The sequence below is a fragment of the Cryptomeria japonica genome, chromosome 11 (genome assembly GCF_030272615.1).
Source record: "Cryptomeria japonica chromosome 11, Sugi_1.0, whole genome shotgun sequence".
NCBI classification, from domain to species: Eukaryota; Viridiplantae; Streptophyta; class Pinopsida; order Cupressales; family Cupressaceae; genus Cryptomeria; species Cryptomeria japonica.
Window position 1 is genome coordinate 494,117,212 of NC_081415.1, and position 60,948 is coordinate 494,178,159.

At 35.2% G+C, this 60,948-nt stretch overlaps 1 long non-coding RNA gene across 1 annotated transcript; it reads right to left on the reverse strand.

Annotated features, from left to right (window-relative positions):
• Nucleotides 1-19,583: 19,583 nt before the first annotated feature.
• On the reverse strand, nt 19,584-39,834 carry LOC131068249 (uncharacterized). The gene is made up of 3 exons (XR_009111960.1): nt 39,761-39,834; nt 39,589-39,653; nt 19,584-19,785 (listed from the first exon to the last, which is right to left on the reverse strand). It is a non-coding gene; the product is annotated as an uncharacterized LOC131068249 (long non-coding RNA).
• Nucleotides 39,835-60,948: the final 21,114 nt, after the last annotated feature.

A 60,948-nucleotide genomic window follows, 5' to 3' on the forward strand; every position in this document is an offset into this window, starting at 1 on the left:
TTAGAGCTACATTTAGCTATTTCTGATAGCTTACCCTGTTAGGAGTATCAAGATCAGTTAGATCTACCTTACTAAAGGATTTTTACAACACTATATAAGTGTAGCACCTGGTTAAAGGATTTACAATTTATAGACTTGGTTAGAGTCTTTTACCCTGTTAAAGGTTTCTCTTACAACTTCAAAATATTACAATAAAATCATTACAAATATCTGCAACTTTACATCTGAAATGCTAAAGCAGATTCTATGTGCTCTGAATAAGATTACCTAGCTTGTAGCATATCTTGGTAACCCATAATGAAACTGGGTAAACCCTTCTGTTTACTCTGTTCTTCGACTGTTCACTAATAACCTTCTCGGTGACCTCTCTGTGTCTCTGTAACAGTCTTCCTTCATGCATACACTCTGTTATCTCTTATTGCATCTCATATATCTAACCCTAGAATCATGCTGTATAAATAGATCTCTTACAACGGTGATCTGATTCATTGCTTCGATCTTACAAAAGATTCTTCGAATGAATAACTAAACAAAATATCTCATTGGTTAGATTGACCTTGTAATCATACTCATTCCCAATGCAAAAATGGTTAGATGTGCCTCAATGTTGTAACATGTTTTCGTGTGCATGTCTAGATTCAATGTATCTGGTAAAATGTTTCACTCGGTGAATATCAACTCAGTGGGTTAACTTTACCACTGGGTAGCCATGAAACTTTACTCGGTAAACAGCTCGGTGAATACTGCGTTCTGTGACTGCTTTCTTCTGTAACCGACTAGACTATTCATACCGACTTCTCTGAGTGTACTGACTGCATGATTCGGTAATACTATCTGACTAGAATATATAGTATGACTTTGGATATGAAACTAATGGCAATTTGATAAGTAGTAACAATCTCCCCTTTTGACATTAGTTGAGATGTTTGACAAAAACTACTTACAAAGTCATAACTCAAAAACTATATACTTGTCAAAATGACTATACTTGACAATATGTACAATAGTCAATAAAATAATATATGTAGATATACTCCCCTTATCATTATCCTGTACATAACTCTGAATTTTGCATGTTCGGTTTTGTTCTGTACTTATGTGCTCTGAGTGCTCTGTATATTCTGCTCGGTATACTCCCCTTGTATACAATACTCAAAATTGTGTTATCAAAACTGTACTACTCTCCAAGTGTAGAATTACTCCCCCTTTGCTGGGCTTTCCTCTTTGTAGTATCATAATATTACTCCCCCTTTTTGACAAACATTAAAAACTTAATTTCCATCCAGAGGCAGTAATTGATCAAAAATAGTCTTATACTTGGTCCAGGCATCGGTGAGGGCAACTGAGAGTGAGGCCTTGAGACTTTCCATAAGGGAGTTTTGTGCTTGAATATCAGATAAGAGTGATATCAAGCCATCAAGAGTGCTTCCCTCCTATGTAGTTGATAAGCTTGTAGCTCGGTTGAGCTTCTCCTGTACTGATGATAGATGAGGAAGGAATAATGTTTGAAGGGTCATTATATCCATCCTAATTTTATGCTCTTCATTCCTTAGTTCTAACTGTTGAGCCATGAGCTGTTGTAGCTTTTTGTAAAAATTCTGAACTGAATTAGGCTCAGTGGTCAACTTGGATGAGAGATCGGTGATCTCTTTCTCAATTGCATCAATTTTATTTTTGATATCTTTAATAAATAAAGAAAATGTACATAATTTCTGGAATAAATAAAAAATGTGCTTGAGTTGAGGGGACAACTCAGCAATGAATTTGACAAGTTTTACCTTGCCAACAACAATTGATTTTTGTACTTCCTCTATCATTTTTGCTGTAAGCTCTTTATCCTTGAGCTTGCTTAAGTACTCGGATGCATCAACTCCAGATGTTTCAATCTGATTAAGGAGTTTATCCAACTAAATATGGATGGCTGCATCGGTTGACACTGTTGCTGATGGTAGCATTTCTGTGAGTAGTGTCCTAACCTTCTGAAGTACTTTGTTCTTTTTCTGTATGGCCAATTGCTTCTCCTGTTCAGCCTTTGCTTTGCATAGTTCACCGAATTCAGTGAGTGCTTGCCCTTTCAATTTGGAAATGTCTACATTGGGCAACACGATTGGTTTAAATAAGTCAAATTTAAAACCATGCTTTCTCACCTTCTTCTCTTTTCCTTTGGTCTGTGGCACTAAGACAAGTGCTTGTGAGGCTTGCTGACCCTCAGTAGGTTGCATAGTAGATGCAACACTTTGGTCTGTACCTGTAGCAATTGCAGTGTCTTTGGGTGGTTCGGTGCTAGGGGTCTCAGCTGTAATATTTGCAGTGCTTGTCTGTGCTTGAGACGTTTGATCTTGGGTTGTGTCACATGCAACTTCAGATTTTTTGCCTTCGGTAGCTTGCTCGGTGTCCTTGGGAGCTTTGGTTGAGACCAGTGGCTTCATCGACGGATAAGGCTGAACTTGTTCTAAGATAGATTCACTAGAGACAAGTTTTGCATAAGTGGTGCCTTCAATCATTTCCTGCTCCGGTGCTGCTTCATCCATTACATCTTCATCAATTTGTATAGTGTCAACTGGGTCTGGACCTTGCTTGGTGACATCTGGATCTTGCTCGGTGACATCAACAATTTCAATTTGAGATTGTTCACCGACATCCTTTCGTTTGAAGATCTCCTGCCACTTGGCTTTAGTCTCATTTTCCACATCAATAAATAGCCCATTCATCAATTTTAAGGCTCTCTGTTTCACAAGAAATTTTGAATTGTATGTGGACAAATGCTCCTTGATTTCAGCTATGGACATGTCAGGAAATAGATGGACTAGACTTCTTTCTCTTATTTGTCTCTCCAAATACATTGCATATTTCCATCTGTTGTCAATATGTGAGTAGAGTTCACTCGGAAGTGACTTTGCTAGTTCTAATGGTGCTAACCGAAACTTCAGAAGTGTACATATGACAGCTTCTTCAATCTGTCGTTTCTCATCATTATTCCTAGACTCATACTTAACATATTTGAATCCTACAAATCCACCGTATTCTTTGAGATTGGTACAAAAGTTTTCAACACTGTGAATGTTTACCTTTTTGCTTTTCACAACCTGGAATTTGTTTGCATCATTAGACTCTATATCACTCGACTCTTTTGCCAAAATGAGTCTCCGAGTAGATTTCTTGTAAGTCTTAGTTACCTTAGGAACAACGACAGTCTTTTGTTTCTTGCTCGGTGATGTAGCTGATGCTCTGGTGTTGGGTCTCTTTGTTGGTGGAGTCGGTAGGACCTTTGTGATGTCCTGTTTCTTTCTTTTTAGAACTTTTCCCTTTGGCAACTCTGTGTTCAATGTTATTGTAGCCTCCTGTGCTTCTGATTCTTCCTCAGTAATGGCAAGATTGCCTTTGACAGGTGTAGAGGAGGATTCTTCTCTGAATTTCTCAAATAAAGCCTTTATCATCTTTGTAACTTTTCTTGTAGCCTTAGGAACTACAATGCTCATTTTTACTTTCTCCTTCACCTCTTCATAGGTTCCATACCTTAGTTCAGTTGCATGCCTTGGAAATGATAGATAGGCATCAATTTGTTGCTGTGTGATATCATAATCAATTTCATAACCCATAGGTTGCAATGATTGAATCCTCGGTTCAACAACATTTACATAGCAATAATCAGTGTCGACTTCAAAACATATATTGTCCTTTTATTTTTCGACCAGATGTGGTGGGATCCTGTACCTGTTGTGCATTTTCTCTTGGAATTTGCTAAAGTAATCATCCATGATATCATTAAAGTTATCTCCTAACTTCTTGATGTAGTCATTGATCTGATGGGTGATAGGTCGGTGTAGCTCCCATACTACTTTACCGACTGAGGGAAAGATCTTCTCAAAATAGAAAAACATACATACAAGTAGTGAACCGAACTTTAGTGTGTTTGCCGAGTTGTTCTTCTTCGGCTTCCTTATTGTGTTCAGGTTCTCAAATAAGTTCTTTAGTAGCACTTCACATAAGTCTACTTTCATTCCCTTCTTTACTATTTTGTAGGCTAGGTCCACTACAGCACATGGTACACCGTTTTCCCTTGTAGATTGGAAGAAACAGTAACCAATAACTCTGATTGCAAATTTTAGTTCAACATCAGTGACATTATTCAATTTTAGTCCTTGGTAATCGGATTCTACTCCGGTTAGACTGATTAGCTCCTTTTGTGATATCATTTTCTGTGCACGAGCATGATCGTAGATGGGATATCTGGTGATTAGGTGAATGAATTCCTTCGTGATCTTGAACGGTTACTCTTATAGACACATGAAATCATCATGTACTCTACTCAATACAAACTTAACCCATTGGGGTTTGAACACACGGGGATAGACTAGGGCTTCAGTTAATCCCTTGATTCTGATATGCTCGAATTTGCTATCTAGTTTACCATCAGTGCACAGTTCATCATATGTGTCACTAATCTCTACATGACCGAGTTCCTCAACATGACATTTGGTAAAGAATCTGACATCTTCTACCAACAAGACTCGATCCAGGATGAGTGAAAATGCAGTTTTATCATCCGGTTCTGAGGCAACTTTAGGAGTTAGGGAATATTTCAGCGAGGGCTTCTCCACATTTTGGACAACTACAGGGTCTTGGATCTTAGGCGCCATGGTAGATTTTGGGTAAGATTCGACAAGTTATCCTTTAGGGTTTACAAGTGATTGACTCTTCACACTCGGTAGACAATAGCAATTTGACTAGATCGGAAACCAGCTAAATAGTGATTGATGTAAATACCTTGAAATTCGCTCTGAATGAAGTTTGATCTCTTTGATTCGCTCTACTCTGCTTCTCGAAAACTTGGGTGAATGAAAATGACCGCAAAAACATTTTTAAGTACTCAAAAATACCTTATTGGGCTCCGTGCAAGTTAGGTCAAGATATTAAATGCACTCGGTTCACCTTTTACCAATTTACTCCATTTTCTGTTTTCACCGAGTACCCAACTTAGCTTCATTAACTGACTTGACAAGTTTCCTGTATACACCGACTTGACAGGTTTCCTTTTCTTGACTAATTTGAAATAGGTGCACCTAACTCGGTAGATAAGGTGCTTTCTTCATCAGACATAATTTCTTTCTTTTTCCAAATCATCTTGAATTTTTCTTTTATCTCTTCAGTGTCTCTTCTCGGTTGATCTCTGCAATCTCCAGCTAAATGTCCAGCTTTGTGACAATGGAAACATGCCATACGGGGATTTCTCCATGATCTCCGATTGTTCATTCCAAATCTTATAAAATAGTTGGCACTTATATGTCCATATCTTCCACAGCATTCGCACCATATCCTTGTATTGTAATCCCATGGTACTGTTGTATATTGTCGGTAAGGATCTGTGTGAGTTCGGTAATCTCCAGTGTTTGCTCGGTGTGGATACTTCATGTAGTTCTTTTGCTTAAACCAACACTTCTCGGTACTATGTCCATATCTATTGCAGTTTTTACAGAACCCTTTGAATTTTGCCTTTTGATAGTTGTTAATAGACTTTGTCCTACATTGATTAGGTGTGTGACCATATTTATTGCAATTATAAAAATATCCATTGGACTTAGAGATATTCGGTTGCTTACCTTTTCTGATCTGGCATATGTTGGTAGTATGACCTTGATTTCCACAGTAGTAGCTAATAGGCTTCTTCCTTTTGATGTTATTCCTTTTTCCAACTTGTTTTGATGATTCTCCTCTCTCGATAGTATGAATTCCTTTCTCAGTAGAGTCTTTTCCTTTGTAACTGAGTCCTCCATCTTTGTAGAGTCTTCTTGTATTTAGTTGCTCATCCAACATCTTTGATGCTTCATAACTTTTCTTCAATGATTCTTTGGATTTCTTTTTTGTTTCAAGTTCACCAGTCAACCTTGATACTTCAAGTTTCAATGATTGATTTTCATCATTCTTCAGAATTACTTCATGATATGCATAACCTAGTTGATCTGCCATATTTTGTTGAATACCAGTTAACCTTATGATTTCATCATCCTTTTCAGATACTAGAGCTTCAAGTTGTTGTTTCTCTCTTTGTAGATTTATTGCTTTATCCTCAGCTATCCTTAAAGCATCTAGATTTTCAGTCATTTGTGTACTGAAATGTTCATGTTCTCTTCTCATTGCTTTTAGTTGATCAGCCAATGCTTTGTCCTTTTCTTTCAACATTCCAATCATTTCTTCAGTCTCTTCAGATATATTGTTCTCAGATGATGTCTCGATTTGTTCTATTAGCTCTTGAGAATCCTGCAAGTCATCAGATAATCTTCTCCTTACTTTTAGAGATTTTTGCATTTGCCTCTGCATGTCTGCAATCACTTGATTTGCATTATCCAGCTCTTCTTGAAGATGCACAATCCTCTGAGATTGTTTGTAGCCTTCCATTGCTAAGATCTTTCTCTTTAGGTAGTTAAACCCTTTTCCAAGATTCAAGCTCTGATACCAATTGTTAGGCCCAATATAGAAAGCTAATGTACTGAGAGGGGAGGGGTGAATCAGTACTCCAAAACTTTTCTCTGATAATAGCCTTACTGTTATGCATAGACAGAATAGTGCAGTAACATAAAATAAAACTATAATCAACAGATAACAATCATACATGATTCACTCCATAACACATATATTTTGGTCACGCAGAAACTCTTGGTTAGAGAGAAAAACTGCGGTGGGGATGGCACCCACAACTTCACTACTGCAATAATAAAGAATGCTTGGTTAGAGCTACATTTAGCTATTTCTAATAACTTACTCTGTTAGGAGTATCAAGATCAGTTAGATCTACCTTACTAAAGGATTTTTACAACACTATATAAGTGTAGCACCTGGTTAAAGGATTTACAATTTATAGACTTGGTTAGAGTCTTTTACCATGTTAAAGGTTTCTCTTACAACTTCAAAATATTACAATAAAATCATTACAAATATCTACAACTTTACATCTGAAATGCTAAAGCAGATTCTATGTGCTCTGAATAAGATTACCTAGCTTGTAGCATACCTCGATAACCCATAATGAAACTCGGTAAACCCTTCTGTTTACTCTGTTCTTCGACTGTTCACTAATAACCTTCTCGATGACCTCTCTGTGTCTCTGTAATAGTCTTCCTTCATGCATACACTCTGTTATCTCTTATTGCATCTCATATATCTAACCCTAGAATCATGTTGTATAAATAGATCTCTTACAGTGGTGATCTGATTCATTGCTTCGATCTTACAAAAGATTCTTTGAATGAATAACTAAACAAAATATCTCATTGGTTAGATTGACCTTGTAATCATACTCATTCCCAATGCAAAAACGGTTAGATGTGCCTTGATGTTGTAACATGTTTTCATGTGCATGTCCAGATTCAATGTATCTGCTAAAACATTTTACTCGGTGAATTAACTTTACCACTCAGTGAGTTAACTTTACCACTCGGTAGCCATGAAACTTTACTCGGTAAACAGCTCGGTGAATACTGCGTTCTGTGACTGCTTTCTTTTGTAATCGACTAGACTATTTATACTGACTTCTCTGAGTGTACCAACTACATGATTCGGTAATACTAATTGACTAGAATATATAGCATGACTTTGGATATGAAACTAATGGCAATTTGATAAGTAGTAACACTTTATAGATCCATTCTGCTAAGTCCTCATCACTGGTTTCTTCTTCTTGACTCTTTCCAAGGATGAAAGGCGTCAAAGTACATGTTGGCTTGGTCAGTGGTTGTTGAAGTAATTGTTGAGGTTTACCATGTGTCCTAGGAGAAGTAGGCATTTGTCCCACACAAAGGAGTTGGCTCAAATTGTATTCCCCAGGACCTTCCTCTGCTATTTTCATCTTAAGCTTTTCTTGCTTGGGTATAGTGGTGTTTGAACTGGAAAGAGAGGTTGGACTTACGTATGATGTGGAGGAGATGACTTCTCTATTTTTAGGAACGGTAATCTCTGGTTGATGAATTATATTATGACAATATGCAAAGGGGTTTACATCGCCCAAGATTGTGATTTCTACACCATTATGCGGGAACTTGATACACTGATGGTAGGTGGATGGAATGGCTTGCATGGCGTGTATCCAAGGTCTTCCTAACAATAAATTGTATGGCAGAGGAAGGTCCAGAACTTGACAGATGATGTGTTTCACCACAGGGCCCACTCGGATTGGTAGCACCACAGCTCCTTTGGATGAACTCTCGACATCATCATAGGCTTTGATTGTGATCTTCTTGCGGGGATCAACCGATTCAATTGCATATCCCAAAGCTATGACTAATTGTAGAGTACAGATATTCAGGCCTGCTCCATTGTCAATCAATACTCGCTTGATCCTATGCTGGTTGATAAACCCTTCAATATGGAGTGAGGCGTTATGAGGTTGCTGGAAGGAGTTGTCACTTTCCAAAAAAGTGAGACAAGGTGATGATCTTAGATTTCTGACCATGGCTTGGAACTGATCTGTATTTAGGTTTGCAGGGACTGACGCCTCTTGGAGAGCTTGATCCAATATTGTTTTATGGGATGGAGATAGGCGCAATAGCTCTAAGATAGATATCAGTGCGGGCATTTTGTCTAACTGTTCTACAAGGTTATACTGCTTTGGGATAGGTGGGGTACCTTGTGGAGCTGCTTTTATGGTAATCTTGCTGCGACGTGTAACAACATTGCAAGTGGAGTTAGGACTTTTGATGGTTATAGTTGCAATCTGTTCACTGGCATCGTATAGGTGATTCACAATATAATTATACACGGCTTGCGTATAATTGGTGGTATCTATGTTTCTCCGTGAAGTGGAAGGACCCCTTTGATCATGTGATGGAAGTGGATTTTTAAATATGAGATGATCATTGTTTGTTGTCTTAGGGTCATGTCCTTCGATTTTGATTTCACCTCGGTCAATAAGATCCTGAATAAGATCTTTCAATTTGTGACAATTGCTTGTCTTATGTCCTTTCCCTTGATGGAAATCGCAATGCTCAGTATCCCTCCACCATGAAGGTTTGACTTGAGGTTCATGATTTGATGTTTTGGGTAAGGTTACCAGATTTTGAGAAACCAGTTGACGTACTACTGTTTCGATGGGTTCCCCTAAGGGAGTGTATGTTCGCTTTGGTTTTTGTTGATGCGGTCTGGGTTCATCTTGAGATGTGATGCGGCCTTGATTTAGAGGAGCAACTGTGTTAGTCTGAGGTGGGGGATTCTGTCCTGTAAATCAAACTACAGGTTGTGCACTTTTGATAGTTCTTGCATCCACAACCCCATCATTGACGACATTTTTGTTTTTGTTCTAGAAGCTTGGTTTGTCACTATTGAAGCATGGGCGAGGGTCGTCCTTTGGCTCATTATAGATCTTGATAAGCCCTTTTTTAATGAGAGCCCGCTCACATTTTAAGCCTTTGGTGATCATGTCATTGAAAGAGTCTGTGTCTTTTATGTCGAGGTGAAATTCCATTTCGTCATTTAAGTTGGAAATAAATATTTCCACTAGTTCTTGTTCAGGTAACTAAAGAGAACATCTGCTAGACATTTGATGTCATCGTTGTAGAAAGACTGAAAATAGCTCACTCGGTTTTTGTTTAGTGTTATATAGATCAGCCGTGGTGATATCACGTTAAATATTGTGTGAGTAATGTGCCAAGAATTTCTGGACTAACTCTTCAAATGTCCTAATGTAACCTGGTAATCAGTAAAACCATGATGTGGTTGTTCCTGCCAAGCTTTAGGGAAAAAGTCACATTAGGTATGTATCCTCGTATGCCACTTTGAGGCAACTGAATGGAATTCTCTAACATGATCACGAGGATCTCCTTTTCCTCTATACTTTTCGAACTTGGGTGTTTCGAACCCTCGTGGAAAAGGTGGCATATGAAGATTCCTATCAAAGGGATAGGGACAAATGTCATTGAGTGAAAATTGATATGTTTTTACACCACCATGAAGTTGTTGGGCGAGATTTTTGACTTGTTGCCGCAACATGTCTATTTCACTTGGAGAAGGAGGAGGAGGATTACCTTGATGAAAGTTGTATCTAATGTGCTCTCGACCTCTTTCATCCTCATTATGACCTTGACATTCTAATTCTTGTCTTAGTTGTGCAAGATCAAAGTCAGAGGGGGGTTTGGCTCCTTCTTGAGCAAGTTTTAAAAAGTAAGCATCAACATTACTCTTGAGTATCTTATCAAAAAACCTATTGAAGAGAGGGTTGTGTTGGGCCCTTTCTATTGCCACAGGAGTAGGAGTGCCTAGATTTTTATCATTTACATTTCCTCCAAGGGCTTCTTGGAACTCATTGATATTTTCTTCCTCTTCTTCTTCAATTTCTTGTTGTCTAGATCGTGATCTGGTATGAGCCATTTTGTTTATAATTTTTTGTTGAAATTGGGTGAAAATGATGATGAGTTGTTGATGGAATGAGAGATTTATGGTTGGTGTGGTGTGTTGCATATGGATCTCTAGCACTTTAGGGGTAGATGTGACCGAAGTTTTCTTCTTGAATTGCTTGTTTGTTTTTTATAAGGTTTGATGTGATAAGGTTTAGAGGAATCTGAGATGTGTTACAGACTCAACTACCTAGTAATGAGAGGATTCACTCATAAACTAGTTTTAACCTGCATAGAAATGTCTCTTAGGACAAGTTTATCCTAGATGTAGAGACACTCTAAAAGGTGATGTTTTGCATTTGATTCAAGCAATATTAGAATAGAACTTAGGACAAAAACGTTTGGGTATGTTGAGAGTTGGAATGTAGTTGATGAGATATGGATATGATAATGGATGAAATGTTTAACTTCAATAAAAGCTTTGTGTCACATATGGGACAAATTCTTCCTCTTCTCTTTCAGGAGTTGGTGGTTCTTCCCGAGCTACGTTATATGTGATCCAAATGTTTGGAAAGAAGTCAGGATTGATCTTGCCTCCTTTGTTTTTGTGATAACTCAAAGCTTGATATTGTGTGAAAGCTCTACGGTTTAATGACTCTTGATCAAATTCATTTGATTTTCCTTGAAGATAAAGACGCATGTGACGTAAGAAGGCTATATGAGAGACAAAGATTTGTCTATTAAGATAGAAGAATTTTGTCTTTTTGATAAGAGTCTTTGAGCTCAATGGTCTTTTCTTCAAGTTGATGTGTTGATGAAGATTCTTCTTTCTCAAGATGTGAAGAATGGTCATATAGTTTGATACTCTTGCTCTTTGTGTTTGATTTTTTGTTGGTGTTTGGAAATGTTTATGTTGGATGAATACTTGTTCTTGGAATTTTTATTTTTTATTTTTCTTTGACAAGAAAACAAAGCAAGCACACAAACACAAAAATGTTGCCTCAAAAGGCACAAATAAGTATGGGTCTAGATCAACCCAATCCTTGGACTTTTTATTACCCTTTTCCTTTAAGTTTATTTTTAGGTGTTTTCCAAAGCCTGAAGTCGGCTCAATTTGCACTGGTCTTGACTCAAAAATGAAAACACTTCAAACACTCTTTATCCCTAAGGTCAAATGGCCAGTTGCAATAAATTCAGCCCACATCTTGATATTTCTTCGACTTTGGTACTACATACCTTATGAATCCCGCCGTGGCAGGTAAGGATGTGATATACTAAGTTTTGCACAAGCATAACAAATAGATGATCCCTATGATGGGGGAATCATCACTTTCATCAAGCCACAAGTGACTTTTCAAAAAGCTATGTTTCTACTCAAGGAAACATGTATGGTGAGTATCTTGGGAGCAAAACCATCTATGCTCTTGCACTGAATTGTATCACAAATATCCTCAATCAATAGAACGGGTGGGCTACTACTTAAAGGTTCTTAGTAATGTTCGATGTTTTTGGACATAAGTTCATTCTGCAGTGACTCATTTAAGAGCCTTGTAACTTGTGGTGGGGCCCATTTGTCTTTTCGACAAGTTACATTGTAGGAACAACTATACCCATTTGTCCTCTCCTCTCCAAGCTCCAAACTAGTGTAGCTCTCAATAGCTTTTTGCACTCTGGATGCTTTTGGAGGTTCGAGATTGAAATGTTTATTCTAAAATGCTATGCAAATGTGAATAAAAGCTAATATTAGATGCTATGATGGTAAAATGATTTATTTTAGGCCAAAATAACAAGATATTAGTGATTTATGCTAGATGCTCTCTAAAATTCTCTATGACTTAGATGCATACAAGTTTTCAGGATTATGACTATGAATGCTAAATGCTTGAGGATTTGAAAATGAGGAATGTGAGCTCTATTTATAGGTAAAATGGAGCAATGGATGGTTGAGATTGAGTAATCTCAACAAGGGTCAGGATTAGATGATATTCAATCCATGTGAGGGCTTTCAACCCAATCCCAGGATGACAAGTGTCAACATGAAAGGGGTTGAGAGGAGAGGGAAGAAGCATTAAATGCTTGACATGACCTGAGGGTTAACTTGGGAGTTAAGGTCAATGGTTGGGTTGAGTGAATAAATTTATTATCCAAAGGATAATGCTTTTATCCAATGGATAAATTTTTGTGCAAAGGCAAAAGGGATAACCATGGTCAAAGCAATAAATGCTTGAGGAGACACATGAGTGCAAGTTGAAAATAACCATAAATGGTTATGTAAGAGCCATTAATGGTCATGTAAGAGCCATTAGTGGTTTTGGAAGACTTTTAGAGGTTAGATTGTTGAACACACAAAGCATTAAATGATTTTCAAAGACTTTGAAGTCTTTGAGAAGTGACTCCAAGTTGCTTAGGAATGTGACAATAATTAGGGGCTGGATTAGGTTAATTAGGAAGGGGTTAGAAGAATCTAGAAGGGGTTTTAGGAATGCAAGTGGATTTGGTGGGTGAGGGAAAATATGATTTTAATTAAAATAAAATTAATTTATTTCAATAAATGTGTGCAAGTTGCATTTGTAGGAAAATGCAAGTGGGGGGATAAATGATTTAAATAAATGTTTTATTTAATTTATTTAAAAGAGGAAAAGAGGATTAAATGAAATAAATATGATTTATTCATTTAATTGATTGTGAATTTGGTTTAATAAATAAATTAAAATAAATTGAATAATTTATTTAATTAATAGGAGAATGTTTGAAGATGAATTAATTAAATATTAATTTAATTAACTGATGGCTAGTGGATTTTTAATCAAATAAATACGAAATATTCATTTAATTAAAATGGACAGATTTATGTGACTACACATACCAACACATCAAAATTGATCTTGTTACAGTTTGTTCATTATATGCAATAGGCAAACCACTAAAAGCCTTGTCACTAGTTTTGATTTTATGTAATGCCTCTCCCTCAATTAGACTTTGCCTAACTTAGATTGACTCGGGTTGATTTCTTCGGTGGTTTATGTGAGTAGATGATACGCTCTTATGTGATGGCTTTTAATATGTTGGATATGCATTTTATCTTGATGGATGGTTATATATTAGATTATATGTGTATATACTGACTTTGGACATACTTATTTTCTTTATGTATGAGAGATTTCTTGTATTCATCTACTTGTATGGGTATGAGTCTGTATGGGGTGTGAGGGGATGATCTTCCGTCATCCACTTCGGTAGGATACGAACTGTCATGACTCTCCTCCACCGGTGTGCTTGTATATGTTAGATGTAAGTATGTATGTTTTCTCGGTGATGTAGGACTGGAGGTACTGAGCATCGACTCCACCCGAATCTTCAGGTATGAGCGTTCTCTTTGACCCAATGGTAACGTGGAAATTGGAGTTATCAGTCAGACCCTGTGGTATAACCGTTCTTATGGAACAGTCCCTAGTCAGGTATCCCTGCATCATGTTTGTCTGATCTTGTTAATCGTTAGCCTTGTTGGTCCTATTGGTATTTCGAGTGGTTTAGTCTCAGTACCTTACCCTTGTGTTAGTATGATATTTTATTAGCAAAAATATTAATATTAATAGTTTAAAGGAAATTAAATGTTAATGGTTAATTAATTGAGATAGTTGATATTGCACGTTATTTTATTTAGTTAATTATGTTAGTAAATGATTTAATCTAATCTATAGTTTAGAAAATAATTTATTAAAAGAAAAAAATTAAATAAAAATTATGGTTTTTATGGTGTTAATGGGAATTTATTTTAAAAGGAGTTTATATTGGGGTGTATTTTATCATTTTCATGAGTTAAACCATTAAATATTATAATTATCATTTTATTTGTTTTTTTTAGAATAATTATTTGCATGTACATGATGGGAGTTACAAAGAAATTAATGAATTTAATTATTGGGGTACTCTCGCATGCATTTGGGAGTTAGATTTGGGGGAAATTGATATGTCTCTTTTTGGGGGAAATAGGGGTCTCTTCCCGTGAAGTTTTTATGTGGATAGGAAATTTTCTTCTCGTTATGGGAGTTTTTGTAGAGGAATTTGGGGAAAGTTGGGTTTTGAAAATGAATTGGAGAAATTGATAAGAGGATTCAGAGAAAGGGATCTGGTAGTTTTTGTTTGAAGTTTTTGGTTGGAGCATTCTGGATTGGTGCCTTGCGATTATTATTTTCTACCTCTGTGTTGCTTTCTAGAATTCGTAAAGAGGTAGGTTTTTGGTTCTTTGCTTTTAAGCATGTTAAATTCTCTTCTTAATTTAAATAAAAATCAGCTTGTTTGATTTGCCGTATCGAGAAAATTTGTAAGGAATTTCCTGTCAATGGGATGGATGGGGTTTTTTTTTTAGAATTTCTTATTTAATTCTGGGTCAAAATTGTTATCGGGAAAAGAATTCATGCTAAAGCTTTGATAGTAAAATTTAAATGGGTTTTAAATTGAGGAAAAATTAGGGGTTGCATCGAACTTAATGGGTTATCTATAAAAGATTTTTTCAGAAAAAAATTGGGGTTTGAATATTTTCCCGTTCTGGCAAAATTATAATACTTATTACTATTATTCTTTTTGCTTTTCGAATATTGTTTTCAACATATTTATTTATTTTGTTTTGTGCAGTTTTTATGGGTATCATGGGCACCCATGGTGGGGAGAGCCCCACCCACCGTGGGCTAACCCACAACAGTGGGGAGTCTTTTTTCCCACCTTTCGGTGATAATGCTCAGTCTGCGAAAATAGAATTTGCTATTAATTTTAAGTTTGGCAATATTATTATTTTGAGTTATATATATATATATATATATATATATATATATATATATATATATATATTGTTGGCATATGTGTAGAGTTTGATGACATGATGATATTGTATGTTGTCATTGATGTCAATATGCTGAAGTATGAACCGGTATGATGGTATGAACCGGTATGTTGAAGTGTGAACCAATATATGAAAAGTTTGTATCAGGGTTTCATTTAATATGACTATCGGTTGGTAGTCTCAACTTCAGGGTTTTCGGTTGATGCATTCCAAGTCTATGTGATTCGACCGACAACATCCTGTGATGAGTTAGCATTGAAATGAAGATTAGACTGTGTTGCCACGTCAGCCTTGTGCACGTGAAGAATCTCCTTAAGGATCTTGCATGAAGAAGATTGATTCTATCTACCTCGGGAATGTGGAAAATCTTAGTAAACGGTGGAGAGCGTGTGATGGGTTATCAGCTTCCAGAAGTGGTGAAGAATGAACGATGGAGAACATCTTGAGATTTGTTCAAGATTGTTTTACCCTATGTAATGTGTTTAAACGGTCAAGATTGGACCGATTGTATTGTTAACCTAGATGCTTGGGGTTTTAGGTTTTTGCCACTAACCTAATTGTTGTCTATAAGGTCAATGATGATTTTCATTTGAAGTTGTTGGCAAATGAATGTAGGTGAAGTGATTCTTGCCAGACTGGAGGAGTGAGTAGAGATCTGTAGAGTGTGATTGCAGATGTAAAGGAACTGAAGTGGATCTGCCTTGGCATTGAGTGTTGTTATTAGATCAATGTATTACCTGTTGACTTCTAACCATTTCAGTAGTTGGAAAATCCCTTTACCAGGTAGCTTTAACAAGATTTTTGTAAATCATTGAGTTCTTCAAATCCTCTGACAAGGTAACCTTTAACAAGGTTTTAACCTCTAACCGAGTATTTAGCCATCCCTTAACTGGGTGATCCCTAGTAGAACCTGTTGTAAAGTCCTTAACTGGACTAGGCTCCTAACAGAGCGGACTTCAGGAGAGTTCAAGAACAACTTGTGGGTATTCATCCCCACCGTGGTTTTTCTCAGTTGGGTTTCCACGTGAAAAAATCAATGTGTTATGTGTGATGCTTTTTCATGTGATGTTTTAGTGTTTTCTGTTAAGCGATAAAAGCATGCTGATCCAATGGTCATTATATTTCTGATGTATTACCTGCTTAAGCATATGGGTGAAGTTGAGATGAGATATTAGGTTTTGAGAAGATCTAGATGTTACCGGTTTATGTCTTTCATAGTCATACTGTGTTTTACCGATAGTGCCTTGATTTACATCAGTGATATTGTTTACCAGTTAGTGCAGTCTTTGCAATTTAAGTTGTTGAAGAATTTTTTGTGTGTACTGACTCACCCCCCCCCCTCTCAGTACCTATTGGGTATTTACCGTTCATCATTATTCATCAATTTCAGAACTATTCATTATTTTGTAAATGTTAATATTTTTGTATTGGTAAATTTGCCAAATGATTTGATAAATATTTTAATATGCTTATATTTTGGGAAAAAGTAGTGTATTTTGGCTCAATAGTTATATTTTGGGATAAATAAGGTTAGGTTTTGATAAAGAAAGTGAAATGGGTTAAACAGTTATATTTTGGATAAATACAACAAGTCATTGAAAAAAGATAGAATAAAAGATTGATTAAATACTTTTGGATTAACAAATTTGAGAATAGAGTATAGTTTTGAAATGTATCTATATGTGCATGTATTTTTTTTAGATATAGACTTATTAGGAAAACTAGACATATCCTTGAGAAAGTAAATGTACTTAGGTTTATTCATATGTTATTTCTTATTATTTATTAATTATGTGGCTAAGTTCTACTTAGAAATTATATATATGTCTTCTTATGAACTTGGTTAATCTTCATTTAATATGTAGTTGATTAATTTAATGAAGACAAATTTTTTGGAATAAATTGCAACATTTATGAATTAATAAGAAGTCAATAAATTGAGGCAGTGGATTATTAAAATCAATGTTGATTTGGAACCTTTTGTTGTACATGTGTTAATATGGTCTCTTTGGTGGATTTGAATGAACTTGTTTGTATTTGTCATAATGAGACCTTGCTTTTGTTTGTAGTTCTTGTCTTGCATTATGGGGATACTCAGATGTGTGGTTATAAGTGTTAGCTTTCCAGAGGCTTAGTAAGGGAGTTTATGGAATTCATTATTTGATTAAGTCATGCTTCTCTTCTTGATGAAATTTGTTCAAGTCATGTATGTTTTGGAAGCTAGATGGTGTTTCCTAGCCTACCTTGGATTCTCCCTGTATGTTATCTTATTCTAGAAAGAGGGTCAAGCCTTGCTATGGTATTTTGTTGAGTCACCATCCAGAGATTTCCAGTTGATCTGTGGTGTTTCTTGGATTCCTAGGTGCAATCTTGGGGAGTGGCTTTCATTGGCGGCCAAAACCCAAAGTGGTTGCCAGGGTAACTCAATGAGATTTTTGTAATCAAGTGATAATATTAATTAATGAATTTGGGTGGGTAGTTAGTTCACATTAATAAAGATAATTCTTTGTTGTCTCTTTTGTCCTCAAACACTCATATAGCTTTGGGGTTAGTAAAGAAGGGTCTGGGATGACTTACACCAATCTTGTCTGCATGAAAGGTTGGTGTGGTCTACTAGTGTTTGTATGGGGGTCAAAGGTCGGGAGAGGTCACCAGGGTTGTGACCTACTGAAGACCTACCAGGGTAACTCATGACAACCTAGTGATGACACTCTTCCTTATTGCTGCCTAGCAGTAACTTATGTTTTCTCCTATGGATTGTTTTGACCCTTTGGAAGTAAGTGGTTTAACATTTGTGACCCCTCTGATGTTACTATTGTGAGTCTCATGTGTATTATGTCTTGTTGATTATTTTGTAAGCTTCATGTGTTTTCTGTATTGTGGATTCTATTGCGAACCTCTTGTGAGTATAGTTTTGTTTTTTTATTTTGCAAGTCATGATGGTACCCTTGTATGTTTTCTTCCTCTTTGTGGGTTTGGCTACTACCTCCTAGCATAGGGGGTGGACCTTATGGTACCACATGGTTGGGTGGAGCGTTATTCGCACCCATTGGGTTTGGCTCTTTCCGCAGCATGTTCGAGGAGGCTCATGAAAAGATTGAAGATTGTTATTATTGTACCAAATTCATGTATTCATCCCATCATGGGACTCTTGGAGATTTGTATCTTGAGGATCTATTGTAATGTATTTGATGATTCATTGTAATGTATTTGATGATCATATGTATATTCTTAAAAAATGTGATATGTATCTTGTACCTATGTAATGATCAATGTTGTTATTTGTATAACAGTTCTTTGTTGGGTCTATGGATGATGTTCAACCTTGTGTTGCATCATTATGGGGCCTTGAGGATGGTTGCTAGTTGTTATATGTGTACCATTATTCATCTTGTTATATGAATCACTATGCATGTGTAATGTAATCTATATAAAAAAAATTATTCACTTTTTCATTGTCTATTTTGTTTTAGTCCTCTGGGCCTCATAGTGGGGCATGACATATTAGGACCTATTCATACGTAAGTGCATTTACAATCCTATTTTATCACTTCACTTAAGATATTTCTTCTCCCAACAAATGACTTTGACTTACAGTCTTGTTTAAGACGATGTATACTTCAATAAAAAGACTAATAGAGGGTTGAACTTGAGATCTATATAAACCTAGCTCCCTCACGTACTTTGATTACCAACTCAGCTTCTAATTGTAATTATTCTTAACTTTTTTTGTCTAAATAATACATATTTACCATTTAAATTAAATAAAAAATATACATTAGACCTTTTTTAATTCCCTTTTTGTATACTCCTTGTGAAACCCATTGTAATGTAAATATTACAAGATTGAAATAAACTAGATATAAATTGCGTCTCAAGAAATAAAACTTTTAACTTTACTAATATTCAAATATGGGCTCCATATCCATTATTTTTAATACCTTTGTTGGATTTAGATTCCTTCATTAAGAAAGAGTTGTAGCATCTACTTCAATTCACATGACAACACTTTCCAAAAATAATGTAAAGATTTTGTTTATTTTTCAACAAAATTTAGAGAAAGTGCTTTCTCACAACTCTTTTCAATATAACCCCTTTCAAATGTCCCATTTAATACTACTTATGCCCACCCACACATTTGTATTTTTTGACACTATTAAATGTAAAAGTTCAATGCTTAATGTTAATTTGTAATTTAAAATGCCTTTCTAATATGTTATAAACAATCATTGCAAAGTCTGTATTATCCTTTTATCAACAAATAATTTACATTTAAATTATGAAATCAACACCACATTATCAATACTTTCAATATGTGTTGTTTAGTAGATTTGTAATAAATTCAATTTACTTTTAGCTCCCAAAAATAATAGTCCAACATTTTGGTCAATGCAAAGGAGAATAGCCTTTAAATAAATATATGTCACAATTCATGCCAAAATTAATAAATGGCAATATCTTCAATGGATTAAAAATAGATTTCAACATTCAAAAAATAAATAACAACCAACAATCTTCCATACAATTTATGTAAGCTAAGTGAAAAAATGATACATTTCTCTTCCTTTAAAATGCTACTAATCCCCACATTACTTCCATCCAATATATTTGCCACCATGGACTCTAATAGCAAGATTAGCAAGATGAAAAGTATAGAAACCCACATTACAAAATAATATCAATGAACACTCAAAATTATGTTATGTGGAATATTTTGTAAACATTGCATAAAATTACTTATTCTCAACTACATGAATTAAATTTTATGAAATATTAACTTACAACATGACAATACCCTAATTTTATTTATTTATTTTTTGAAAGAATGCAAATTACATGTTAAAAACTTGCAAAGAGAGATCATTATATAAAATCTAGCCAAGATTACAGCTGAAAACTTAAAAAAATATTTAATAGTGAAACAAATGAACCTAAACAACATTATACAAAACAACAGATAGAATTCTTGACAAGGAACTTACAACTAGACGTTGAAATCACAAGCATTATCATATATTTTCTTTCCAACATTAATTTTGCAAAAGTTAAGAATGGACATCTATTTTTTATTTGTATATTAGTTTTTAGCTGCAAAACTTTTTTTTAAATAACAAAAAAACTTGAAAATCATCAAGTCACCAAACATTAGCAAAGTTGTCTACTTTTTTATTGCCCGAGTTACCAATGCAAGAAAATAGCTAAAATGAGGTACTAACAAATAATATTTTATTGAGCATATGTTAATGGGGCACTTCCATACTGAACATGAAGGATGCAAATTGTTTGTCGAAAAGTAAAATGATCGGTTGCACAAGTCCATCGAATAGACTCATAAATTTCTACATTATTTGCTTCCATGTAGCATTGACTATAAGAGCTTAAATAAAAATAATTGGTATTTTAATGGCCAACAAAAATACAAATGGTAATAACTGTTACTTTCTATCTAAATTTTAGAGTACAAAATTTGAAGGTAACTCCATTTCAATTTGTTTAAATGGACGACTTAAAAGAAGTCTTTTTAAATGTAAATCTTTAAAATGATGGTCGACTGAACGTCTTATCTAACTTCTCATATTGCTACTTGTGATTGTATAATGAGCATCAAATTTATCATATAGTACTAGTTGATGACAACTAAACAAACATCAAATTTAGACCCAATTAATTCTTTTCATGATAGGTTAATTCATGTCAAATTTAACCTTCAAATGTGTACGCTAACAGTCAAACATACGTCAAATTTAACTTCTAATGTTTGTGTGACTGTCAAAAGAACATCAAATTTAATTAATTGATTTGTACTTGACATGCTAAATGCTAGTCAAGTTTAATTCACTGAAGTTAGAAATGACGTTCGAACACATGTCAAATTCAAACTCTTTTTTGAGGTGACAATCAAATGGGCATCAAATTTAAATAAATAGATTTATGGTGATGATTGTCATATGGATGTCAAATTGAAGAATTAAATTATTTAATGATAGTCAAACTAATGTCAATTTTTACCAACAAATGTACTGATGACAATTAATAAAACTACAATTCCAATATATGACCAATCAAAGTCAACGGTGGGAGCAGCAGGGAGGGCGACAACCATCGCACGCCCTAAGCGCGAGGTGATGAGGCCAACAGGGGCGACGACGACAGTTGCAGGGTGGGTGGCAGAAGTCAATGACGAGAGCTGTAGGTTGGGCGGTAGCAGGAGCTGCAACCATCGTATACCCTGCAAACATCGCATGCCTTGCAACCAACGCATGTAACCATTGCATGCAACCATTGTAGGCTCTAGGCGAGATTTCCCTGCAAACATCGCATGCCCTAAGCGAGACCAGCAGGGTCGAATTGTTTTGTATGCAACCCTAGTCATGAGGTAACAAGCCAAACAGTGGCCAAACGGTGGGTGGGCGGCAGCAACTATTTACATCTAGACGGATTGAGTAACCCTGAGTGATATGACGAGCCATGCAACCAGGGTTGCTAGGGCTTGGAACTGTGGGAGTTAGGCAGGTTTCGTGGCAGTTACACGACATTATATCAGAGGATAGGTGTTCTTTTGGTGGAGGCCAATTGTTTATAGGCAGGTTGCAGGGTAAGGGGAGAGAAAGAATATTTCTGCGACATCATTTTGATCGCCGACTAGATCAAATACCACAGGCCCCTTTTGACATTTGTGAGGGGACATCACCACAGTCACTCTGTTCTCTATCCAAGTCGTAGGCTAGTCCTGGTAATCTTCTAGCATATGTGACATGGCCAAACAATATCTAGTTGATAAACCCCAAATTTTTTTCAACCCCAAACAATCTTCCAATAAACAACCTGCGCCAAGGAGCGCCCTTCAAACCAAAAGAGGTTACACAAAATTGGAGAAAGAAAACCCCTTGCACATCTCTTCCTGATTCACTAGCACAAAATTCGGATGTAGTAGGTAGTGGGCAACTCTCAAATGATTTAGCTAAAGATGGTAGTCGTGCTCCAGTCTCGCCAAAGGTCAAGAATGTTGCTAATACTGGAGAATCAGGCAAATCAGAGGGTGTGTATAAGATCATTTTGCCAGACCATCTCATTCAGCCTCAAATAGATCTGTTACATGCCACAACCCTCATTGGTAAACTACATTCTACTATTTCCTTTATGCAACTTTCATTTTGGGCTAAACAGAATTGGCTGGGCTTGAAGGATATTTTTTTGATGGATAAGCAATCTCTCTTTTTTATTGCCATTTTTTATTCCAAAGAACATAGAAATTGTGTGCATAGATATAAGGGGTGGTTTTGTAAGGGGGTTGGTATTATCACTTTGGTGTGGGTTCCAAATTTTAGTCTGGATTCAGTTCCCCCCTTTTCATGCCTTTTTGGATTTCTCTCCCAGGGCTCCCACTTGAGTATCGAGATCCAGATATTGTGGAAATTTTGGCTAATCAAATGGGTATTTTTATCAAGCATGACCTTATCCCATATGAACTTGCCCATTTAACCGTCAGTGTATGCCTATTGCTAAACCTCACAAAGCCACTTCCCAAGTCTATTTTAATGACTTCCTCCATAGGGAAATGGAATCAAGTCATTTGCATATAGGGTGCCAGAGATTTTAATTCACAGTGTCAAGGATCGGGTATTGATGCAGTCAGGGTTTGCAAGGATTTTGTGATTGATTTTCATAAATGCTCATTTTATCAGTCTATTGCATCTCCTTCTTCTACACCAAGTGGGACAGAAAATGTAGCTGACTTATCAGAGAGTCCCGTACCTCTGAAGAATGTTGATAATATTGCAAGATCTTTCCAGGGTGTTCAGTTACAGGCAAATCCTCCTCTTTCTATGATTCCTTCTCAATTCTTTTTGGGTTGTATGACATACATTTTACTTCCAAAATAAAAAATAACAAGGCCCTCCAATTAGAAGAATTCTCCTCAATACCAAGTTCTTATCTCTGGTTCATATTCTTTGCAAAAAATTGTGGGTAGATACAAGAAACTATCTTTTAAGATCCACTGCTCTCCAATCCTGATCGATTGGTTGTACAAGAACATATTTGCTTCCTCTCTCTTTAGGCAAGTCACTTCTTCTTTTCTGAGTTTAACTTCTGTGGGACCCACAAATTCTCAAGACCAGAAAATCTCTATTTCACAGAATGCAAAGGATAATTTGATTCATAGCTTGATGTTTAATTGCCAACCTTTTCATGTGCGCAATCTTCCCACTGTTGGACCCTTACTGAATGCTCCAAATATCGAATTAATGGCACATGATATCCTTATCTCTATTGCATCAAACTTGATTGATGAAATTGCTCTCGAGGAATTCCCAAAAATTCAGGATGTCCCTTATGTTGATGCTATGCCTCTTGCTCTTAATACTTCACCACCCATTTTGGAGTTTAGTCATGCTGATCACCTTGTGGCTGAATATAATTCATATCAGCCTTTTCAACCTCCCACACAGATTGACTTTGATTTTTCTCAACATCTTTCTCTTGCTCAATCAGTCTCTTCATCTCCTTTGTTAAGTAAAACACCTAAAAAAAGAGGTCAGAAGCCCAAGATTGTTAAAATCCAAGAAGAGATCGCAGCTGGTATCCAGTCTACAATTGTAGACAAGTTTTCACCCCAACCATATATTGGAATGTCAAAGGTTTAAATGCCTCTGACAAGAGGGGACAGATCAAGCAGCAGCTGGATTCCTCCCAAGAAGACATCATTTTATTGCAAGAAACAATAAAATGATGTCATACATGTTCCTGCAGTAGGGGCTTCTAGTGGTATTCTGACATTGTGGAATCCCAGGACAATCAAAGCAAAAACCTTAAACCAAGGGACAAATTGGCATCTTATTCTTATTAAAATTTTTGATTTATCCTTTCTTCTCTTTAATATGTATGGTCCAACAGCTCCCCATGAGAAACATGCTCTTTGGAATACCTTATCTTATCAAATCCATTAGCAGGGAGCTCAAAAAATCATCTTAGGAGGTGATTTTAATACCATTTTGTCTCAGGATGAGAAACAGGGAGGCAACCCTACTGCTTCTAAGGTGATTGATGACTTTAGATCTTTTGTGTCTGATAACGCCCTTTTTGACATTTCACCTTCTAGTGGTCAATTTACATGGACAAACCAGATAACTTCCCTTCAAATAGAAAGCAGATTGGACATGTTTTCACTTCATATGAATGGATCCTTCAGAATATACTTTCAGCTCTAATATTCTATCGTTCTCTGGATCTGACCATTTCCCTATTTCATTATGCTTGGATAAACATGAAGCTTTTCATCATAGACCTTCTTTTAAATTTGAAAGAATGTGGTTTTGGCACCCACCCTTTCATGCTCTGCTTTGTCAATGGTGGGTAAGTGCCCCCTTCTATAGGGGGAACAAAATATTTTAACTTTATATGAAAATGTAGTTTGTAAAAGTAAATATCAAAGTCTGGAATAGGGAAGTATTCAAAAACATCTTTGCGGAGAAATCAAATGTAGAGAAGGAATTAAAGGACATCAATGAACTTATCTTTTCTAATGGGATTAACCCTGAAACCTTCTCAAGGTAGAAGCATTTACAAAGATACTAGGAATAATTGTGCTCTAGAGAGGAGGAGTATTGGAGACAAAAATCAAGGGAGCTATGGCTAAAAGATGGAGATAAAAATACTAAGTTCTTTTAGGCATCTGCAAAGATTAAGCAAGCTACATCTACTATCTTTTCTATAAATGCCTCTTCTTCGGGGATAAAATTAAGTAATGAACAAGAAATTAGGGAAGAGGGTGAACTCTTCTTTAAAAATCTTCTTGCTCTTTATCCTCCTTTTGTTCGTGAGGAGTCTAGTGTCAAGGTATTGCTAGATTCCATCCCTTGTTTGATTTCACAGCGCGATAATGATTATTTGATGCAACCTTTCTCTGTTGTTGAACTTCAAGAGGTGGTAGTTTCGATGGCTCCTGACAAGTCTCCAGGTCCTGACGGTTTCACCATGCTATTCTTTCAAAAGTGTTGGGACGTTTTAAGTTTTGATCTTTTAATGGCTTTGGAGGAGTCAAGACAAAAAGATTTTATACTCAAGAACTTCAATTTAGCCCATCTTGCTCTTATTCCCAAATCCAACAACCCTCAATCTTTTGCAGACTTTAGGCCTATCTCCTTGTGTAATACAGTTTACAAGATCTTCACAAAAGCTATTTATCTCTGGTTAAAATCCTTGATACCTAAAGTAATATCTCCTCAACAAGGAGGTTTTGTTCCTGGTAGGGAAACATCAAAAGGTGCGTTTGTGGCCCATGAAGCTTTGCACTCAATTAACTCTTCACAGTCCCCTGCTTTCATAGCTAAATTAGACATCTTGAAAGCATATGATAAAGTATGTTGCTCTTTTCTTTTGAGAGTACATAAAAAGTTTGTTTTTCGGATAAGTGGTGCAAATGGATCAAAAATTGTCTCTTTGGTGCACGTTTCTCAGTTATTATTAATGGTAATCCTTCTGGTTTCTTTTTAGCCACTCAAGGAGTTAGACAAGGTGACCCACTATCACCTTTTCTCTTCATTATCATGACAGAAGATTTTAGCAGATTGGTCAATAAACAACTGACTCTGGGTCTTTGGAAGGGGGTATGCATCCCTAATACTTCAATTTCCACCACCCACACTTTATTTGCAGATGATACACTTCTATTTGGTTGTTCCAACATTCAAGAAACAAGGCATATTAAGAAAATGTTGGACATATATACTTTCAGATCTAGGCAAAAAATCAGTGCTCAAAATCTAAACTATTCATATTTAATAATTCTGAAAAGGTGTCTAACAACATTATCCAGACATTGGGATTTCCAGTGGATTCTCTTCCATCTTTGTACTTGGGCATCCCTTTCTTTATGGGAGTAGGGAAACCCTCTTTTTGGAATTCTGTGATTGACAAATTAAAAAGAAGAATTTCTGCGTGGAAAGCTAGACTGTTATCTCTGTCAGGCAGAATCCTACTTATCAAAACAGTTTTGGCTACAATCCCAAACTACTACATTTCAGTCCTTCAAGCCCTGAAATCTATTGTTTCCCATATCGAGAAAAATATTCGAAATTTCATTTGGAAAGGTAATCTTTCAGAAGATAAAAAGATCCCGCTTGTATCTCTCAACAAAATGACTACAAGTAAATCTACAAGCGGGGTTGGTCTACACGATATTACAAAAAGGAACAAGGCCTTTGGGGGAAAGTTGGTTTGGAATATTTATGTAAAACCACATACTTTGTGGTGTCAAATTATGCAAGCAAAGTATTTAGATACTCCTACCCCATCACATATTTTTACTATCCTTGATCCTCCATCAGGCTTTGCAGTTTGGAACTTCATGATGGCTTCTAGGCATGTGATTACTAGATATTTATCTTGGCAAGTACATAATGGCAAAGATGTCAACTTCTGGAATGATTCATGGAGTGGTCTCCCCCCCTTAATCTTGAGGAATCTCTAGTAAATGCAATCCCCATATTTATTACTCAATGGGGATCTTACCTTTATGATTACATAGATGATCTTGAGAAGCCTTCAAATCGTGTCATTTGGAAGAATCCAGCTTCACTCCCAATCTCCTCAGCTCAAAAGGTAAAATTTTCTTTGATTCTCAAGAACCGCATCATTTTTATCTCTAATGGTTCAGACAAATTGATATGGTGCCCTACGAAGAACGGAAAGTACTCTATCAAGGAAGGGTATAAGGCAATTCATCAGATGTCGGTTCAATCCTATTCACAAAGAGCTTATAACTTCTGTTGGAACAACAATATTCTTCCCAAGGCAGGGATGTTTGCTTGGCTTGCTCTACACAAGAATACTTACCAGTGAGAGACTTGATAAATTGAACATTGCACCTCCATTTGCCTGTGTACTTTGTGGTAAGCATAATGAAACGTTAGATCATCTCCTCCAATGTGATTTTGCTCATAATTGTTGGATGTTTGTGCTTGCTAAACTTTCCTTTAGCATCCCTCTTCCAAATAATGTATGGGATTTGTTCTAGTCCTGGCCAGTCTTATACTCATCCTCTCTTTTTGCATGCATTTGGAAAGTGATCCCATCCACAGTAGTATGGTCAATCTAGTGGGAAAGAAATAAGCGTATTTTTAGAAAACATACATCTCCTCTTTCTAATGTTTTCAATTACATTGAAAAATCAGTATCAAAACTGGTTAATGCTCATGTTTCAAATCAGTTCAATCCAAGTATTGAATTTACTTCTTGGGATGGTCAAGTTATTAATTGCTGGAAGGGTATCACCTTGCTTTCCGAGAGTGAGGATTAGTAAAATTGCCAAAAATAAAGTGAAACGATGTCCTCAAAATTCAACACATTTTAAATTGAATTTTGATGGCTCCTCCAAAGGGAACCTGGGTGATGTAGGAGTAGGAGTATGCATTAGGGACCATACATGGTGTGTTTTTGCTTTGAAATCTGTTTCCATTCCACTGGGTACTAACAACTACGCAGAGGCATATGCTTTTCTTGAAGGCATTCTACCTATTAAAAAATTGAACATCTCTTCTATTCACATCGAAGGTGACTTAGCTATTATTATCAATGCTTACATAAAGAGAAATATTGACAATTGGCAGATAAGATATTTGCTTTAACAAGCATGGGCACTCATTGATACATTTGTAAATTTTACTATTTCACATGTGCATAGAGAAGGAAATCGGGTTGCAGATCATTTGGCAAATATGGGAAGTTCCAAGGTAGAACTTAATATGATGGGTCTGAATTGTGATCTCGATTCTTTTCCAATCTTTAGAAAAATAATTTTGGAGGACATGGGTACAGGATAATATTGTACATGGTTATGCAGATGTTTTCATAATGATAAAAAGTTGGTATGTGAGGTATTATAATTGCAGGGTTCCGTGGTTGTGCAGTATCTGAATGATGTGAATGGATGTTGATTTGGGCATCTATGAAGTGAGGCAGACTATGGACTGCTATGTAAATGTGTACAACTTTCATGATGTTTTGGTTCGGACTTCATCTTGGTCAACATACTTCAAGAAGCATTCGATACTTGGAGATGACTTGCGACATTTGGTATTCTAGACATTACGAGATATATTGTACTTTTGTGGCATATTAGGGATTTAAGTTTCACAACCTTTCTATGTAATATTGAAAATATCAGACCTACAGGCGAATCATTAAAAATATCAGATTTTTTTATCTCTTCTCTCTAGATAAAATTGTCTCATTGAAATAAACATTCTTCTAAAGCCCCTTCCTACACAACTTCCTTGTCCTCTATGGCTTTGAAGAAAACATACCATTGTAAATTAACTCAGTATTTTATTTATTTCAAATAAAAATATTCGCTAAATTGACATGAAGATTTATACATTCAATACTTTGCTATTTAACTCAAGATTCAAAAAGGAATACCGAGTATTTTTTTTCAATGTTATCAAGATAATATAAAATAAAATATTGTAGAATGTCCTTTTATAGCTTTGGTCATAATATATAGATCCGAAGACTAAGATGATTTGACTTATTAGTTGTACAAAAATTGTTTGCTTGCATAAGAATCCCTTTATCAAAATCCTAAGTTCATGTTTGATGAAATGATTTTGACAATACAAACAAAAAATGTTGTTTATCATTAAATGCAACCCAATTCATGCACAATTTGATTCACATGTTGAGTTGGTCCTAATTGGCCTCTTCCATCACCATGTTTAGCACATAACTTCTTTATATACATAAGCTTGTCTTCCATTACCATGTTTAACCTTTTTTTCTTCTACCATTTATTTCCACGCTTTTTTGTTTCTATGAAAACTCCTCTACGAGCACTTCTCCCATTGTATAGAATGTGGTATATTTTATTTTGAATGAATAGAAAATAAATATTGATATACTTAGAGACTTCCTTTGATTTTAGAATTTCTTAAATAATATAGTGTGTATTTCTATGGTATGGATTTGTTTTAGTTGATTGATCATGTGGTCTAAATTCGTAATATTTCTCTTATCTATTGTATTGCGTTCATTTTGCACAAAGTCCAACCGCAATGTGGTATGTCTTAACCTTGTGCTCATCTATATGATTCTTTGGGGGTCTTAGATTGACTCAAATTAAAAGCACATGATCTAATTTATTAGCTCTTTTGAATTCAAGATCCCTAAATAAGTTGGGAGATGCAAGTTCTAACATGGCTCTTACAAACATATCCTCCATGGAGACTTCCTCCTCAAAGTTGAGTTCCACTAGTCCAACTATAGTAGCGTCTACTTCTTGCCCTTAATAATATCTTTCAACACAATCACTATTTTTATCCAAATAATCTACAACTAAGCTTTATCTAAAAGGTGTTGAACATGTGAGTCATAATCTCCCACCTACACTATTATCCACTTCTCTTCTTTCTTTGTGAGTCATAGCTCTATTAGTTTGCTTCAAATATGACTTCATACAACTTTAATTCATAGGACTTGGCTATTGATTTGAAAGTAATTGACACAAACTATGTAAGTGGGTCAAATGAACATTTGACTAAAATTTAAGAAGATAAATGAAGAATTAGGAGAGCATGCTCAATGTATTGTGTTGAAGAAATAAACATTTTATGGGACACTCAAAGATGAACGACATCCAACCAAATTTTACTACTTGACATAATTGAGTATAATCATCCTACTTAGAGAGTCACAAGGTATAATCTATCACTTCTAGAACTACTTTATTTACACTCTTGTCTTCAACTTTTATTGTATGTATGCTTCATCTTTTCTTCAACCATTACAAATAGTTGTGAGTTACACAGTTTTTCTAATGATGTGTATATAGATAATGGAAGAGTTTAACTTCCCCACAACTTGAAAGAAGTGTGATGTAATAGTCAATCCATGGGAGAGTTAAAAGTTATCTTTCATACCACCTATCTATCATTAAATCTTCAAGAAACCTAATGCTTAAATTATTCCTTAGCTTTTGTTGAATTCCATGATAACACTATTTAAAAAGTTTGTAGAGCCAAATATATCTAATGAGAATGAGTTGAAATTTTCTATTTATTAGCCAAAGAATGTCTCCTTCACAATCTAATATCCAAGTTTCTACTAGATCCAAAAGCCTACTTTAGATTGTGTACCTATATGAGTCTACTTTACCAAGTTCACTAAAAAAAAGCCCTTAAGTGCATCCCAACTAGAAAGAGAAATCTCAGTTCAACAAATATACTAAACCAAGGGTCCCATCATCTTCATAGTTCATTTTTTTCTATGATGAAATATCACTAGAAATGAATGAAATAGTGACATGTCATAGTGAGGCCATTATTACACATGTACACATAGTGATTAACTCACACATAGTGCTCAGTTGTCCATAGGAGGTGGATGCAACCTTATTGCATGATTCGTCTAGTGGATGCAACCTTATTGCATGATTCGTCTAGTGGATGCAACCTTATTGCATGATTCGTCTCATTACTTGGTTCACTAGTACTTACCCTTCAAACACATCCCAACTAGAAATACGAATGTCAATACATCCCACATTACATAGTAGGTTTCATACTTCTAGATTCGTTGTTAGCTATGTTGATATTACAAACATCACATACTAGTTGTCATAACAAAGGTAGCCTTTCAAAATACAACATATTTCCACAATTTAATTTAATGGATCCTAACTTCCAACACCTCCTTACAACTAGCAAAAATTGGTCTAAACTAGAACAAGGTAGCTCATACACACATCATTGGTACACATAGCGGTTAACTCATGCATACATCCCATGTTCACATAGTAATATGCCACAAAAGCCAAAACACTATGCTAAAATGTCATAACAAAAAAAAACCAAGTGTCCCATCATCTTCATAGTTCATTTTTTTTCTATGATGACATATCACTAGAAATGAATTAAATAGTGACATGTCATAGTGAGACCATTATTACACATGTACACATAGTGCTTAACTCACACATAGTGCTCAATTACCAATAGGAAGTGGATGCAACCTTATTGCATGCATCGTCTCATTACTTGGTTCACTAATACATCCCAACTAGAAATATGAATGTCAATACATCCCACACTACATAGTAGGTTTCATCCTTCTAGATTCATTGTTAGCTATGTTGACAAGACAAACATAACATACTAGTTGTCATAACAAAGGCAGCCTTTCAAAATACAACATATTTCCACAATTTAATTTAGTGGATCCTAACTTCCAACACCTCCTTACAACTAGCAAAAATTGGTCTAAACTAGAACAAGGTAGCTTATACACACATCATTGGTACACAGTGGTTAACTCATGCATACATCCCATGTTCACATAGTAATATGTCACAAAAGCCAAAACAATATGCTAAAATGTCATAACAAAAAAAATCATGTTTTATATCACTGTATATTCTTTTTAGTGTTTGAGATAAGGTTCTTACACTACTAATGATAAAGGAAAGTATTCCCGCAACCTAACCCAACCCTAATCCGTCTTACATATTGCCAAGTTGGGGTCAGGAAGGAGCTTAGGCAAATGAAGGGGGTTTAGGCAAAGGAAGGAACGAGCTTAGGAAAAGGATGTGGGATAAAGGGGGCTTCGGTTTTTTATTTTTCTCTAAAGGTATTCCTGCAACCTAACCCAGCTTCAATCTGCCTTACCTTGGTCTTACTTATTGCCAAGTTGGGGTCGAGAAGAAGCTTAGGCAAAGGAAGGGGTCTTAGGCAAAGGAAGGTAAGAGCTTAGGAAAAGGATGTGGGCTAAAGGGGGTTTAGTTTTTTTTGTTTTCCTCTAAAGGTATCCCCGTAACCTAACCCAGCCCCAATCTACCTTACCTTGGTCTTACTTATTGCCAAGTTGGGGTCAAGAAGGAGCTTAGGCAAAAAAAAGAAGGGGGCATAGGCAAAAGAAGCAAAAAAAAAACCAAATAAGAAAGCAAGGTATGATAAAGGAGATCTCAAAAACATCCAATCAAAAGAGGAAGGGCTTCTTGGAGGAACCAATTTAGCAAGACTCAACATCCTTACAAATTACCCTACAAGGAGCATCTAATAGCCACATTTTATAATAAATTATATTTAAATATATTGATGTATCGATTTATTCAAATTAAAAATAGATATAAAACTTTAAAGGTATTCCTGCAACCTGACCCAACCCCAATCCGCCTTACCTTGGTCTTACATATTGCCAAGTTGGGGTCAGGAAGGAGCTTAGGCATAAGAAGGGGGCTTAAGAAAATAAAAGAAGGAGCCAAAAGATGTGAGCTAAATGGGGCTTAGGTTTTTTGTTTTCTTCTAGAGATATTCTCACAACCTAACCCAACCCCAATCCGCCTTACCTTGGTCTTACTTATTGCCAAGTTGGGGTCAGGAAGGAGCTTAGGCAAAGGAAGGAGCTTAGGCAAAGGAAGGAAGGAGCTTAGGCAAAAGATGTGACCTAAAGGTGGCTTAGTTTTTTTGTTTTATTCTAGAAGTATTCCCGCAACCTAACTCCGCCCCAATCCGCCTTACCTTGGTCTTACTTATTCCACAGGAAAGAGGATTAGGCAAAGGAAGGAAGGAGCTTAGAAAATGGATGTGAGCTAAAGGGGGCTTAGTTTTTTTTTTTTTCCTCTATAAGTATTCCCACAACCTATCCCAACCCCAATCTGCCTTACCTTGGTCTTACTTATTGCCAAGTTGGGGTCAAGAAGGAGCAAGCAAAGGAAGGAAGGGGACTTCGGCAAATGAAAAAACAAAACAAAAATCAAATAAGAAAGCAAGGTACAATAAAGGAGATCTCAAAAACATCTAATCTAAAGAGAAAGGTACAATAAACAAATGAAGCTTCTTAGAGGAACCAATTTAGTAAAGACTCAACATCCTTACAAATAACCCAACAAGGAGCATCTAAGATCCACATTTTACAGTAAATTGTATTTAAATATATTGATGTATCGATTTATTCAAATTAAAAATAGATATGAATCTTTAAAATAATCAATCAATATATAAAGATATTTCAGAGCCTATCATTATCTATTTATTTTCCTTAATTATATTACATATATATTACTTATATGTATTAATAAACAATAGATAAACAATTTATAATTAACAATAAATCAAATCAGAATTATTACTAATAATGAAAACTACTAATTGTAATAAATAATAAATACTAACTAAAATAATTAATGAATCGCTGGTTGAGGCACAAACTTTGGGAAGAGAATCCACCATAGGCAAGGGATGTGTCTTTTAAGACAACCATTGGGCTCTACTTAAGGGAAAAAACAATGACAAAAGAAAAGGCATCAAAGGCTTAAAAAAACACGTTGGTCAAATTAAGACTGGAAAGGTAGTCACTGATTCTCATTAGTAAAGATTGACCACCATCGATTAGATAAATTCAGAACTTTATTAACTGTCTGCCACTGCAACCACAATTATAATAAAAACTAATGATTTTAGGCAACAGTGGTAATTTATATAGTAGGTAATTACCAAGTATATATATAGTAGCTTTTATGGTTTTATGAAAATGATGTTAGCAAGATTTATATGTACTTTATATGTATACATATAAAGTATATATGTATATATGTATATCTACACACACACACACACACACACACACACACACACACACACACACACACACACATATATACATATCTATATATATGTATATATAGATATATATATATATACATATCTATATATGTATATATATGTTGTATGTATACATATACACATATGTATATATGTATATATATGTTGTATGTATACATATACACATATGTATATATGTATACATATATCTATATATGTGTGGGTGGGTGGGTGTGTGTGTGTGTGTCTTATTTTGTAATCAATCAAAGGAATGAATGGAGGAAGTACGTTAAGGAATTGCAGTTTACCGGTTCTCCCAAGCTAAGTAGGCCACCCCAAGGAATGGAATTGTCATAGTGGGACGCTCCTACCTCTTGTGGGCCAAGAGGTGAATTGTCATAGTGGGATGTTGCGTGCTCTTGGCTTAGTTGGGTTGAATAGTTTACAGGCGCCCTCGCAAGGATTTCCTACCAAACTAAAGTATGATTGAATATGAATAGAAAGACATGTTTATCATTCTATGTAATATATTTACTATTAATCCATGCATTTATTTGTCTATTCCTAATTTTATTGAATGACTAGATGAAGTTACTCTTATATATTAAAAAAATGATAAACTATATTGTGTTATTACTAATTTAGGGAAAAAAATTAGGTAATCACAAGTTGGGGACATTACACTAGGAGTTGGGATGATGTCTTAATAATAACAAAATTGATGAATGAGAGGGGATTGAATAAAGAATTGCAATGCAATGTGATTGAGTTAAAGAGCAGAGGTTAAAATAGAGGGTTATAGTTCCAAACCCTTCTCCCACAATGTAAAAATCATATTCATGGAGATGAATAGGATGGTTCTCGCCTACAAAGATATTTGGACCCTGGAGAATTACCTGCACTATAGTATTATATTTAAGAAGTTTAACTTTAGTGTCTTTCACTGGGACCTGCTCACATTCTGTGTAGTATAATCGAATTGTACAAGTGGGTTATCTGGGAAGTCCTTGGAGAAAATTCTCCATAGAGACCATAATAGTGAGCTTGTAATAGGGACATTGTCCGTGGGGGAACAAATGAAATGTTGTTGAAACTTGTTGCAAATCTGGTATCATTGGGGCCTCCACAAGTTTGAGAAGGTGGGCAGTTGAGCAATCCCATGTCTATCGTGAAGAAGAGGTTTTCATCATTTTTTTGAGGAACATTGACAGGGTGGTCTAGAGAGGCCATGCTTCTTAGCCCACAAGAAAATTTGGTTGTAGTTGTTGTATCATTAAAAGCTGGGAGATTAGGCATTGTAGGAGATTTGAAGAAGGTTTAGGGATCTAGAGTTTTGTACTCAATAAATGATTGTTGTTGTTGTGGTGTTATTGAAGGGAACCCCCTGTGCACTTGCATGTGCTTGGGCAACGATGTAGTATTTTCCCACAAGCTGGTTTGCAAGCAGGATAACATTTGTAGTTTGACTTGGACCAATCATTATGGCTTATGTATTTTGTAAGAGGCATCCACTGCCACCACTATCATTACGTGATTGTATTTATTTGTCTATTCCTAAGTTTATTGAATGACTAGATGAAGTTACTCTTATATATTAAAAAAATGATAAATTATATTGTGTTATTACTAATTTAAGGGAAAAAATCAGGTAATCACAAGTTGGGGACATTACACTAGGAGTTGGGATGATGTCTTAATAATAACAAAGTTGATGAATGAGAGGGGATCGAATAAAGAATTGCAATGCAGTGTGATTGAGTTAAAGAGCAGAGGTTAAAAAACAGGGTTATAGTTCCTAGACCCTTCTCCCACAATGTAAAAATCATATCCATGGAGATGAATAGGATGAGAAGTTTAACTTTAGTGTCTTTCACTGGGACCTGCTCACGTCCTGTGCAGTATAATCGAACTATACACGTGGGTTATCTAGGAAGTCCTTTGAGAAAATTCTCCATAGAGGCCATAATAGTGAGCTTGTAATAGGGACACTATCTGTGGGGGACCAAATGAAATGTTGTTGAAACTTTCTACAAATCTGGTATCATTGGGGCCTCCACAAGTTTGAGAAGGTGGGCAGTTGAGCAATCCCATGTCTATCGTGAAGAAGAGATTTTCATCATTTTTTTGTGGAACATTGACAGGGTGGTCTAGAGAGGCTAGGCTTCTTAGCCCACATGAAAATTTGGTTGCAGTTGTTGTATCGTTAAAAGCTAGGAGATTAGGCATTGTAGGAGATTTGAAAAAGGTTTAGGGATCTAGAGTTTCGTACTCAATAAATGGTTGTTGTTGTGGTGTTATCGAAGGGAACCCCCTGTGCACTTGCATGTGCTTGGGCAACGATGTAGTATTTTCCCACAGGTCGGTTTGCAAGCAGGATAACATCTGTAGTTTGACCTAGACCAATCATTATGGTGTATGCATTTTGTAAGAGGCATCCACTGCCACCACTATCATTACCTGATTTGCTATTGAGATGAACAGTTCTATATTCAGTCCAACATTGATTATGCGGGATTCCTATGTATTCGAGGGCAAACAATTAAGGATAATCTATGTGAAGATCACATTGAAGTATATGCTTAACATCTCTTTCTCGAGTGCCCTTCTTTTGTCAAACTTCCCTCATTCAATAGTTGTTTCTTGGTGTGCCATAATCCTTAATCCCTATTAATCTAAAGCCTTGCATACCTTAAGAGGGAATAGTTAATCCTCAACCCTGATCCTCAATGCCCTAATTTCATAGACTGATTACATACCAGCTCACCATAATAGTCCATGCCAAATAAGCTTCTAACACCTAGAAAGGTACGATCAAATATCAAATATCTTTTCACTACTTGGGGATTATTAGCGTGGAGACTAATGTTTTCGCCTAACTATTTTTGCAATTAGTTGCTACCTCGGAAACACTTTACATGCGTAGCCTTTGCTTCCACATTTTAGATTTTAAACAGTGCACGTGTCGTTGTTGTGCTTCTACATCCTGCATATTGAACAATGCACGTGTTGGCTATGCTTCAACATTTTGCATTTTCTGCTAGACGTGCCTATTGCTGAGGTATGTGCAGTGTGCCTCTCGACGGAGTGGTGGTATTAGACAAAGCATTTGCTATTTTTCCACATTTTGGATACAAGTTTATAATTACCACGACAGTTGCGACTGCATGGAAGTATTGTTCTGGTTTTACTAGTGCAGAGCTAGACCCCTATTAGACAAAGCATTTTCTATGCTTCCACATTTTGGATACATGTTTATAATTACCAGGGCAGTTGCGACTACATGGAAGTACTATTCTGGTTTTACTAAGTATTATTAACATTGGCAAAAGTTGTGGAGTTTGGCCTTACACCTCCCAGTTGCATTTGCTTGAAAGCTTTTTCAACATGCATTCTGGTATGATAGCACCTACAATTGATTGGAATGGACTTGCAAACGCTATCCTGACTCCATTCTGTACTTTCAGCTTTTACTAAGCATATTAGTTAGCAAATTAGTTAGCCTAGCACCTACAATTGATTGGAATGGACTTGCAAACGCTATCCTGACTCCATTCTGTACTTTCAGCTTTTACTAAGCATATTAGTTAGCAAATTAGTTAGCCTTGTATGTGCTTCCACATTTTGGATACAAGTTTGACATAGCAGTTGTTGTGCTGCACTTCGGGTAGTTTAACAGATTGTCTGTGATTCCACATTTTATTATATTCTTGAACTAGTTAGTTTTGAGGAGTAAATCATTGTAACTTATGTTCTTACATTAATCACCTTTAAACAGTTGTTTGCAGATTAGCAGAGAAATAGTCTTTCTATGAGATTAGCTGTACTCTTATTGTAGAGTGCATTGCTCTTACCGTAATTATGTAAGATGGGTTGTTGCTTTGTGATTAATAGCATTTCTTAAGCAATTTGGGGTTTCGGTCTTAGCGCAGGTTTAGGAGCTCTCCATTCAAGCATTGAGTGGAAATAAGTGCAACTTAAACTGAAATGAAAACTTGTCGAGAATTTGCAAATTTTTCCCTAAAAATTGTGCTCAAACTCATAGGGAATGTTGAATGAGATAAAGGAAAGATTGTACTTATGGCGCAACCACAGCTTCACAACAATATTTTTGGTTCTGGAATAAATTCCAGCAGGACAATCATATAGCATAGATAGTGTTGATTTACAATCATATAGCATAGATAGTGTTGATTTACAAATTCACACTGGGAATGGAAAAGACATATGGCTCCCATAGATGCATCCAATATAGAATCTGAACACCAAGAGGCACAGTGCAGAGTTTTGTAGGATGTTGCTTGGGAATTGGTTAACATCGTAGATCATGTAGCTTTGTTTGCTTAAGGATAAGCAAATTCAGGAAGGAGAATTTGTTATGTCCACTTTTTCAATCCACAACTATTTATTGAATGGAATGTCAACATAGGATTAGAAAGCTGGTAGACTTTCAGTTTTTAGTTAGAAATGTATGTTGCATTTTAACTTTAAGAATAAGGTGTCTGAGTCTTTTGTCCTTTAGTTGAGCAGCAGCTAAATATTCGTCTTATCTAGTTAAGCAGTGGCTGAGTCTTCTGTGCCTATTAGTTAACTCCACTAATGGAGGGATGGATTAACTAGTTAGCTGCCACCAATTTAGGAAAACTTGCCTATGATTGTAAATTGACAGTTTTTGATGCAGTTGGAGATCGAAATGTAGCTAATCCTAGTAGCCAAAATGCACACACACAGCCATGGGGTAAAACACACATTCAGAAACAATAATAGAAAACAATTTTCTTTATTAATTAAATCTTAGAAAACCTACTTTCCTCATAGGAATGCAGTCTGGTAACAGGGATTTGCAGTCTTCTTCTTGACCTCAAACAATCAACCGTACTTCCTTGAAATGAAGCCATAGGTTGTAATCTTCTCATAATCTTCTCAATCTCACTTTACATGGCAATAGGCCTTTACAGCAGCCTTACGAATGCTACATCCTTTTATATCCTCTAATCTCCCAGTCCTCAACTAAGGAAAAAGATTTTTCATTATTTTTCTATTCACTCCAAGCTACTTTACCCATCCTTAAGTGTTTGTTTTATAGGAAAATTGGTTTCAAATATGGAAAGGTCCCAGCCAGCCTAAAAACAGGCTTAGACAAGAATAGGATGCTATCAATCAGTCATGTTTCATGGCTTAAAATAGATAATCCTATCAAGATTGCAGGAAAAATATTACCGATGATCTAGTCTAAGGCGCCTGCATGCAAGAATATTATGGTCTTTACTGCAGCATTCAGTTTCTAATAGATGTAGCAAGGCTAGGAAATGAAGTGTAACAGCCTGTGAGAAAGACTGTGACCCAACAAAAGGATGAACACATGTCAGCAGTCAAAACATAACTGCCACCAGCAAGGAAACCACTCCCTAGCCTCAAAGCACTACAATTAAATGGAATACCTCTACTAAATACATAGGCCAAAAATGATACATTTTTGCCAATATTTTGCATTAGGCAGGGACTGTAGCTGCTATTGTTATCCATGGTTTTAATGCAATTTTGAAGTAGTTTCCAGATGTGGAAAATAGAAAGTGATTAGGGTTTCATTTATTGGCTATTTTGGCCTCGTGAATTCAATGGAGAACAATGCCATGATAGCTAAAATTAATGCAAAGAATTGAATCCATGATAGCTAAAATTAATGCAAAAATTTTCATGCCATTTTTAGCTATCTATTAGTAATCGTAGGGTATTGATCAATGGAGGGTAAACAATCCTCTACTCTGCCTCTTCATCTGCTGCTACTAACAAATTGTTAAAAATAATAATAAAGATAATCTCTACAAAGAATTACCTGGAAGAAGAATTATGCTCTCATTCGGTTGCTATTTTTTATCCTCTGGTTTGTCTCTTCATTTTCTACCATCCAAAATGTAAAAACAAATAAAAATCATGAATAGACGGACCAATGTGCACACTACAGACAAATTCTTACAAGAAAAATGAAAAACCTAAGAAAAAATTACCTGTAAGAGAGAATTTTGGAAGAAGAATTCTGCTCTCATTCGGATGCTAGAAAAACATAGCATCCACAGAAAAGAAAAACAAAAGAAAGAATGTATCTGTATTGATGTGACAAATAGGGTTTTATTGTTAACTTCATATGCTTTTCCCCGCTCCATGCCATTTGAATTTTCATTACCGTTGTAGGTTTCGTTTGATTTTTTTTTAACCGTTATAGGTTAGGTAGTTAGTTTCGATTTTCGAACATTCTTTCAACAGTAGGTTGGTTGGTTAGTTTTGAACATTCTCTGTAACGGAGTTAGTTTCGAACATTCTTTCAACAGTAGCTTGCTTGGTTGGTTGGTTGTGTTACAGCTGGAGTCTCTGCTTTATGTAAAAACATGAAATTTTATAAAAATAAATAAATAAAAGATTTGCTAAAAACAATTGAGCAATGTATGAAAATAGTAGAGATAAATTTTTTTAATTATGTAGATATTTTTGTGATTGATCTTAAAATCTATTAATAATATTTAAATTAATTAAAAAATTATACACAATTTAATATTAAATGTTTTTTAAAATGCTTCATCTATTAATTATTTGGCATCCTAATTGCAATTATTTTGCAGTTAAATTCATGAGAAATTAAAAAATTCCATATTCCATTAGTTTAGAGGTGAGAATTTGAAAATATTAAATGCCCCGTTTTACTACATATACAATTAGTTTAGAGGTGAGAATATTAAATGCCCCATTTTACTACATATACAAAACATATGAGCATTAAAAAATTGAGGTGAAGGCTCAATTTGAGTCTAGGTTAATGTGGGATATTCCATTTAATTTAGAGGTGAGAATATTAAATGCCCCATTTTACTACATATACAAAACATATAAGCATAAAAAAATTGAGGTGACGGCTCAATTTGAGTCTAGGTTAATGTGGGCTAAGAAAGTGTTATGGTCTTACCCATTAAATATTCCAAGATATAAAAATAATTATCTTATCTTATAAATGGATATTGTTGTTATTGAACCCCAAAAAAAATGTAGTCAATTATTTGTTCTATTGTTTATATAAAATTATGGATATAAAATCAAATCTGGAAATAACCACATTTGCATCTATACTTATATTAAATTCTTGATTTTATTATTTTGCTCTTAAATTTAATTTTATTCAATTTTAGACATGTTGCTAAGAACCAAAAATTTAGTGCACATGTTTATTGAAAGGTATATTGGTATATAAGAGTCTTACTATTATATTAAAATTGTCCTATTTTTCAAATTTTCAATTTTATCTTATGTCATCTTCCATTAATACATAAAAATATATTTTTTATGTAAAAAATAATTTAATCAATTCACACATAAAAATTACAACATTAATAACGAGTGGTAACTAAAAATGTTTAAATAAAGGTAACTAGAAAATCTAATTTATAAATAATAAAAATTTAGGACAATTAAAAAAAAATTCAAATAAAAATTTATTGTATAAATATAAAAAATATTCTTTTTTAATCATTTTTATATCAAAATAATATTTATCAAATAATTAAAATATTTTTTATTTTAATAAATTTAGAAATAAATTTTTTAATATAAATAAAAAATACACATAAACTAATTATATATAATTACAATTTTTACAAATTATAACAATATAAATTTTAATAATAATATTTTTTTAACAAACTTTGGCATCTAACTATTTTACATTATATAATAAAAAAAAAAGTATTGCTCAATGTGAAATAAAGATTTCATGAGAAAGAATTCCTCTTTTTGCAAATATAGGGAAATACTAAATAGCTGTGAAATTTATTATTTTTTTGTATTGTTGTCTATAGAAAGAACTTAGATTTTTTCTTTAGCGCTAAAACTTTTACATTATTTACTTGAAAATATTAGTTTAGTTTGTTTTGATGTGCCCAGAAAGAAATATTGGTTGGCAGGGAGTAATGTTTAAAGAATAGTAATTGTAAAGTTATTCCACATTGCATCTTTGTATGGACTGTTTGAGAATGGGTGCAAGCACAGTTAGCTATAGATATATTGGTTTTAAATTTATTGAATCTTTTGTAGCCATTAGCTATAGATATATTGGTTTTAAATTTATTGAATCTTTTGCAGCCATTTAACTTCTTGGGTATTAGAATCTATTTTTGTAGGATATTTGATGTTAATGGGTATTCTTAAATTGTGAAGTGAGAGCTGATTCATGTTTTTTGGTGTTCAAAAGATGTGAAACAAGGGCATACAAAGTGTTTGTCTAGGGCGTCTAGATAAGTTTTGGATCATGTCGTTTTTATCTTTATGAATTTGAATGGTGTCTAACATCTGTAAGCTTGGATTTAAGCTCATTTGAACTTTGGATTTTTTTAACAATGGAGAAATTTGTTTGATCTCATTGAAGCTTGAAATTACTGCTATTTGCTTTTAAAAATCAAGCCTCATAACCAATCTGCCACTTCCACATATACTGCACAAGTGCAAATGAATATAATTACTCAAACAACATAATCATAAAAAAAGTTAAAGATTTTTTCAATCAGATTTGAATACAAATTTGAAGGCTTATGGAATATGCTTTCCATTGCATCTTCTTAGACACTTGTCAACAACCAAATTTGGTCTTCTTGTTCAGCAACAATAGTTTGAATACCTAGTTTCAAACAAAGTAGACTTATATTCTATTAAAAGGTTGTTGCAGGCAAAGCTTTCCAACCATCACTTAAAAATACACTTTCCAACCATCATTTTAGGAAAATCTTTTTATTGTAAATACTATAACATGAAATATTTCTAACATCTATTTATGACTGATGTTGTTAAAATTAAATGCACAGATAAAGGAGTCAAAATAGAAAGATATCATACCAATATGCTAAACAAGAGCCAGAAAATGAAAATTGGAAGTATTAGCTGCTCAGACATGGATAAGATGTTTGTCATACTCTTCTTTATTTGATAATGAAAAAATGAGAAAGAGCGTTTCTTAATTTGAGCTCTGCAACCAAATTTTGGAGATTGGTTGTTTTTGACACGCCCTGTGGGCGTGATTCAATACTCGGGGATCCACTAGGACCTTTCCCCATCAATGTAACCGATATTAATCTCAACCTTGATCCTCCTCACTTGAGCCTTAATGAGATTAAGGATGACTCCATAATTTTGGCTATCCCTGCGGTGGATGAGTCTCTCTCCACGTGCTCTCAAGTCCCCTACTCATTGAGCAATGATCTGCCCTCTGCCGAGGTTATGCAGATCAAACTTGGCTCTCATAAGTTGCCTAATGCTATGTCTCTAACGTATGGGAAAAATCCTCACGAAAGTTCTCAATGAAGCTTGTATCTTGGAATATCAGAGGCCTGGAAGACCCAGGTAGGAAACGTATGATTAAAATGCACCTTAACTCGATTAAACATATGGATTTCCTCGTGCTACAAGAAATCAAAACAACCGATTTTAATTTGGAGATCTGCTTAGACTTCATCTAGAAAGATGCACTTAAAATCTTCACTAATCACCCTAAAGGTAAAGGTGGTATTTCCCTCATGATCAGCAATAAATGGACTAACGCTCTTACCCACAAGGGTATCTCCCCCTGTAACAGGGCAATCTAGGCCACTTTCAACCACAACAACTCTCGCTTTGGAGTGTGCTCTATTTATGCCCCTAATGATTACAAGGGCGGAATTGAGCTATGGAACTATTTGGACTCTCTCTGCGATATCCCCTGGATCATCCCGGGAGATTTCAATATGGTTGAGCGCTGTGAAGGCAAGAATGGGGGAAACCCCTTCGAGTGGAGAATACAAGAAAAACCACATTGGGATAGACTTGTGCACCACAAAGACCTTTTTGACCCCCTTGCTAGTAACCAAAGATCCCATTCAGGTCCTTGGTTCACCTGGTGTAATTCTCAACAAGGGGGCAACAAAATATACTCAAGGCTTGATTGAATTTATGCCAACATAGATTTCTTCTCTCTCATGCCTACTGACTCAAGTAATCGCCTTAATGTCCTCCCCTCCACCATCTCTGACTACCACCCAATCGTTGCACTGATCAATCACTCCACCTCCCCTCCCCCTCCTCCCCATCCTGGCTATAAATTTCTCCTCAACATCAGCCTCCTCAAAGATCCGATGATACCTGCTGCCATTAAAATGATCAGATTTCTCAACCTACACAACAACAACCTTGCATCCCCTATTGTTAGGTGGAACTTCAACCTCCATGCCTGGAAGAACCTCCTCCAAACCTTCAGACAAAAGAAGGCCATGGACTACAGGATGACTGAGAAATCCCTTTCCTCCGAATTCCTCACCCTTGAGGGCAAGTTACAGCAAAACCCTGATGATGCCCCTCTTGCCACTCAGTTGGCTCGGGCCAGATATGCCCTCAGGTAGCACCAGTAGGTCAAAATAAATGGGGTTATGATAAGGGCCCGACAATATTGGATCCAATCTGGAGACAAAGGTTCCAAATTTTTCTTCAATCTCCTTAAGTACAAGAATCATAGAGAAAAGGTTGAGAAACTGGTGGTTGGTGGTAAGGAACTTGTTGACCCCCCTGCCATTGCTGAAGCCTTCTCCCTGTACTACCAGAACCTATTCTCCTCTGAGGATTCTGAAGCAGCTAAAACACTTAGATCTAGGTTCTCTGAAATCACCCCCCCTAAATTATCTATTAGTGACTCCCTGCTCCTCAAAAAAGAAATCTCCATTGAGGAAGTCGAGAGAGCTATCAACTCTCTAAGCAATCGGAAGGCACCCGGCCCCGACGGCCTCCCTGCTGAATTTTACAAACACAATATTGACTGGATCGCTAACGACCTCCTTGAGATCTTCAACCATGCCATTCACAATGGATCTTTGGGGGAGGGCATCAACCAAGGGATCATCAAACTTATCCCAAAGGATGGAGATAAAACCCTTGTCAAGAACTGGAGACCTATCACCCTCCTCAACGTGTCATACAAAATTTTGGCCAAGATTCTGGCTATAAGACTTGAACAAATCCTCCCAAAATTCATCTGTTCTACCCAAACCGGATTCATCAAAGGAAGGTATATCCTTGAGAATTTGATCACCAGCTAGGAAGCAATGGAATGGGCTAGAACTTCCAACTAGGATGCTACCATGTTCCTCCTTGACTACGAAAAGGCCTATGATAGGGTGGAGTGGGACTTCATCCTAATGATGCTACATGCCTTCGACTTTCCTGATGAGTATTGTGAGATGGTTAAAATACTATTCAAGGATGCCTCTGCCTGTATTGATGTTAATGACACCCTTTCCTTACCCATCTCACTTTCAAGATCCATCCATCAGGGGTGCCCCCTCGCCCCTGCCCTCTTTGTCATTGCATCTGACGCTCTATACTATCTACTTCATGGCAATTCACTGTCTCCTAGTGTGCGTGGCCTCACTCTCCCTGACCAATCTCAACTCCTCAACATCCAATTCGCTGATGATACCTCACTTTTCCTTGAACTCTCCAAACCAAACTTTGAGGTCCTCAATCAGAAAATTAAAATATTTGGAGTTGTTTCTGGTGCCAAAATCTCCCAATCCAAATCCGTCTTACTTGGTTGGAAGGAAGTGCCCCCTGATTGGATCCCAGCTCTTGGTTTCCAATGGGGTGGTCCAAGCAAAACCGTGAAGTATCTTGGGATCCCCTTCTCCATCGCCCCCTCCCTCAAGGACATGTGGCTCTGGATTAGGGAGAGAATTGACAAGAAACTCAATAAATAGAACAATAAATTTCTATCTCTGGCTAGTCGTGTCCAAGTCTACCAAAAGCTACTCTCCTCCTATAGCATATACTACACCTCAGCCTGGATGTTCAATAACTATCAAATTCTTGAGATTCAAAAAATAATTAGGAACTTCCTCTGGTCCAATGGCAAAGGAAGGAAGAAAAAACATACGGTCAAGTGGTCTTGGTGTCATCTTGATAAGAAAGTGGGGGGCCTAAGGCTTAAATATCTCAGACTTCAGGGGATTGCTCTAGCGGCCAAGTGGATTTTTCACTCACTAGATGGTGATGAACCATGGAAAGTTTTAGTCAGACATAACATAGAAAGAGCTGTCCCAAAACATGCTAAACTTGGAAACTGCTCCCCTTTGCTAATTTGATTGCTGGTAATTTCCCGATCACGGTGCAAGGCTCTGTGGTCTTCAAATCCATCTAGAAGGCGTGGGAGCATAATCATAAAAAAAGTTATAGATTTTTTCAATCAGATTTGAATACAAATTTGAAGGCTTGTGGAATATGCTTTCCATTGCATCTTCTTAGACACTTGTCAACAACCAAATTTGGTCTTCTTGTTCAGCAACAGTAGTTTGAATACCTAGTTTCAAACAAAGTAGACATATTCTATTAAAAGGTTGTTGCAAGCAAAGCTTTCCAACCATCACTTAAAAATACACTTTCCAACCATCATTTTAGGAAAATCTTTTTATTGTAAATACCATAACATGAAATATTTTTAACATCTATTTATGACTGATGTTGTTAAAATTAAATGCACAGATAAAGGAGTCAAAATAGAAAGATATCATACCAATATGCTAAACAAGAGCCAAAAAATGAAAATTGGAAGTATTAGCTGCTCAGACATGGATAAGATGTTTGTTATACTCTTCTTTATTTGATAATAAAAAAATGAGAAGGAGCGTTTCTTAATTTGAGCTCTGCAACCAAATTTTGGAGATTGCATATGGTGAGATTTTTTCAATTATTAAAATTGTACAAATAATTTTAGATTATAGAAATGAATACAACTAAGTATATTCCCTCCAAATTAATGTTAATATATTAAAACAAATACATTTTCTTGTAAAATGGATAGCAAAATTAGGGTTTGATAAAAAATGTTGTCTTGAATTTTTCTTTTTGAGCCAAAAAATAAATAAATTTACTATCGTGAAATGAGGATTTTGACTGAAACTTTTAGAAAAAATAAAATTTCGGATTCAAATTTTCATACAAGTAAAATTATTGAAATACTATGTGTATATATTGACTTGAGGTTTCTCATGGTGATATGCAGGTGACTCTGTGACTGATTTTTTTTTAATAGTTTCTTTGAGCCTTAATTTTGGGTTGTTCCATTGTTAAAAAGTTTAAACACTACAGGTTTAGAAGGCTGCATATCAAAGTTCACTAGATTGGGTATTCAGAACAGTAGCTTCCAGAGAGTTGTAGAGAAACAACTTGCTTCCATGTAGACATAAAAGAGGAAAAGACATAACTTTAATTTTACTTAAGAAATTAGATCTGCTCATATTTGATTGGTCAACTTTTTTAATTTTAATGAAAAAAACAAAAAAAGAAAAAACCCCAGGAAAAATTATACCCGTTAATCAGAAAAAAGTAAAAATAAAAAGAAAATAGATATTAATAAATAAACTATCCTAAACTATAGTGTAAACTTTATAATAAATGTTTGACATGGTTTTCAAAATGAAATTAGTTGAAAAAGTGAAAGACGAAAACATTAGTCTCCCCTAACACATATATACATGTACATGTATATACATATACATGTACATGTATATACATATACATATGTGTGTATATGTACACACACATATATGTATATGTACATGTACACACACACACACATGTGTGTGTGTGTATGAATAAATACATTTATTTTTTTCTATTCAGAAAGGAAAGAAGTACATCCATGGTTTTTCCAACTGTCAACCGAAAACGAACATTACCCAAAACCTTGAAACAATTTCATCTGCTGACTAAACCCTGAAACTATCCATTATCCACATGTACATATAGATTCGTTTCACGGTAACAGATTTAAAAATCAAAAAGAAAAGAGAAGAAGAAAATCATGCACCCTGGGAGCTTCCTTCCCTTGCAATTTTTGGGATGAGAGGCTTCTTTCCGCATGCAAAGGATTAGTTATAAGCCTAGGGTTTCCAGGCAAGGAAGTACTCCAGGAGGACACGGTTCCTAAATAGAACCCCACATGCCTTCATGACATGAAATAAACACAGCATGGCCTTGGCCAGGACACTCCCGGGTGTACGCTATACCCCGAGTTGGACACACATTGTATGCCCGTTCTCCAATGCCCAATGCCCAACCACCAGACCTTAACTATCTTCTCACTTTTGCTTCTTTCAATTTATTTTTCTTCTATTATTTTCTCCCTCTCTCTATGTATCCTTCTTTATTAATTCACAGGTTTATATAATGTCACAGGGTGGTTACCAAAAATCACACCCTTTCATAACTATAATAATGTTCATAATTACATTTATTTAATTATATTTATTACAATCTATTTCCATGGGAAAAAGTCTGGTAACATTTCTCCTCCTGTAAATCAGTTGCTACCCTTAGTAGCATGAGGAGTTTCTGCATCATTAGCACACGTAAAATAACATTTAGTCAAACAATTGTGGATATTGAACTCTAATAAAATCAGCCTTTTCCCATGCAACACTATCATTACCACTGACTCCATTTAACTTTTACTTCTTCTATAATTCTATTTCTTAATGTTCAAGTTCTTTTTTCAATTATTCTTTCTGGTTGAATTTTAAATTCACAAGAAGGTTCAATAGAAATACTTTTCCAATCAATAACATGATCTACATTATAAACATATTTCTTAAGTAAACTTACATGAAATACATCATGAATTTGTAACTTAGGAGGTAAAGCAAGTCTATAAGCAACATTTCCTATTCTTTCTAATATTTGAAAAGGACCACAATAATGAGGAGCTATTTTAGAATACTTTCCAAGCTTTAATGAGCTCCTTTTCGATTTGGACTCTTAAGAAAACATGAAAACCAACATCAAAATCTTGAGTAGCCCTCTTGGAATCAGCCCACCTTTTATATCGATCCTGGGCAGCTTTCATGTTTTGTTTGGCTTTGTTAATAATAGCATCCATCTCTAACAAGCTTTCATTTTCATACCAAATCTTATGAATAGGGTCAAACCAAGAGATAGGTGTGTTACAATTTCGACCATACATAGCTTCAAAAGGTGACATCTTAATGGTTGAATGATATCCTTGATTTTAGGCAAACTCAACTAAATGTAAGTAGTCCTCCCATGATTTGGGTTTATCCATGGTATACATGCACAACATATCTTCTAAGACTATTAATTCATTCAGTTTGCCCATCAGATTTAGGGTGATATGCAGTACTAAAGCTTAATTTAGTGCCAAGTTCAGAAAAAAGAGATTTCCAAAAAGATGATGTAAATCTAGGGTCTCGATCTTAAACAATATTCTTTGGAATACCATGCAATCTAACAATTTCTTTAACAAATATGTAGGCAATGTCAGAATTAGAAGATTTTATCTTGATGGGTAGAAAATGTGCCATTTTGGTTAATCAATCTACTACTACAAAGATAGAATCATGACCTTTTCGGGTTCGAGGTAATCCTGTGATAAAATCCATACTAATTGATTCTCATTTCCACTCTGGAATAGACAAGGGTTGCAAGAGGCCAAGAGGTTTAAACTGTTTTTCTTTTACCTTTTGACAAGTTAAGCATTGTTGCACATAAGTACAGATCTCACTCTTCATTTGAGGCCAAAAGTAGTTTTTCTTGATTGAAAGATAGGTTTTTTGAAATCTAGGGTGTCTGGCTATAGGTATATCATGAGAATCTTTCAATATTTGTGATTTAATTCCAAGTATATTAGGAATACACAATCTTCCTTTGAAATAGAGGAGTCCATTGCTACTTAGTAAATATTGTTCTAATCAATCTTTCAAATGGATATTAGGGGATTGATTTTGGAGGCCTTCATAAATTGGTTGGAAATAGTCATCGATAGGTAATTTGGATTCAAATTGGCTCTTTACCAACATCAAAGCATTAACACATAATATTTTTCGACTTAAGGCATCTGCCACTACATTCTCTTTTCCATAAACATACTGGATAGTGAAATCATATTCAGTTAAGAGTTCCATCCACCTTCTTTGTCTTATGTTAAGTTGAGGTTGAGTAAATATGTGTTGAAGACTATGATGGTGTGTTTTCAAAATAAACTTGTTTCCCAGTAAATAGTGTCACCAAACCTTTAAGGCATGGACAACCCTAATAATTCAAGATCATGAATAGGATAGTTTCTTTCGGTAGGTAATAATTTTCTTGATTCATAGCATACAACTTGGTTATACTACATTAGAACACCACCTATACCTATCCCACATGCATCTTTAATCACAACAAAAGGTTTGCTAAAATTTGGGATGCAAAGAATAGGTGCAGTTGTTAGCAATGTTTTTAATGTTTCAAAAGCCTTATCACATTCATCAATCCATTTATAATTTTGATCTTTCTTAGTTAGGTTGGTTAAAGGTGCAACAATTTTTGAATAGTTTTTAACAAGCCGACGATATAACCCAGATAATCCTAGGAAACTTCTTACTTCGTGAGCATCCTTGGGGATAGGCCAATCTTGAATTGCTTTAATCTTAGCAGGGTCTGGTGAAATATCTTTTTTCTGAAACTACATGACCTAAATAAGATGCCTCTGATTTAAAAAATTCACACTTGCTTAATTTGACATATAATTTGTGTTTTCGTAAGGTCTCTAGTACCATCCTCAAATGTTGCTCATGTTCTTACTCATTTTTTGAGTATATTAATATGTCATCCAAAAAGATGATAACAAATACGTCTAGAAATGGTCAGAAGATATCATGCATCAAGGTCATAAAGATTGCAGGTGCGCTAGTTAGACCAAAAGGTATTACCACAAATTCATAATGACCATATCATGTTCAAAATTTCGTTTTGGAAAAGAATTTGGCACCATGTAACTGGTCTAGGAGGTCATCAATTCAAGGCAAGGGGTACTTGTTCTTTATGGTTAATTTGTTAAGTTGTCTATAATCTATGCATAACCTCATGGTCTTGTCTTTCTTTTTAATGAATAGTACTGGTGCACCCCATGGAGAGACACTTTGCCTTATCTTACCTTCCTTAAGTAGTTACATTAATTGGATTTTTAGTTCAGTTAATTTAGGGATTGACTATCGATAGGGAGATTTGGAGACAGGTTCTACCCCGAGAACTATATCAATTGCATGTTCTACGAATAGTTTAGGAGGTAAGCTATTTAATTCTTCGGGAAACACATCTTTAAATTCTTGCACCACGGGTTTAATATTAATATATAATTAAAATTTATCACATGTTTTAAAAAGCATAGCACAAAATATTTTACAATTTTTCCTTGCACTACACTTAACTTGCATTGCTGAAATGGTTTTAATGTGAAGAGGTCTTTTCTCCCCTTGTAAAATATGACATGTCCCCATGTTAGAGTTTAGCATAACCTATTTGTTTTCATAACCTAGGAAAACATTGTTTTTCTCCAACCAACTCATACCTAGAATAGCATCATACGTACCTAGATTTAATATGTGAATATGATCATACGTTACAAGCTTGTCTAATTCAAATTTTAAATTTTCAATAATTGCACCTATTTGTCTAACTATTCTACCATCTGCCATTTCGACATCTAAAGGTTCTATTGATTTAGATGCAATCCTTAGTTGTGCTACAACCCTAGGAGAAATAAAGTTATGACTACTTGCTGAATCAACAAGAAAAACAATGGGATGATTATTTATACAACTTTTTATTTCAATTAAAGAAGGTTGGTAATGCATCGTACTTGTATCTACAGTTGCATAAATATTCATGTTGGAAGGGGTGAAAACTTTATTATCTTGATTTTGGTGTTGTTGGGGGTTGCATGAATGATCATTTTTACGGTGGTTCTTGCCACATTTCCCACAATAAGGGTGCATTCGAGGACAATTTCACTGAAGATGATTCTCACCACAAGCCCAACATTGAATTCTTGATGATGTTTTATGGTCTTTGTTGAAATGGGACATATTGGTGGAATGGTAGATAGGGAGACACTCCAGATTTTTTTTTTCTTATTTCTGTATGGGACACCTTTTGAAGCAAGTTTGGAGCAATAATTGCCTAACATCCTCATGTGTTAGGCTAAAGAAGCACTAGAAGGTGAAGGGTTTGATGTATAACGACCAAGTCAAGGAGTGTGATGTTAAAAATAGTTGAATCCATCCATTTTGTTCATGATCCTTCTATTGGTGTTGGAGTATTGAGTGTTGAAGTGGTTTAGATGGTACCTCCTTTGTAAAAGAGACCTAATTGGGGGTCCAAAACCTAGGACAATCATAGAATGTTTCCTAAATGCCTAAAGACAACCCTATTAAAAGTCTTGTGTGTAATTATGCTTCATGTTGGATGACTGATAAAGGTCTAATTAATGCTTTAGCTCAAGGTTTGGTTGGTTGGAATTCATTTTGGGCTAGGAAGGCTAGTAGGACTAGTATGCGTTGAAATGAGGAAGTGACTTTGGGAGGGCAAATTTGTCCTCACCAAAGGTTGGGATGGTGTTTTTGGGATTCCCTAAGTGTTCAGAATATGCCAAGATTAGTTTCTTCAAGAAATGCAAATCTTAACCCTTTTCTATCCTAAAAAAAAATCATTTTGCCATGGTTGTGGGGTACTCGGGTATAGCAACTTTGGAGAGTTTGGAAGCCAAAGGTCTTGTAACCTTGTAATGTTTTTTGTTTGATGTAAATCCATTCTATTTTCTTTTGCATCAAATTGGTATTAGAGCTAGAAGACTCTGGGAAGGTAAGTTGTGTGGTTTTGTGGTTGGTAGTTGTTTATTTGTGGTTGTGCGGGTTGGTTGCCAAGAGACTAGGGAGAGAAAAAAGGAGACACCTAGGTGAGGCAAGGAAAAAATGACACAAAGTGAGAGAGACTTGATAGAGGGATTGTGTCTTTGGAGGGAATATTTGTGAGGTGATGGTTCATGGAAGAGGAAACAAGAAAAGAAAAGGGAAGAGGAAGAGAGGAAGAAGCAAGAAGAAGAAAGGAAGAAGAGGAAAGAGGAAAAAGATAGAGCAAGGCAAATGGAGTTTGAACAAAAGATTAGAGAAATAAAGAAAGAATTGGAATGAATAAGACTAGAGATGCAAAAATGACACTTACCAATCAAGGAGAAGATCACATGGCCCATCAAAAGGATCATTCAAAAGAGGAAAAGGCAAACAAGGACAACAACAATAAAGGAGGTAAAAAATGAAGAGGTAAGCACACCTGTGATTAGTTTGACATCATTAAGCATGGAAAAAATTCAAAATAACAAGGTAGATATGGTTGTGAATGAGTTTCCTGATCATTTTAAGTTGGTTGAATCTAATAATCAAGTTGAACAAGTTGAAGGGTGCATGAAGGTTGACATTGTTGATAGAGTTGTTATTGTTGATAGTGTTGAAGTAGATGAGGTTAATGGAATCCATGTCGTTGGTGAAAAAATGGCAGAGAATGATCAGATGTATGATGAGGTTGATGATAAATGGTGGGAGTCTCCAAGAGGACTTGAGAAGAAGAACACAAATTTTGTGCCTAATTTTAATACTAATCAATTTGATTTTGTCAATGAATTTGTCATCATGATTACTTTAGTGTAGGTGATAAGGAAACCAGATTGGAAAGGGCAAAAAAAAATTCTTGACAGGTTCACATGTCCAAACAAGAGGATAGGAAGACTGAGGGTCAAGATGAAGCTTAGTGGTGATGCAAGTTCAACAGAGGATGTACGTTTCCAATACCTGACTGAGTGGAAGAGACAACTAGGTGGAGAAGAATTTGAAGACCTAAGGGTTTATGTGAACCAAGAAGTTCTATTACAACTCCATTTCGAAGGGACTTGGAATTCTTTTCAAGGGGGTTGTATGGTGCAGGAGCACCTTGGTGACCAAGATTCCTAATGAAGGATTTTTGTAATGGATTTTTTCTTTATGTTGTTTCAAGATGTAATAAGTTCCTAATGACAATTTTTAATCAATTCCAATCATTTGTAGTCACTTCAAAACAATTTGTGCCAGTGAAGAGGTGCAAGAACCTGAAAACCAAAATAATTAGAAAACTTCGAGGTATGTAGAATTGAATCATTCTAAAAATCAGATCATTGGTGATTAAAATAAAGGCGCGATGACTAGAAGAAGGCTAGATGCTGAAGAGGTATGTTTGTTTTCTAAAATTAAACCTAAAGATGTTGTTGAGACTTGCAAATATGAAAATTGGATAAAGGCTATGGAAGAATAATTGAATCAGATTGAAAGAATAACACATGGGAACTTGTGCCTAGATCTAAAGACAAGAATGTGATTGGTACTAAATGGGTATTCAAGATCAAATTGAATGAAGCCAGTGAAGTTGTTAGAAATAAAGCAAGATTGGTATGCAAAGAATATTCACAAAAGGAAGGGATTGATTATGAGTAAACTTTTGCTCCGGTATCTAGAATTGAAGCTATTAGACTATTTATTGCCTATGTTGCTTATAAGGATTTCAAGGTATATCAGATGGATGTCAAGTCAACCTTTTTGAATGGTGATCTTGAGGAGGAAGTATACATTGAGCAACCTAATGGATTTTCATTATCAGATGATGGAGATATGGTATGCAAACTGAAGAAATCTCTTTATGGATTGAAACAAGCCCCTAGAGCCTGGTATGATAGATTGGATAAGTATTTGTTGAAATTAGGATTTAATAAAGGTACTACTAATAGTAATCCATATTTCAAGATTGAGAATAATAACATTTTGATTGTTGAAGTTTTTGTTGATGACATTATCTTTGGAGGAGATGATGACTTGAGTATGAAATTTTTCGGTGATATACAAAAAGAATTTGAGATGTCTATGGTAGGAGAGATGAATTTTTTCTTAGGTTTGCAAAGGTATTTTTATATCTCAAACTAAATGTGTAAAGGAATTGTTGAAGAATTTTGGGTTAGAAGATTCTAAATCGGTTGGAACTCCTATGGTGTCTGGCTGGAAATTATCTAAAAATGATGAATCTTTGAAAGCTAATCAGACCTTGTACAAATCTATGGTTGGTGGACTACTATACTTGACTCAAACTAGACCTGACATTATGCATGCTATGTACATGGCTGCTAGATATCAAGATGATTCGAAAGAGAGTCATGTTACTACTGTAAAGAGGACATTCAGATACTTGAAAGGAACTGTGGATTATGGTTTATGGTATCTGAGGAATGATGATTTTATGCTATGTGCTTACACTGATGCTAATTGGGATGGTGATGTTGATGATCGAAAGAGTACCTCCGATGGTGCATTCTTTTTGGGTAAGAAATTGGTTTCATGGGCAAGTAAGAAATAAGATTCAATTTCCCTATCTACTACTGAAGCAGAATACATTGTTGCTGCTAGTAACTGCACTCAGGTAGTTTGGATGAAGCAAATGTTGAAGGATATTAGTTATCTATGATGAGCCTACTGTCATATATTATGATAATTATAGTACTATTAATATGTCAAAGAACCCGGTGCAACATTCAAAGACTAAACATGTATCAATCAGAGAAAAATTCAGTGAAGAGGAAGTGAAGTTAGATTATTCGTCTAAAAAGGAACAAATTGCTGATATTTTCGCCAAGCCTTTGCTTGTAGATACATTTGTCTATTTGAGAGACAAGTTAGGGGTATTCACCCCTCCTGATGGGAACTAATGTATTGAGTTGCATTGATCCGATGGACTTCACAGTCTTATCCTTTTGTCTAGATTGATGAGCTTATGTTGCTCCTCTGCTGGAGTAGTCTGTTTGTGGTTTAGTTGAGATGGTTATGATCATGATTTGTTTATTCTAAGGGGAGAGTAAGTTTGGTTTTTTGTTTTGAGAACCTTTGTCATTGATGTCAAAGAGGGAGAGAAAGCATATGAAAAAATGTCTTAAGTTTCTGTTGGTGAGCTTGATCTTAGGGGGATCCTACTAGAGATGTTTTCTTTCTTTGGATTAATTGTTTTTCACATTCATATGATGTCATCAATGCTAATGGGGGAGATTGTTGGACATTGCTGCTACTAGGATATGTTGATGTCATTGATGTCAACATATTCATGTGCTTTATTGTTCCGGTGGTTGCAAATTGGTTTATTGGGATCATGGTTTGGTGTATGGAGTATTCATAGTATCAATATATTTTTCTGTATTGGTCTTAGTGATCCAAGAGCTTAATTGATCATATCATATGATCCAGTTTACAGTTTGGTTTTTTTTATCAATGCTTTGCAGAGTTCGGTATTTCCTCTGGTATATTCCGGTGTGATCAGATCTTGAGTTGAGATTTTGGGAGATTGTTTGGGATGTTATTGTGTATCTTCATTTCAAATGGTTCATGATTTGGTACTCCAGAAGTTATCTTTCTTCGTGGCAGTTGCTATTGTTTGAGTCTTCTTGATTTTCAGATGTTGATCGATGAAGATTTGATAAGTGGTGTTGGTGCAACTATTATAGATGATTCTAACATGCTTGTTGGTGTTTCCTAATTGTGTCCTATTTATTTTGATGGTCCACATTGATCCTTGTGCACATTTTTGGTGTTTTTGTTGAATCGGTGATATTATTCGTGTTATGCAGTATTCTTGGTGGTGTAGCGTGTTGTGATTGATCTTAGCGTGATTTTTTGGTGGTGTTGCGTGTTTGAGCATTTGGTTTAGGTCCATCTTATGTCATATATATCACTATATTGGTTCGGTGGTCAATCTTTTTATCGTGTGATGTAATTTTGTAAATATGAGTTGAGGGTTTGGCCGACCTTGTTGTCAAGGTTGATCAATTGTATAAATAGGTTATAAAGTCATGTAAATTCATTGTTGGTGGTGTATTTGCATTATTAGAGAATGGTAAAGGTGAGAACAAGTGAATACATTCTTTGACATTGTGATTGAGCAAAGATTGGAGTGGTGTAGAGAAGACATATGTGCTTAACCGAAACTATCATCAGGCATTTGTGGAATCCTATTCTTTCAGTTCATTTAATTCCAAATTGTTGTTCAAATATTTTGTAAGTTAGTGAGATTTCCTTATAAGGTAGTGAACCTAATTCCCCGAGGGTTGTAGCCTTCTGGGTTATTTTATTTTGAGTAGTGAGCTCTAGGCAATGAGCCTGATGAATGTGCATTCCCATTGTAATTATTTCCACATACTACTACATAGTATCATCTTTTTGTGGGTAGGTTCCCATCATGGTTTTTCCCTTAACTGGGTTTGCCACTTCAAAAATCTTGGTGTTGTATGTTGTGTTATCAATTTTCTTATCTTTTGTGTTGCTACAGTTGATCAGATTTGTTTTGAGGTTAAGTTTGTTGATTTGGTGTATACTAATTCACCCCCCTCTCAGTTTTCCTTCATTATTGTTGCCAACAAGATGTGTGAATGTGAGTTTGTAAAGAGTTTTGAAGGTGACATAAAGAACTCTAAGATAGTGGTGGATGTCAGATTTGTTTGCCATAATATTAGTTGCTTGACATACAGGTTCAAGAATAATTTCATGATCAAGATATTCTTTTTATATCAGTTTTTCTATTCTTTTTGTTATTGAAAGGTCGTAAGTCTCTTGGAAATCCTTTGTATCTTGCCATGAATTAGTGTGCATTAGCTGTGCAAGTCCATGTATCTTGCCCCAAGGTAGCCCACCTTATTTTTGCAAGTCCCTCACGTGCATGATGCCCCTTGGCAATGAGCCTAAAACTTTGTAATCAATTCTATTTATATTGTGAGCATGATTCTCGTTGTTGCTTTTCCTTGTTGGGTTTTCTATGTAAATCTAGTGTTCATGTGTTGATGGTTGATGTTTTCAATACTGTTTTAGAATGTTTAAATATTGCTTATAATTAGTTTGATTAGTTTTAAAAGAGATCCAGACTGATTCACCCTTCCTGTCTTAGTCCTTCCACGGGTTCAACACTTCTCTCGTTGATGGATTCTCATTTTAGTCCTCAATATGCTATGAGGATTCCGTGCAATTAATCTGTTGTTATTGACTTCATATCCTTCACTTTTTTGACGGTAGAAACTTTGACATTAAAAATATCAAGAGGAGATATCTTAGAGCCTTTTGTACAATCATTAATTTTTTAATCTTCTCACAAAGTTGTTTGATGGTGTTTACAACTTTATCCACATGAAGAAGGTAGGATGCAACATTTTTTATGTTTTTTTAGGCTCTCAAACTATTGTCTATGAGTTTGGATCCTAGAATTCTTGATCCTTTCATTGCCTTCATAGATGTGGTGAAGTTTGTCCTATATCTCTTTTTCTAATCCACAATGCATTACTGTGACAAAATTTGATTTAGACAAACCACACATGATAACATTCATGGCTTTTACACTATTTTTAGTATCGTTCTTTCCAACTTGATCTATCTATGGAGGTGATGGAGCTATATAATCATTCACTAATGATTTTTAAATATCAACTCCAAGATCCATTAGATAAGTCTACACTTTTATTCTCTAGAATGCATAGTTTGTTCTATCAAATAACGAAGCTCTATTTGAGGAGAAACCTTATTGAATAGCCATGTGTTCTCCCAAGATCTACCTGTAGACACTTCAAACTAATATTTAATCAATTTAAGCCCATCAACATAATTAATTGATTTAATTGTGTTATCCTTATTCCTCTTGGCGTTAATTAAATCTAATTTAATTAATCCTATCACTATTGTCCAATAATTAATGTATCAAATAAATTAATTATTCCCTAATTCTTCTAAAGTCCCTCCAATAATTATTTCCTCCAATCCCACTCAGTTAATTAATTTTAGTTAATTAACCTATTCATGTGATTCCTACAAATCACTTTTCCTAATCCCACTCAACCTAATTAATCCTTTTAGAATCTCTCATAATCATGTTTATCATTATTCTCCAATTTTATATTCCTACTCATGTCACATCAACATTGAGCCTCCCAAAGAAATTCAAATTTCTTTGAATCCCTCAATGCATCCTTATTTTGGAATTTTTAATTCCTCATTTTGAAATTCAAATTCCCTTTCCCCCCTCTTCTCAAGTAATTTTATATTCTTGTTTATTTTCGCAAGGCACCCTTGATCCATGCCTTCTATCTCAAATCAATCTCAACCCTCCATAAGCAAATCAATCTTGACCCTTCATTGGCCTCCTCCAATCTATAAGTTGGATGATGATTTCCTCATAAAGGATCCACTTCCTCCATAGCATTCTCATGCTGTCCATTTCTCCTCTCTCTTCTTCCTTCAATCTTCCAATCTAAATCCATCCAAAATCCATCCAAAATCCTATCAAAATCCTATCAAATCCAGTCCCTCTTATTGAGCACTTGGAGAGCAATCCACACACCCATCAAGGACCAATCCACTCAAGTGAGGAAGGAGCACATTCTTTACTTCACCGAAGGTCCAATCCGAAGGAGAAGGCAAGATATTAGCAAGGTATAAATAGTCATTAAATGGTTTATTATGTGTTTTACTTGAATATTATCATTGAATCTTACCTTGCTCGTTTCCCCCCTCTTCATTACCTTCTAGTGGTTAGACTATTTTTGAAGGAACATACTAATCTAAGATGTGTTGCAAGGTTTGGTATTTTCATCCTTATGGATAACCTCAAGGTTATCTAATACATTTTAGCATAAGGATATACGTTCTATAGTATTTACTACCTTGATGATGATATATTTACAAGTACAAAAGAAGTAGATGAAGATGAAGTGCCTTAGCATAACATATAGCTTGAAGTTACAAGTTTCTACTTACCTCTTTTATAAAAGTGCCTTTTGTCACATATCTGTAATAGGTTAAAAAGTAAGCCTTATTTATGTAAAATTAAGAAAAATCCTAACAAAATAAGGTTTATTATTTTCAGATCTAGTGTATTTAAAAAATGTTGTTAAAGTGTTAGACACAGATATATTGGAGGATGTGTTGAATTAGTATATACCAAATTTAACTTCTAATCCAATATAAGGTCAAAACCTTTACCACATCTCACATTATTAATAAAGTAGCTAAGAAATTTAATCAAATCATACATCAACACATGAGAACACCATATATACATGAAACTCCAAAATGAAAAAACCATAGTGAGAATAACAACTTGGATCTACTACCAAAATCCAACCTCACAAAGATAATAAAGATCTTACAATATTTTACAAGCACTAACCCACAAGAGACATCAATCCCTCGATTAGTTGAATTGGGCACCAACTTTGATATGAGGCACCAACCTCAATATAGATAAGAGATACAAAATATATATTATGTGGACCTTCACAACTCAACCTTCAACATTTGTCTGATCTGATCTACATTAGAACACTCAATTTGTATAAGATTTGAATCTTTATTGACACACTTCAACACATCTATGCTCCTTATTGAATATACAACTTGCATAAATTTTTCCACACTTGCTAATAACCATACATTGGAATGAGCCTAGATTAAAATATATATATACATTCCTATATTAATTACATTTATATTTAAACCTAAAACATAATCACAATGTCTGCAAGTCAGCCACTAACAAATTCCTTGAACCAAACATGTAGTCTACTTGGTCCTAAAGCCAAAATTCACAAAAGGAGTAGGGACACGCTATGTGTAATAAAAAATAAACTCAAATATTCCCAAAATACCTTCACATGCTTCCTCCAATTTGCACACATTATCCTTCTCTAGCACATCCAATAGGAACATTTGCACAATTGACCAACTAGCAAAATTACCACTTAGTTACTTCTAACTTTCTATTTGCTTGATCAAATCATTTGAAACTCTAGAATAGAAAACTTCATCTGTCACTTTACTTTAATTCCAAATTGCAAGCTATAATATATCTCTACCTTAGAATGTGGTACCAAATACTATGCAACTAGGTGAACATATTGTCTTTGAGCAAGAAACCTTAGAAACCTACCATAGACACTTTTGAACCTTTGTAAGTATGCTAAAAAATTAAGAACAACTAATATTGGTACATGATGATAACAATAAGAGATATATCTAATAGTACTCGACTATATTCTTTGTTGTTATCAAATGCTTTGATATGACATCACAATTATTTAATGCTTCAAAAATCTCCTTGATACCTTGACATTAATAACAACATTAACCGCACCTTTGACATCAATGAACAATATGTTTGATAAAGAGGTAGTTATCAAGTTAGTTACTAGGTAGTTATCTTGTGAAACCTACAAATAGAAGGCTATTTGTAATGTAACTGGGGTGAGACTTTTGTTTTGTGATAGATA